The sequence below is a fragment of the Lycorma delicatula genome, chromosome 7, assembly GCF_047948215.1.
Source record: "Lycorma delicatula isolate Av1 chromosome 7, ASM4794821v1, whole genome shotgun sequence".
NCBI classification, from domain to species: domain Eukaryota; kingdom Metazoa; phylum Arthropoda; class Insecta; order Hemiptera; family Fulgoridae; genus Lycorma; species Lycorma delicatula.
This window is the reverse complement of record NC_134461.1, coordinates 29,308,374-29,369,321: the sequence shown is the minus strand read 5'-3', so window position 1 is coordinate 29,369,321 and position 60,948 is coordinate 29,308,374. Positions and strand designations below refer to the sequence as shown.

General features: G+C 30.6%; 1 pseudogene; it reads left to right on the top strand.

Annotated features, from left to right (window-relative positions):
• The first annotated feature begins 1,475 nt into the window (after positions 1–1,475).
• On the top strand, positions 1,476–20,420 carry LOC142327633 (endoplasmin homolog; annotated as a pseudogene).
• Positions 20,421–60,948: the final 40,528 nt, after the last annotated feature.

Below are 60,948 nucleotides of genomic sequence, written 5' to 3'. Positions count from 1 at the left end.
CTGAGCATACCAGACCTCACAATTGGGGCTGTCCTCCTGACGCTAATTCTAGATACCCTTGTTTCTTCCTTCCTGGTCTTTTATTTGCAACACCACGGATGTGAATTCCTCGACCAAACTCCATTGTTCACTTGATGATAACATATGTATCATCAAGTTATCGGGTGTCAACCCCTGTTATTCCACCTCGTAACCTCTCATTCTCCCATTTCGAACAACAAAAAATAGTGTGTTCCACCATATTTTCCTCCATGCAAAACATACAGTTGGGGGTACCCTGCCACTATATTCTGTGCAAATAAGTCTCAAAGTTGTCGTGACCTGTGAGCATCTATGATATATATAAAATTTACCTCTCCATGTCTTCTGCTGGTGCATGCCATCAGATTAGGAATTACTCTTTTGGTCCATAGCAAGATTTCTCCTGTACTCTATCTGTCACTCCTCTATACATCTAGAAGGGAAACTATTGTAATCAGTCCAACTTGGGCATATGTGGTTTTCACCAGATGTTAATGTTTTGATGTCTAAGGAACCCAAAAAACAAAAAAAAACAGATGGAAATTAGACAGATGTTAATGTTTGCATGTACGTGTGTGAGTGTTCAGTGTTGACCTCAAAATCACCTTATATTTCCAGAGCTACTGGACCAATTTTGACCAAACTCTGTCAGATTACTTCTACATATGAAGCATTGATGCTGTTAAATTTTTAATTTAAAAGATTAAAGGAGTGAGACTGTAGTGCAAGGCAACCCTCACTAGCTTGAGATTTCGCACAATTTAGGTTATATTTTTCTTGAGTACATTAGTTAATTAAAAAGATAACAATATTTGCAAATTCCATCCCCATCCAAAAAAATTCTGTTGTAGTCGGCTGCTATGTTCTAACATCACAGGTGAGCAGTAGAATTAAACAAATGAATATTTAAAGTGTAAAAAAGTAACTTGGTCTGGCCGGGTCTCAAAATCGATCATTCGGTCGCCACTAGTATCGCCACACTTGTGTGAATTAAATGCGGTATGCATGTGCACTTTAGTTAAAATAATTTAATTAAATAAACGAAAAAGTATATTTAAATAAAATGATAAATATTTTAAATTAAGTTGATTGTGCAAGCCGTACATCAAAAACAACCCACAGTTGTAGGACATTCCTGAAATGCGGTTTTAGCCATGTGACGAGAAAGTCCTACAACTGTGTTGTCAGCTTTTTTAAAAAAAAAACAGACAGAAAATGATCTTTTCTCAATCATTTTTATTATTAAAAACAAAATAAGAGTCAATTAGAATATAACAATTTGAATGAGCAATTTTAATTGTTTAGTATGTTTCTAGTCCTTTTTAAATAAATTTCTCATGGTTTCCATTTATTTAATGCCCGGTTAGGCATGGCATTTTCACACACGCTACAAATCATTCATCTCATCCTCTGAAGTAATGCATAACTGTGGGCTCTGAGGTTAAAAAAAAAAGTTATGTAAGTGACGATTTTGTAATGTTACTGGTCAACATCAAACAAATGGTAGATTTTTTTTGGTTTAATGCCGTGGTAAGCTTGGATTGGTTATAGTTGTACACAAAGATACTGAAAACCTTTAAGCTGTTACATTTTGTGGTTTTGTCGTGAATTCGCCGGAATATCTTGATCTGCGTGTTACTTGTATAATTATAGAGGTGTATTGCACCTTTTATTATTGAATTGTAACATAAAAAATGAAATATAGGTTTTTATTTGTAGTTGGAGTAATTCTAATTACTGGTATGTTTTTGAATTTTCTTAACCTTAATAAGTGTACATTTTTTATGTCATCTGTGAATTAAAACTCAACAGTATTAGTAATACTTTACTGTTAGAATAATTCTAGTATATTCTGTTATAGTTTCATGTTAAATTTCTTGAGAATGTAGCAGAGGTATCTTAATGTAGTTATTTTTTTAACGTGTATTTATTTATCTCTTAAGATATAACCTAAAATATTTATAAATTGTAAGTAACTGTTTTACTTAGTTTATTTGATGATGTTAAACACTTTGGAAGATATTGGTATTCTTGTAACACATTTATTTTTTACAAAGATCATATATATGGAATTTCAGACAGCACATATCAATATATTATCGATTGATAAATTATTTAAAGAAAGCTGGACCCTGTTAAAAATCAATTTTCCTAACTAATGGCAACATTAGTATTACAATATCGCTGTTAAAGGGATTAAAGTCAAAAAGTATTCATTTTTAACTTCCAGAATGTAATGATAAAAAAAAATTGATTCTTAATTAAATATCTCCACCAATATTGATCATTGAAATATAATTATGGACTACTTAAAATTGTCAATGCTTCTTTTTTATCAGGCAGCGAAATCTTTTTTTTAAATTTTTTTCTTTGTACTGGTTTCTATTCTTCTCCTTTGTCTTAGTTTTTTTTTTTCAACAAGATCTTATGTGGTTGTATCACTAGTAGAAATAACATTATTTTGCTAACAAAAAATTTTAATTTATTTAGTCATGTTTACTCCAGTTTTCAAGTTCATTTATACATGTTAAATTTCACTTATTGTGCTAAAAGTAAAATAAAAAAAGCCTTTTCAAATATGAACAAAATCATTTATAACGTAAATGATTTATTTCACTAAACCAAATCAGAGAATAACCTTAATACCAAAACAGAATCTTTTTAATTAATAATATAATTGCTAAAATTGTAGAAAACTTAAAATAGATTCTTCGCCTACATTTCTAATAAGAAAAATTTTATAAAAGAGTACTAGTCAACAGGTATGCTATTACGTTCCCCAATATTCTGAAACTATGGCCAGAGACAGATATTTGAATATCCTTAGTATGCTTCATTTTGCCAGTAATAAAGATCATCCGCCGGCTTTCATTTTTTTAAAATTTAAGTATTGAATAAATTGAAAAAAATTCCTCAAATGTGTTTTATCCTTTTCAAAATATATTAACTGTCAAGTCCTTAGTTTTGTTCAAAGGAAGGCCTAATTTTGTTTATGTTTATTATAAGAAAATTGTTTTAAAATTTTTTTAAACAAAAAAAAGTAGTATGATACATCATACTACATAAGAATGACTACATAAAGATGAGTTATTTTAATAAGATAACCTAGTTTAAGTAAAAACTAGGATTTACAGTATGTTAGTCCCGAAAAGGTTAAGCGGTACTGTTTTATATGGCTATGTTTGGTTATTTATGTAATACAGACTAGTATATAATGGTGGTGTTTAATGCGCATTCCTAAGCATATAGAATACATAGTTAACTAGGTGGTATAATTACAGTGAAGTTGATTTGGCATTGCTGGCTGGCTACTGTTCACCAGATAAGTTGGTTGTTTGAACATTACTGTAACTAGGGTACAAGTGTGATGATGATCATTATAAGTTGTTTCCTTTATTTTATTTATTTATTTATTTTTTTTTTTTTAGATGATGAGGTAGTTATTAGAGAAGAAGAGGCAATAAAATTAGATGGCTTAAATGTTGCTCAAATCAAAGAATTAAGGGCAAAATCGCAGAAATATGCATTTGAAGCAGAAGTTAGTCGAATGATGAAGCTTATTATTAATTCACTGTATAGAAACAAAGAGGTATGTCTTTAAAATATATGTATTATTTTCTATCATTGTTTTAATGTTATCTTGTGTGTGTTAGGTTTTGAAATACAAGGTTTTAATATATTCAGTAAGTAAAAAAATTTTTGGATTAACAGGATATATGTATGACCAGAATAACCAACACAATAATAATTTTTTCTTTATCAGATATTTTTAAGAGAGCTGATATCGAATGCATCTGATGCACTTGATAAAATTCGTTTATTATCGCCTACTGATTCATCTGTTCTAGAAAATACACCTGAACTTGCAATAAGAATTAAGGTATTCAGTTAATTTTTTTTTTTATCTATGTTTTGTTATGTTACATTCATCATTAAGATATTTTTTATTTACTTAATACAACTTTAAATTTTCTTACTGTAATGTAAATTTGAAACTTGAAGTTGTGTATCGGTTAACTTCTAGACTGTTTAATTGTTATTATTAATTTTTTGAAGATTAGTTTGTGTAGCTGGAACATAACTTTTTGATTTTTGTCAGCTGGAATATTAATTTAATGAACAAATAATATTCCTGAAGAATGAAAGTACTTAATTCTTGTTTTCCAGTTTTACCTAACGCAATTCTAAATTAAGTTTTAGTGGCCCCTCTTACAGTATTTGTCAGTATAGTTTAATGTGAATAAAATAAAGGGTTGATTTCTGTGCGTTCTTAGATCTACATATGAAGTAAGTATACCATCAGTATTATTATCAATTTGTATTATGGATTGTTTAGTTCTTCAGAAGATGTCTTTACTTCATTTTACTAAAGTATTAGTAAAATTGTATTTGTAAAGTATTAGTTTAAAATTGTGTGTGAACAGTGTGAGATATAAAATATTGATTCTTAAAGATTTTTATTATTTTATTTTTTTAATTGTAATACTATCAAAGAGAAAGCTTGTTTGTTTTTTCTTTTTAATGAACAATTCTTATTTAAAAGTTAGTAATTTTAAACCAATTAATGAAAAGCAGGCTGAATTTGAACCGTAGTTAAACTTATCTAAGTATCTATTTTGAATAGCAATGTATTTAAAGAAAATCTTTAAAAATTATTCTTTAAAAATCTTAAAAAATTTCAGATAGAAATACCAAGAATACAATTCGGACTCTTACTTATTCCTTTAACAAACTTTTATTGAAGGACTGTAAAGTAACAACTCTTTTCTAACAGAAAGGTTGGAGAGCTTAGACTGCCACCTATTTTAAAGAGAAATTATTTTTTTCGAAACCAGTTTCCTACGCTTTGTTAAGTGGAACTACACAACCAGATAACGTTCAATAATTAACGAGACAAATTGGTGTAGTGCAAAAATGATTTATTTAATGGCAATGAAACATATTACTTGTCAGATCTTGTATATTAATGATTTTTGCAAATTATAAATTAATTTATTTTTCTATTTGTGTAGACCATAACCGAAGAACAACCTATTGATGATGAAGAAGAAAAGAAAGGAAGATATTGAAGCAGAAGATGCTAAAGAAAAAGAAGATAAACCAAAAACAAAAAAAGTTGAAACAACTGTCTGGGATTGGGAATTGGCAAACGATAGCAAACCTATTTGGACTTGCAAGTATGTTTGCTAAATGATTAAATCTTAATTTTTTTTAAAAATTTTTATAGCTATCTCAAACACATATTTCCTGTTTGTTAATTATTACAAGCCAGCTAAAGAGCTGTTAATTCCAAGCATGGGACATATTCTTAAATGCTCTTTTAATTATAGGAGCGATATCTGTTGATGAAATAAACTAGTGATTTGCTTCTAAATTATAGCTATTGATTTCTGTTTACAAATACACATTATGCTGTAACAAGGAAAATATACAAAGATGCTGATGACATAGCTTGCAATGCAGGCAGCTGAGGAAGGTTTCTCAAAAAGGGTTCCAGTAATTTTATTGACTCAAAAAGTGTGAAACTACTTTGAAAGAAATGTATGCTAAAAAGTTTTCATGTTTTTGAAAACTCATTCCACAAACTTTTTTTTGATTATGATAGTTTTTATTCATTTATTTCTTTCATCTCAAGAATTATCCGAAATTTTTAGTTTTTGAAACTATCGTATACTATTTGTGCTCAATGAAAAAATGAAACTATTACACTGTCATTTGATTGTTGGTGTGTGTATATATCTTTAATATTAAATGGAATTTAAACAGCCAAAACACAGTAAATAGATATGTTAAACTTACCACATTAATTCTAAGGATCAGTTTTTGCAGGACCTACATCTTCAGTTGGTATTTAATTCTATAATTACATAAAAATAAATTGTGAACTTTAAATAGTTAAAATTGTTAGTTTTATAAATTTTTAATATTACATTTTATTAGCACAGTGGTTAATATATTACTGAATTATTTGAATATTAAAAAAAAAAAAAAATTATTATTATTTATTATTAATAATTTTTATTACATTTGGAGGAGAAAATAAAACTGGCAAAGATTGATCACCTGGCATTACGGTGCACAAGTGTGCTGCTGAGTTAATTATCGCAATAACTCGACTGTTTGTCAACAGATTTTTACAAATGAGGTCATGTTGTTGAAAATAAAATGCTTAATAAATTCTGTTATAAGTAAAAATTTTATCAAACAAATAATTACAATCATAAGAGGCTGCCATTTTGAAATTTTTGAAGTTGATGTTTTCAGAATTTTTTATTTTGTAGAATAAAACGCTAGTCTTAGATTTGCCATATTAAATTAAAGTAGGTTTACCCGTTCGTGAAAAAAATTTTTTTTTGTTGAAAATCATGAAATGACATCCAGAAATAAAACAAAGCAAAATAGGACTTACGTCGATATGAATTTTTCTGCTCATTTTGAATCTGTACTTGAATTTCAAAGAATACATCCCGGAACACTGTATATATACTAGAAATATGTAATAACAAATATATCATGTTGCAATAAATACAAACTTAAGTTTGTGTTTTTGTTCTTTAATTTACGATGTAATTCTTTTGTATGTATTTTCATTAGGCCAGTAGACGTCGAAGATAAAGAATACAGTGAGTTTTATAACTCATTAACAAAAGATACTCAAGATCCATTGTCCAAAGTTCATTTTGTTGCTCTTGTTGAAGGTAAAGTGACATTTAAATCTCTTCTGTTTTTTCCTAAAGTGCAGCCAAGTGACAGTTTCAATAAATACGGCACACAAACTGATAATATTAAAGTAAGTATTTTATATATCTATAATTAATTATAGACATAATTTTACAATAAACAAAGAGCGGTTGGTTAATGCCTGAAAAATGTCAACAGATTAAGTTATTAACTGAATAGAGATTTTTGGGGCCAACGTTGTTTAACTTTTTAAATCTAATGTAGTGATTTATTATTACATGACTGATCATCTTATCTTTACGTCATACTTTATTTATTCCAAATGTTTTGATAAATCACTTGTAAGGTTTGTGTGAATTTTAACTCATCATGTGTGGTGTAGAATATGCCATTTTCTCTATTTCTCCACATTTTTTTCTAAAGTGCATTTGTGTATCGGGCAAAAAAATTATTCATCTTTAATCAGTTTTATACATCATTAACAATTGAATACAGTTTTAATCTTTTTACTTTGTGATTTTGCATAACTACAGTATTTTATCTTAGAGATAACTGTTTAGTTTGTTGAGTTACTGGAAAAAACTGTCTATGAAATCTGGAATGTGTATTAGTATTTGTTGGTAAAGTACATTCAAAACATCAATGGAAATATAAAAATTGTTTATTTGTTTGAACTTTTGATGAAATATGTGTGTAATTATTTTATCACACTAATACATTTTATAAATTGTAATTGTTATTTGTTTTTTTATGTATATTTTTTAAATTTATATGTTTGGTGAATATTAGAGTACAGTAATTTTAAATTTTGTGAACAGTAGTTGGAGGAAATGGTATTTTAGATGCGAGAGAACTAAGCTGTTGCTGGGTCAGAATGAGATGAAAAACATGTCTCGTGTGTATGTCTTTCTGAAGACTCCAGGTGCTTGTCTCATTCCCCTTCCCTTTTAATATAGACCTGTTACACACACACCCGCTCACCAACACTTACCCAGAGCCAAACAAAAGAACTATTGTGCATCAACCAACTACACTTATAAAACTTAGTGTGAACTATGAATACTTTACAAATAAAAAGTGTACTATTTATTCTAACATGTACTAGTGAAGTATTTTGAGATACATTTATAATTGGATTAAGTAAATGATTATTTATGTATAAAAGTCAGTGTAAGGAATTTTACTAAATTGATAAATAAATCGTAAAAATAAAATTAGATAAACTTGCTTTTTCTACGGCTGTATGTGCAACGTTTGAATTACGCAGCTGGAACCTGTATCATAATGAGGGTCAACTTATCAAAAGCCTATTTTTTCAAACACTTATCAATCAGAAGCGATTATGTTTAATTTTCAGCTGTTTTTTTTACTTTGATTTTAATTTGATTTAGTAGTTAGCAAGCAGAGGTTAATTTGAAAGTACGTCTGTTGGTAACTAAGTTTCTATAGTATACTGTTCATCCTTTTCTTAATTATATTGAGTTCTGAGGAAGAAATGTCTTTAACGCAGACCAATATTTAACAAAATGTAGAACTTATTGTTTAATGTATTTTTTGGAAAAATTAAAAAAAGTTCCATAAACAATTATTTCTATCTGATTTAATTCACTGATCCAATTATTTCTCAGCCGTACAAAAAATACGGTATGCAACTTTCTATAATAGCTAGTAATGCACTCTTGCAAAGTATAGGCACTTGCCTCGTGTCATAACTTACTTCAAATTAATGGCATCAATGCATACCTTAATGGCTATATTATAGGCTCATTGCATAATCTACTACTATTGTTTATGAACAGTTTAATAATAAACAGTAGTATTAAGATCTCTTTTTAAAAGAAAGATTATATCTTTTTTATTATTGATGTTTTGTTAACTATAAGATGGAAAAAATGTATTAACACAATGAAATATGCTTATTGTTCACATTAGCTCATTAAAAAAAAAAAAAGAAGTAAATAAAAGAATTTTGTATTAAGGCGAACTATAATGCACATGATATGTGTAAGCCAATTAAATGTGCTTATTATGATCTATCTGTGCTGTAACATATGTGTGGCAAAGGTTTTTTAATTCAGAACATGATGTATTATATTAATCTATTATAAACATAATAAAAATTGAAACAATTTCCTTATGAAATATCTTTTTTAAATTTTAACATGATTCTTTCATAGGTAATGAATAAGAACTTGTACTGAAACAGTTGTTTGGTTGGTGATAAAAAATAATTCATTGGTTAAATGTACCTGTTAATATGTGCTTGCTTTGGATTAAAAAGTGTGATGAAATTCTATATATTCTTAAATTTTTTATTTTTAATTATTATTATTTCTTTTTCAGTTTTTATTATGGATGAATTTGCTGACATGCTTACTAAATATTTAGCGTTTATACGTGGTGTTGTTGACTCCGATGATCTCCCGTTAAACGTTTCTCGTGAAACATTACAACACAAATTAAGTTATTAAAAAGAAATTGGTTAGAAAGGTGCTTGATATGATTAAAAAGTTGGAAGGGGAAGATGTGGATACTTTCTGGAAGGAATATTGAACTAAGTGAGTTTTTATATTTAATAGTTTTTTTTTAGAATATACCTGGCTTATCCAAAAAAATATGTAACTTTTTTTTATCACTTGCAGCTCTGCGGCATGTTCACCGCATTTTTACATCGGTTGGCTTTTGATAGACACCATTACAAATACAGCTTTGTTTGTTTTCAGTTGAAAGTTATTTTAAACGATGTTTAAAATGTTAAAATCGATGAAGAATCCTGCTGATAGTGAAATTAGGGTAGTTACCTGTTTTTAAATACGAGAAATGTCAAAACTGCTGATCATCATCAGATTAGTGAAGTGTATGGAGAAAAAGCTATGAGTGATGGAACGGTTAGAAAGTCGGTGCAGCAGTTCAATGACAGGTAATGTAGTGCGCAAAGAAGTTGTATATAGTAGCAAAGAAGTTGGTGCCCTTCCATAGTGATTAATGATTTGGTTAAAATAGATGAAAAAATTAAAGAAAATCGAAGGTTTATAATTTCTTCATTATATATTGAGTTCCTTGAATTTTAACAGACAATTTTGAAAGTTGGGTTTCATTAATAGTCTTACTCTGGAAAAAAAATAAAACAGAAGTTTAAAACTACTGTCAACATAAAATATCAAGTACTTAGTATTCTGGAGAAGAAAGAAGTTTTGTCGGTTGACTTCTTGCCAAAAGGTGAGACTATAAATGGTTCACTTTATTACGGTAGTCTTAAAAAAACATGTCATGCAATCCAAAACAGGAGAGGTATGCTCATGCTCAATCATGGGATTGTTCCTTCATGATAATGTTTGTTTGCATGTTGGCAGTGAAACTTAAGAGTCTGATTGAATAGTTTGGCTGGGAGCAAACCACATACCCCTGACTTGACGCCAAGCGACTACCGTTTGCTTTTCAAGCTAAAGTGATGGCTTGCTGGTTAGCACTATAATGACAGTACTGATGCGAAAATGCTGTACAAAAGTGAGCAGTGGTGTTTCACTGGTGGCACTGTTCTTTGAGGAAGGATTGAAAAAACCGATAGGAAAATATGAAAAGCACTTTAGTAATGCTTGAAATTAGGTAGACGAATAGTTCAAGATATGCTTTTTCATGTAATTATAAAGTTATTCTGTTGAAACTTATGTTTGCTTTTTAATAAAGAAAACTGTACTTACTTTCTGGATACGTCTCGTAAAAATGAGAAAATAATTATTTCAATTGCCTTCATTCTAGGTTTTTCAATTATCTATATCACTTTTTTCAATTACGCATAATGAATACAAGTATTTTTTTTTAAATGGAAGATGCAGCCAAGCATACATAAAAAGAAAAATCAGTTAGTTATTTATTTTATTATAAATAATCCTTTTTGTTTATACTATTACTCGCCGAAAATCCTTAAAAATTGTAATATGACTGTGATATCTGTTTTTAAATGCATTATAATAGATTGACATTACAAGAACATTTTGATAATCTGAAAATTAAATGTTCTGAATCTTTATATATCTGTTTTTAAATTTTCTTACTAAAGAGCAGTGTTCGCTAGAGAACACTTTTTTTGCTCCTCTTGAAAACAAAACCATTCAGGTTTCATTAATATCTTTTTTCAAATAGACAAAAGCAGTCCCTCTTTACATTGTAAATTTTTAATGCTGTCAACATTTATGGCAGTAGAAAATTATTTATAAAAACTACATAAAAAATTATGTTTATTTTTATTTTTTTTCAGTCAAACACAAATGCTCTTTTGTTGTGTAGGATATATATTAGGAATGAAATGGAATATATGTCTTCTGAAGAAAAACAGGCTTAACAGTTTTCTTAATATGTTTATATCTTAGTGGATATAAAGTTTAATATTATACATTGCATAATATTTATAATATTGTATACGTCTCATATTTCTGGTTATCTTTTATCTTAGTGGATGTAAAAGTTAATATTATAATAGCTCATTTACTACTTTTCCTGTTCTTGTTTCTGTATTAAATTGGGCATTGTAGAAGATCCAAGTAACAGATCAAGATTGTCTAAACTGTTAAGATTCCATTCATCAAGTAAAGAGGGAATGACAACATTATCTGATTACGTATCAAGAATGAAACCAAAACAAACTCTACTATATTGCTGGTGCTTCAAGACAGGAGGTATTAATTTCTTTAATCGTAAGATTTTTTAAAATTTATCTTTGGTATCGATAATTAAAAGTAAGATTTCTCTTGTTACTGTTTTAAAGTTACTATGAAAGTCTAAAAAAGATTTTTTTAAAATTATTTAGAATTTTAGATATGTATTTCTTTCTTTTACTTTTAAGATGTGTTCAAATTGCTGCTGTTTCATAAACACGAAAGAGAAAAGAAAATGATGTTGGTCTAGAAAGATATAAATCAATTTCCTTAATTTGAACAAGATTCGATTTCAAACCTTTTGTATCTATAATAGTTATATTTTACAGAAAATTCTAATGAAATGAGAGGTACTATTATTATAAATTTCTTACATGTTAGATATATTTCTCTTCTGTTGTTACAGAAAAGCAATAAGAATAGTTTTGTTTAGAGTTGAACAATTTATTAAAGAATGTGTGTGTTCAAAAACATGTAGTTCAACAATTCCATTGTTTTTAAGAAATCATGTCTTCCATAAGATATACTTTGAACTTTTCCAAATTCTTGAAATTTAGTATACTCTTATTCTCAATAAAATATTTGCATGAAGTATTTTCTTCATAATAATCTCTAAGATAACATTTTTATTTGTTTGCCCTTACGTTAGATTAACATCATTATTTTAAACATACATATTTTTTTTTTAGGTTGAAACCTCCCCATTTGTTGAAGAAAAAATAAAAAATAAAATAAAAAAAAAAAAAAAATGGTTGAAGCTATTGATGAATATTCATTATCTGCATTACCTGAATTTGAAGGCAAGAAATTCCAAAATGTTGCCAAAGAAGGATTTACTTTACCTGAAGAAGGAAAGAAGGTTGAAGCACTTAAGAGCAAATTTGAAACTCTTACAAACTGGCTTATGGATAAAGGACTTAAGGATAAGGTAATTGTTGGTTTTGTAGTATGTTTTTTTTTTTTTTGTAAAATTTCAGTTTCACTAACCATTGGACTTCTTGATTGAGTTACTATCAGTTTGGAAGTTCTGTATTTCAAGATTACCACGGTTAATACATTGCTCATTCGTTAAGTAAGTTTAGAACTAGCTGGTTTTCATACTAGATGAAAGCTTGAAATTTTTAGTTTCATGTAATATAGATGTAAGATTTTTATTGTAGCATTTGTGTTTTATTTAAGAAATAACTGTGTGTACAGCTAGATATTTGACTTCTTATTCATTTTACATGGTAAAATGTGAAAATTGTCATAAAATGTGAAGTGACATATCTGTTCTGCCTTACAGAATGATGAAAGAACAGAGTAGCCATAATAGTTTTAAACTGTGGTTTATAAAATCAAGAAAATTGTTCACGCTTAACATTAATTTCTTTCATAATATCCGTGAAAAATGTCACAGGAGTTGTAATTTAAATTAAATATCTTCTGCTAGGATGTCTTCTTGTAAAAAAATATTTAAAAATTTTATTAGAAAATATGTATAATTTTTTATTATTTTATTTTAGAATTTTTTAATTCAGTTGTTTCTATACAGAATTTTGTAGAAAAAAACAGTCCGAATATCTTTTAAATTAATTATTGAGAACGGTCTAGAATATCCATTTATGATGCTATTAGAAACATCCTAAAAAACAAATTATTTTACATTATTACTGAAGTTAAAGTAAACTTTAAAAAGATATACCTTAGAATTTGATACAGTAAATTTTATTTTATTTTATTCACTTTTTTTAACAGATTGCTAAGGCTATGGTATCAGAAAGATTAACGGATTCACCTCGTGCACTGTTTGCTAGTATGTTTGGTTGGACTGGTAATATGGAACGATTGGCGATATCAAATGCACATCAAAAAGCAGATGATCCTCAGCATAGTTTCTATTTAGGACAAAAGAAAACTCTTGAAATCAATCCTAGACATCCTTTAATTAAGGAACTTCAACGTAGGGTTTCTGATGATCCTAATGACTCGGTTGCTAGTGATATTGCTTTAATGATGTTCAGAACATGTAAATAATAACAATTTTTTATTGAGCACTAGTAGTAATTATACTTTTTTTTAATAGCGTATTTTCTGTTATCTACCAGCCATCCGTTCAATTGTTTTATAAATATTTATAATTTTGAAACTATTTTTAGTGTATTAAACATATGAGGGTTATTAATAATTAAAGAGACAACAACAGAAAAGTTATGTTTAAGTTGGTATCCCTGACAGAAAATATCAGCTGTTTGAATAAAATTTCCATTATAATCCATCATCATGCAAATTTTTATAAGTTGATTGGACAGTTTAAATCGGGCAGAAGAGTTCAGTTTCAATCAGAAATATGACTGACTTTCATCATAGTGGAAGACCGGTAGAAGTTTTGACTGATGTTTTGCAAAATCACATTATTCATCTTATTCACAAGGATAAACGCATAAAAATTTAGGAAATTTGTAGTGCAAATATTGTTAATGCCCATCCGGTTATCCATGATAAGCTGAATTACTGTAAAACATGTTCAGACTGGATTCCAAGGAGTTGATTCAGAATCACAAATACATCTACCTGATTTCACTCGTGTATGGAATTTAGAACAATAGTTTTTAGCTGAAGGTGAAGCTATTTTACCTTACATAACTTGCGGTGAAACTTGGATTCATGGTCACCCTCTAAGAATGAATTCAAAATTGATGTCTCAGATGTAAAGTAATTTAAAGGCCCAATTTATTGCAATCGTTTAGAAGAACAAAGTAAAATCAATGGTGAATGTTTCTGTGACACGCTGGACTAAAGTAAAAGTGCTGCAATAAGAGGAAATATCCTGGAGGAAATACCAGGATATTTTCAGGCGTAATTCTTGTGCACGATAATGCCTGCTTTTATGCTGCACAAGCATGCTTTTGCTTGAGAAAATTTATACTCTTAGGTTGTCAAGTTGAGAGGTGTTGATATATCCACCGTATAGTCCTGACCTCACACCATCAGACAGATGTTCGATCCTCTAAAACAGTTTTTACATGGCACTGATTTCAGCAATAATGAATCGGTCAGGAATGCGGTATATAAATGGCTCAGGCACTAAAGTGAATAATTCTTTATCAATGGAGTAAGTTGGGACATGTGCCTAAATGTAATCGGGAATTATGCTGAAAGTAGCATTAATTTCATTATCATTAAATGAATAATAATTTTGTACATTCATTTGTCTCTTTAATATTTCATTTTATGGTAATAAGATTACGGCACAGGTTACTAATTTCTCTAATGTATAATAATACTTCTCTGTAGGCCTTTCCAATTTTCTTCTGAAACACCTCATTTTTTTACTTTGAATAAAAAAAATTTGACAGACTTCCTCTTTTCTCCAACTCATCTTAAAATTTCATATTGAGTTTTCCTTAATTAACTTTATTTTCATGCACATCTCAAAAACTTTCTTTCTAATGTATCTATTATCCAAGTTTTATTCCCATCAGCATTACTATTTAAAAATTCTTTCTATTTCCTAATTTTATATAGGATACTAAATTTTTTTATTGAATTAAAAGACTTTGTTTCAGCTTATTTGCTTTTAGTACTTCTTATCTAACTTTGTAATTTTACTCTGCTAAAAAATTTTTCAACTTGCATTTCATAATATTTATATTATTAGCATTAGTTTCTTATTGTTATTGTCAAAATACATAAGAGATTATTATTTTCACACTTATATTTTACTTTATTTCTATTACAAACACTGCCAGCAGAATCTTAATGTGTTTTTGAACCAAAATGTAATTGCTTTGATTTAAAAAAAAAAATTAAAAACTTTGTCTTGCGTGTATGTTGATCATTTCCATGTCAATTCAACCACAAAAAACAGTTTTTTTATTCACCATCTCATATTTTGATGAAATTTTACCTTGTTTGTTGTACCTATAGAGGGAAGTAACCGTACCAAATTTCAACTCTGTATTTCACTTTGTTGTCATATTATGGCCATTTAAATTTTGAGGTTTTTTACATTTTGCTAGTCGGATGTCTCAAGTTAAAAAGCACTTGTAAATATAAAATAATTTGTCATTTGTTTATTTTTCATCCAATCGTCGTGAAATTTTCAATTTTGCTCTAATTATGGGGATCTAGAGAAAAATAATATTACATTCTTCTATGTGTAATGATTTTGGCAGAAAAAAATCTTATTTTTATATCTAAGTTTTTTAAAAACGAAAACATGGATTAGCAAACTCAATATTTCAAGGTAAAGGAATAATCACAAATTTTTTTTCCCTACATAATCATTATGAAATGGGCTGTAATGTAAATAAATAAATAAACTTTTGGATTTTTCATTCCGTTGTATAGTTTTTTTAAGTTAAATGTAAAAGTTTGTAAAATTACTCATTGAGCCATTGTAGGAACTATGTCAATTATTAAACTGCCACTTACACTATTTTTAGAGCAATAAATAATTATTTGATAAAATTCTTAAGCTCAAAAATAAGAAAGCTGCAAGTAGAAAGAGGCTCAGAGTGTTCAGTCATGTTTGTTTGCTGCTGGAACTGTGCAAGTAGAAACAGAACATGTCTAGACAGGCATGTCATCAGACAAGCTATTCTTGGCTTGCCAAGTCAGTCACTTATTAAGGAAGTACTTGTACTTCCTTAGAAAACAGCATGGTGTATACTGCTTAGGATTTTAAATATTATTGTGTGTGTAAGTGTATAGTGGTTTTTGTGAGTTTTTCTTTACTTTTATGAATTTTATTAATACTAGTAAACTGTAAGTAATTGAACTTTTTTTAGTAATATATTTGAGTAGCCTAGTTTCAAAATCAGCTACAGCCATTTCATTCAATTTTTTAGGATACCAGAAAACCTGGGACAGTAAAATTTTCATAGCTAAAATTTCGATTTCTTCACTATAGAATAAGTCACTCCTAATTAAATAATAAAAATTTTATTTAGTTAACCATGTACATTTAGCAGGAAATTCAATTTTTTATTTGCATATGGCTGATTTTGAAACAAAAAAGTTGATTTCAGACTACAAAATAATTTACTTTTATTTAAATAAAACACATAACATTTACGATAAATGCTTTAGTACACACTTTCTAATAAATTAAAAAAAGTAATAACAATTATTTATTCAAATGTTTGTATTATATTATTTCAGGATGTGACTGACTTTCAAACACATTAAGCAGTCTTCTTCTGATGTAGCTGGTATATTGCATATATTATATATTTTTGTTTTGTTGCATATATTGTGCGACTATATTGAGTTTAACGCTAAACTGTGTTTTCATTTTTTTAAATTTTGAGAGAAACAAAAATAAGATTTTTTTCTCCAAATTCATTACACTTAGAAGAATGTTATATTTTTCCCTAAAATCCCCATAGGTTAAGAGCAAAATTTCACAATTGGATGAAAAATAAACAAATGACAATTATTTTTTTATTTACAGACGCTTTTTATCTTGCGATATCCAACTAGCAAAATGTGATAGACCTCAAAACTTTGAATGGCTGTAACATGATAATGAAATGAGATAGAGAGTTGAAATTTGGTGTGGTTACTTACCTCTACAGGTAGCACAAACAAGCTAGTTTTCATCAAAATCTGATTTGGTGGGTAAGCTAGTACAGTTGAATAGAGATGGAATGACCCATTTGTATCTTAGATGATGATTATCTATTAATGATTTGGGTAATTTTAGTTTTATATTCTATTACATCGGGTTCAAACTTTTGATAATATTACTTATTTTTGTTTCAGTGACATTGAGAAGTGGTTATTTACTGCAAGATACAGCAGAATTCGCACAAACTGTTGAAAGCATGATGAAACAGACTTTAGGAATTTCAGAATATGAACAGGTATGTATATATATATATATGTAACTTTTTTTTGTAGCAATAAGATAATGATGAATATTCATTTAATTAAAACAAATATAAGTCTTTTTGTTGCTGTTATTGTGATCTATTTCCTATTATAATTTTGTTTTGCTCTTTATCCAAATGCAGAAGATAAAATAAATGTGACTGAATACTCATTTTTATTCTAAATTGAAAATAAACTTAGTCTTTCTCTTCCCCCTCTCTCTAGTTCTATACAATTCTAATAAAAGTTTCTTAACATAATAATTCATGAGTTATTTGATTTATACATAATTTTTTCAAATATGTATTATTTAGTATATACACCTTCCAAAAATACAGGTTATGACATATGACATGCTCATTAGAGAAATATATCAGTGTTTATTTGTTTTTTAATATTAAAGGGTGACAAATACATGAATTCTGTTTTTAACTTTTTTCTCTGTTGCTGACATATATTTTGAGACATGTAGTTATTGTTGGATAATACAGGAATTAACACAGTTCCCCATACTGGTCATGTTTGTACAATAATTAGTTTTTGTGTAGTGTTCATTTGAAGTAGATGTTTGGTGTGTTTTCCCATGGTGACATCTATGAACTAAGAGTGGCAGTCAAATTTTGTATTAAGCCTTAGAAAAAGTTTTACCTAATCACACAAAATTATTCAAGAGGGTTAACTCTGTTCATTCAAATACAAAGTTGATGAATTTTTTTGTTTTTATTTTTGACAAAAGGGTTGTCATGAGTTCCTATGAACAGGGTAGAAAGTCGGCAGGGCAATAGGGCAGACATTAGCTAGAAGACATCATTTCTGAGGAAATGTGAGGAAGAAGATATCTGAATCTCATGACAACTCGTAATTCCTTTACCATGATAATGCACCACCCAACAGGTCGTTGCTCATTTGTGCTAGAGCTTTGTAAAAAAAAAAACTCACCACATGTATACGTTAAACCAAGGGTGTTAGCCCTTGGTTGGCTTTTTTATTTCCAAAATTGAAATTGTCATCAAAAGAAAAGAGATTTGAAACAATAGAGTTTAAAAAAGAAAATTTGTAGAATGCCCTGAAAGCTATTTGGAAAAGTCTTTCTGGAGCTGCTTGTTGAAGAGGAAAGGGTATTAGGAAAATTGCAAACAATAGGAAGGAAAAAAAGAATAATTCTAATAAGAATAATAAAAATAATTCAATAAGTTGAATTTTAGAAAAAAATAAGGTTGTTTTTTGAATAGATCTCACATTAAGTAATAAATTCATCAAATTCTAATTATCAAGTGTAGTAGATTCACTTGATCCATTTATAAATATAAATGGTTTACTTCAATTTGTAATCTACAAACCTGTACTTAAAATGATTTAAAATAATGTTTTTAATTTACAATAATGTTCTCTATCAATCCGAAAATAAGAATTTTTCCAATTAAAATTTGTTGTTCATCTGATATTATGAATTTTCTAAAATTCATGGATATTATGGATTGCTCCTTATGGAAGCCTTGACATATTGTAATTTTAAATTAGAGATTATGATTGAAAATTACAGAAATGCTTTCAGATCCAGTTGTTATGAGTTACTGATTTGATAGTTTAAATTAATGAATCCATCTTGAACAGTAAATATAAAGATGTTCGTGTTTTTTACTATTGGATGCTGTGAGGTATCTGAAATCCTTGGTTTATATTCGGTTCTGCTAAATTTTAATAAATATTTGCCAAGTGTCAAATGCTTGAATGTAGAGAATAATAATGTATAAAATGAGAATAGCATTTTGTGGTTATTGAAGAATGATTTATAATACATAAAATTTTATTGAAAGATTCATAATAGTATATATAATGGAATGAATAAAAATTTGTCTGAGACAACATTGTATTCCTTAAATTGTGCAGCATAGTATTAACACTGAATAGATCCCAATATTCACGTGTTATATTCAACTTAATGCATTTCATAGTAATTTCACAGTCAATTTCTTTTCAAAAACTGTAATTCAGTTCCACAGTGTATAATAATTGAAATAATAATTGTATAATTACAATTAACTTACAATAATAATCATTGCTATTATTACAATAACTGTATTGTGTAATAATATTTTCATTTATCAGTATTTATTTTATATTATTTATGACATACTTTTAAAAATTCAGCATTAATTAAGAAGACAGTTTTGTACAGCTTCTTAGACAATAGAGCTGATGATGATGATGGTGGTGGTGCATTACAACTTTAATACCACCTTTTGTACAGTAAAACTTGATAAGGTATTTTACAAACAGCTGTCAGGTACTTCTGATTTTCATGTGTATTTGAACAATTCAATTTTTTTCTATTTTTAATTATCGACTAAAAGATTTACCTGAAATTTGGCATACAGATAGAAACAACACTGAAGAAAGCTATTTTAAGTGTTGTGGCCTATTTCCCTTATTTTACTCGTGATTGTAGTTTAAAATTTAGTGTACAGTCTTTTTTATGCGTATCTCATTACCTAGGTGGAATTTAAAGGACAACTGGGTTAGACTGTTTAACCATATCTTGTTATGTTAGTAGAAAAGTTATATATATTTTTTTTTAGGTGGAAGACGAAGAAGAAGACATAAGTGATAGTGAAAGCGACGAAAAACCACAAGAAGTAGGAGCTGATGATGATGAAGAAGATAAGGAAGATCATGATGAATTGTAATTAAAATAAAAGACCAAACTGATTTAAATAATTTTGTGATGAAGTGATATTTTATATATAATTTAGAAAGGCTCGACTTGACTGTTCATATAAGTATAAACAAGAGAATGCATTTATTTTATTTTTCTTTGTTAGGTTTGCCTTTTACTATCTATTGATTGAAAATGTATGTTCAAATTTGGTGTGTTGTTCCCTTTTGTTTGAAGTCTAAAGAACAAGGAAAAACTGTATTGAGAATATTAGTTGTTTTAAGCTAAAAGTTTGTGTTAAACCCATTCTAAACATTCACTGGTGTTCTTAATATGTCATCTAATTCCCTCATTTGCGTGGTATGTGTGTGTGGGTGCGGGTATATATATATATGAGATAGTGAGTCCTCTAAAGTCAGCATCAGTCCTTAATTGTGAGATGGTAATGCAGTTGTATGGTTTTTTGTGACTGATTTCTAGTGCTAAGAAAAAAATAGAAGTTATGTATATGTAAGTTAATTTATATGTTTGAGATAAATTATTGATTTATACATAGTGTGTGTATTCATTGTAATTCTTTTTAACCTAACCTAGTTGAATAAGTGCAAAAAAAATTGTTGTTTATTATACAGATTCAAGAAAAATATTTCATTTTTTAATATTTAAAAAGGAGGTACTCATTTAAAAGTGTAATATTGGAGGATATGTTTCTGTAATACTTATTGTTCAGTCTAATGTTGTCCATACTTTTCTAATAATAGATTGTTTAAGATAACATTTTTCACTGGGAAATTCTAAATTTTCCCCCTGGGAATTTTATTCCAATTTTATTTGTTTAACGTATAAGTAGTATAACATAGCAAATATTGAAGTATTCAAGCGATAACTTAGGATGATGTCAACATATTCAATAATAGAAATCAAAATACAGAGAGTCACAAAAAATTAGTCCCACCACTATATACAGTAATGTATGTAAGATTATAACATACCTGAACTAATCTTCAGAGTAAATGTTAAAATAGTTTCCACTAACAGCTAAACACGTGCGTGTACTGCACAGTTTAACAAATGCGAGTATACGTGTGTCAATTCCACCAAGGCAATACTGTTAATGCACATCCTAATTTCTCCTTCAGTTCATCGATGTTGAATCGGATTGTTTGATACTCCTTTAAAAATTCCCTATTATTAAAAGTTACATGTCCACAAGTCTGGTGACTGTGGCAACCTTAAGCCTTTCATTCAACAATAAACAGTTCATAAACATTAGCAAGTGGCCTCTCAGACATCAGACAGGTCATCCCATCCTGCTGGAAGACGCAGTGATCACATTCTGTCAACTGTTGAGCAAAGTCATCCAAAATGCTCATGTAGGATATTTGTGGTGTCATAAACTGGACCAGTAACATGTACGGCAAGCACAGCGCATCTCATACTTTTCTGGTCATGTATTAGGTTTAGATTTTTTGAAAAACGAAACTACGCCACATCTGACATGATAAACATAAACAGATCCAATCGACCATCTGCAACAATAGCCAACAACCTGCGACAAAAAGTTAAATGTTATCGCTTGTCCAACTACTTCAGATGTTACATAACTGTGATGCGGTATGGTTTCAACTTCAAACTCTTCAGGACATGTAGTATGTTCTATTCACCTCGACCTGTTGCATGTTGCAGTAGTTTTCTGATGAGACTTTCTAAGAATTACAAAGTATCACTTGGGACCAAACATGTACATGAAGTTAAGGAGTCAACAACAGATCCCATTTGTTAAATATCAATTTCTGTGATTATCGAATTTAATAATTTCCTGATTTTCATTTGCAATTTTTCTTTTTTAATCCGTGAATGTCATGCTGTAATACAGAGTGTCCCACGAAGAAAAGGAAAAACTTTCACGACATGTTCTAATGGTGAAAATAATGAAAAATAAGCACATAAACATAGGTCTGAAAACGTTTTGCTATCGAGTTACAGGTAGTGAAAAATTTCATTCAGATTCTTTCTGTACCTAATAAAAATAATTCTTAATATAGCAGAATAAAGAAAATGCACAAAATGATAAATGGTAACAGAATTGTTATTCTGTTACTCAGTTACAGTAATTTTTTTTAATTCCCTCCTTCACAATGTAGACAATGCTCTACCTACGTAAAATATTTAAGGTGGCTTTCTGTATCATCTCTGGATTTTTTTGTATAAATTCAATTGCCTTTCATATTTTAATGAGTAACTCTCCTTTAGAATTAACTTTTTATCGGTATAATATTGTTTTCATGACCCCAAATGAAGTAATCTAATGGTGTTAAGTCAGTTGATGGTGGTGGCCAATTGATTGGACCACTCTTGTCCAATCCAGTCATCCAAAAGAGCTGGCAAATTATTTTTTAACAAACGAACATCTCCCGTAACATATTCATTGAATATAAACGGTACTAGAATTTATGGTATATAATGGGCATACCAAACATTAATGTGAAATATACGTTTGAAATTAATTTCCACAGTACCATGATTGTCTTCGCTCCATAAATAAATATTTTTGAATTGAAGACTCAGTTTCTCGTAAAAGTGGCATTATTAGTAATTAAAATTGAATTTACCTTATCAGCATTGTATAAAATCCAGTGACAGAAATTTAACCGCTGGAGTAATCTATTGACCACAAATTTTGAACCTTCTGCAGGCGGAATGATAATGGTTGCCTTATCATAGGTTCGCCACACTTTGTTTTTCGACAAGCCAGTACGACATGAAATTCGCCTTGTAGTAGTGCCTGGGCTATGCTGAATGTGCTAATCATCTGATGTTTATAATTAACACAATTATTTACTGGGTGATCAGTAGAAAACAGACACGTTAGAAATGACAGTTTCATTCTTAAATGCTGATATACTGAAGAAAACGTTTCGTATTTGAAATCCGCCATACAGGAAATCTCCCTTGTTATTCCCATTTAGCAGTTTCTGAATTTCCGTCACGTCACAAGATCCATAAAGAAAAATGTTTAACATTTAAACTAAGTACAGTTTCCTTTGTTAGCCAGCTATATTGCTCAACCTGTACAATAGAATTTTTTAAAATATTTCTAATGTAAAACGCATTTCAATTTAGTTTTTTACATAATTATTTTGTTTTACGTTTGTAAATTATTGAATATACACAGTTAAAATATTGTTTTATAAATTTTTGTATTTATTTTAAAATTGTTTACTGCAGTTTGCAGTTTTAAATATTTTGTTAGCCATTACTCAAAACCTTTCCAGACTTATGATTATATGAATGTTTTCATTATTTTCATCACAAATGTCCTGAAAGTTTCTTTATAGGAGACTGTATAAAAGCAACTATAAAAATAAGTATTTAGGTTACATTTTAATTATATTTATAAAACAACAATAATTCCTTTAAACTATTTGCCAGCAATCCAGTCATATTTTCCAGACGACAATCAGTTTGGTTATTTGCAAATAAAATGTTTTATTGTTTTTTTTTTTACAAATTATAAAATGAGAGGCATTATTTATTTATTTTAATTGCCTAGCCCAATTGTTTTTGTATGAATGAATATTATTTTATAGCATGCACACATACACACACACACACACACATATATATATATATACATATCCTCTCAGCAAAATAAGCTAATGAATAATTTAAAAATTTTAGCTTAAGTGCCAAATTTTAAAAATACACTTTTATAATGTATTCAACTTTTTTTGCAACTATATTTTTATAATCAAAGTACTATTAGTTATGAATAAAAACAATGAACAGGTGGATGAAATAATATAATGCACAGTTGCTCATTACTTGCAAATGAAAAGAGATAATCAAATGAAACATGTATGGCATAAAAGTTCATTTTTTTGCTATTAAAACTTACATCTTTGTTTTTCCATGTAGTCACATGTACTGCTACGCATTTGTCCCAAAGGTAAACCGGTTTTCTCATTCCGTCAAAGAAGTACGGTGTGTTTCCTTCATTCAATGTTACTGTTTCCTTTAGTTTATCATCTGTAATGAAATGAATGAATACCCTAAACATCTGTCTAATTCCACAAACAAGTGAAAATCACAGTGTGCCAAATGTGAGTACGGAGGGTATGAAATAGTTTTAAAATTTACTTCACAAAAGCCTTGGTGGTTGCATGCGATGTATTTGACTGAGCATAATAGTGTTTGATAGTTATCTCAGTTTCGTGGATTGTTGAACACAATACATATATCTCTGAAGGTGTTATAATGTTTCTGTGTCGCATAGAATTTATAGTCGAGCCGACCATGAAACCATAATATTGTGGAGGTAATGCATGAAGCATTACCCCACTATATTATCTGCGGTAACCTCTCCCTACCTTCCTCCACCTTGGACACTGGAAGACACTATGTTCTGTAGTATACCACCGTCCGCAATACTGGAAACTTTCAGACGACCATCTCCTCCTGCCGTACAGATAGCTATTAAAGCTATCATGCCCCGATAAAAATCGGGTTAACTCAAACGTGAGTTCCCTGTGCTCATGTCTGAGCCAAGGCCTGATATCTGGTATTAACCTTTTCGTCCACTGTGTCATCTCCTTCCTAGCCATGCTCTTTGTCATCCCTTCTCTTCTTTGCAACCGTTCTTCTGCCAAGAACTTCATAGGGGGAAGCGAGGCAATCACCGGAACTGCCTCTGGAGAGACCGTTCGGTAAGCCCTAGCAACGCGGATTGCCAGTTGGCGCTGCAGCCCCGCAAGCCTCCATATGGCCTCTTTCGTGCAGAAGGCCCTCTTTCACACTGGCACGGCATACAAGGCAACGGACCGAGCCACCGCCACCAGCATGCTTCTCTTTGATGAGCTTGGTCATGAGCCGACCTTGCTCATGAGCCTTGAGACTGCCGACACTGTTCTACCTGCCTTGTTGGCTCTCCGGCTGTCGAGCCAAACCACCAGATATTTGACTCTACTGAATGGCTCGATAACAACCCCCCTTATCTGGGGGGTGATCCTTAATCAGAGATAACGCTAAACTCCTTTTCGGCGTAAACGCGCGCTTCTTCCATATCAAAAACCACTCTTTCACTAGTAAAGCACCCCGATCGTTCCGAAAACGTGTTTTATCAACAAAAACAATGTCTACGCCACCTCCCAAATCCAACGATACCCCACTCGTTATACTCCAAAACAAAAAGTTCCAAACCAATTTAAGCGCAACTTTCCAGTTACCTAAAACAAAAACGCCCAGGATTCACGCACTACTCTGTAAACGAACAAAAAGTACAAAAAAAATTAACCAAAAATAATACGGTAACCCTATAAGGGTTTAAAAAGAAAAAGACCCGGAATCGCAAAACACTTTGTATATGATTCGAAAAATATAAAATTAAAATAAATATACCATTCCCAACATCTAGCATACGTGCCTTACCGATACGATAACATTCCACTCACACAAACAAAGGTTTACAGTGTCCACCGTCTTACAGACAACAACCAGGGTGGTTGTTGTTAGTGGGGTACTAATATTAAAAAAATCCCACGCGCGAACACACACAACATACACATTGATAAAGAGAGGGTGGTACAGTACGACGGAAAGACTAATAGAAAGATACTGCGTGAGAGAGAGTCACTATTTCTATCGAAAAATATCACACACGCGCGCGCGCACACACACACATTGGCAAAGAGAGGGTGGTAGAGTATGACGGAACCGACGAAAAGACTAATAGAGAGATAATGTGTAGGGAGTGAGTCACTATTTCTATCGAAAAATATCACGCACGCGCACACACATTGATAAAGAGAGAGTAGTAAAGTACGACGGAAAGACTAATAGAAAGATAGTGCGTGAGAGTCAATATTTCTATCGAAAAATATCACACACACGCTCGCGCGCCCACACACCCACACACATTGATAAAGAGAGGGCGGTAGAGTATGACGGAAAGACTAATAGAAAGATAGTGCGTGAGAGAGAGTCACTATTTCTACCGAAAAACATCACACACACACGCGCGCGCGCACACACCCACACACATTGTAAAAGAGAGAGTGGTAGAGTACGACGGAACCGTCGAAAGGACTAACAGAGAGATAATGTGTGAGAGAGAGTCACTATTTCTATCGATAAATTACGCGCGCGCGCACACACAGATACACACACATTGATAAGGAGAGAGTGGTAGAGTACAACGGAAAGACTAATAGAAAGATAGTGTGTGTGAGAGAGTCACTTTTCTATCGAAAAATATCAACGCGCACACACACACACACACATTGACAAAGAGTGAGGGGTGGAGAATGACGGAGATGGAAAGAGTAATAGAATGATAGTGTGTGAGAGAGAGTCACTATTTCTATCGGAAAATAACACATAAACGCGCGCGCGCACATACACACAACACACACACACATTTGCACGCAGAGAGCGAGAAAGTTAGACAGAGTGACATTGACAATTGACAGTTTCTGTTCATATCTATTATCACACACACACACACACACACACACATTTGCACGCAGAGAGAGAGAAAGTGTGATAGAGAGACGTTGACAATTGACAATTGTGCGCGCGTGCTCATACACACTCACCTGCACGCAGAGAGAGAGAGAGTTTTTTTCATTTTGAAATTATTTTTATGCCCAAAATCAAGGAAATACAGGTGATTCAGGAGGATAGGGCAAACGTTGGCAACTCATTCTTGAGGCTAAAAAGAAGAAAAAAGTTCACCTAAAGTCCGAAAACGCTTCGTTAGCGAGTTATACAGGATGAAAGATTTCGCTCGAGTTTCAGTTTCTCAGGGTAAATTAAGGCTTTCTGAAATTCTGGGAAGATTAATTAAGTGGCAAATTCAATTGTTTCTTATGGTTTTTGAGCTGGGAAATCGAAAAAAATAACTCCCAGAACTGTATCTCTCTTAGTTTCTAAAACTGAGGTTTTATATTTAGGTATTTTCACCTATATTAATTAACAAATTAATATCTTATTCTGTGTTAGAGAACATAATTTTACCAATTTTTTTTTCTTAATTGAAAAAAATAAATATCGGAATTATTATTGCAAAAAAAATTCTGTTAATTTTCGACTACATCGGCAATTCTGAAGACGTAATTTTTTTTATAAAATAATATTTTAATATGGGTAAAGGCAAAAAAAAAAAATCGTTTTGAAATTAGTTCCTTCTTTTTATTTTAAATTTATTATATTTTAAAGTGTGACTATTTATTGAAAATTACTAAGAAGTTATGTCAGGAGGGATTCATTAGAAAGATTAAACAACTGTAATAACATTGACCAATCAGAAGCACACAAAAGTAATTAACTTGTTTTTCAATTCTTTTGTCTATTGTCTATAGTTGTTTGTTCGGATTAAGAAACGTCATGAGGGAGCGCCTGAGTCTCTAGCGACTACACAACTCCGATATGATTGACCAATCAGAGACACAGAACAGTAATTAACTTGTTTTTGAACGTCATGCGCAGTAAAAGACCGTCGTATCCTTTCAGTTGCGTCGTATACGTTCTCATGTGCGTGTCGTGTGGATCTTTGAACAATCTACTAGAAAAGAAAACCACACAATTTAGGACATTATTTTAAGTGAGGGACATTTATTTTATTGTATGCAACATAGATTTATTATTATTTTTTTAATATATCGGTTTTAAATTAAACATTTCTTTCTTAATTTACAGTTTAATGAAAATTTAACGTGGTTTTTTAAGGCACGTTGTTACAATTTATTTGTTGAACGTTTTTACATGTAATTTTTTTTTAATGATTTTTTAAAATTTAATATCTATTATAGATAAATAATAATGTTACATTTTACAAAATTTGTTTTATTAAAAAAAAAAAAAAAAACAGGCGTGATGTAATCTTTTTTTGAAATGGATACATCAACATGGCAAAATTTTTATAATATTAATTACTGATGAATTTTCTGTAGGAATTAAAATGAATTTTATTCAACAAAATGCTATAAAATGTATTAATATTTTCAATAATTTTATAGGAATTGCCTAATTTTTATATTGCATCTGGATACATTATTTGTATAAATAGTAAATGTAATTTATCTGTACTGAATAGACATGATTTATCTTGCGCTTTGCTACCTTTGTCTACTTTAAATAAGTACAAATACCTTAGTACAATGAATATATCCCAGGAACTGTATTGAATACTTTAATTATTATTGCTGAAACAGGAAATATTTTTTAGAAACTGTATTAAGAGAGTAGTTTGTATTTTTAATTAGGAAAAAAACAATGTGCAGTTTTATATCATATTTAAATTATACTTATTCCTTTTTAGTTTTTTCAGATCATAATAGTGTTATCTCCCCACTAGAACAATCAGAATCTTCTTTCATACAAAATCATTGTACCAAACCTTATTGGACATTCACACATTTTCACATCTATTCTGTTTAATTTCTTTTTCCTGTAATTCTCTAGAAAATTATAGAAATAAAAGCCGATTATCACATCTACAAATATTTTCCATTATTGCATAGGTATTCTTCATTTATTTCTCAAGAGTTCATAATAATAAGAAATTATCTTTTATCTTAATTAAAGATAATTTAAAATTTATTTTTGTTTCCCATATTTCTAAATTTTTCCTGGACGTCAGTTGTAGTTAACTGCATTCATTTCTGGGTCTCTCAATTGTAACCTGAAAAAGAAATCTTTTGTAAAGCTGTTTTATTGTGTAATCAACCATTCCTGTTTTAGATAAATTTATTTTAATTTTTTTCAGCTCACTAATAAATAAAAACAGAATATTCAAATCCAATTAATACTTGTTCTAATCCATTTTCATTTGTTCCATTACCATTTGTAGTGAATTGCCAACCGGCACTCAAATTTCTGAATACTGTAATACAATCAAAAAAGTTTAATCGTACTTTTTAATTATTTTCAAGCAGGTGCAAATTTTTTATTTATTCTGATTATACAGATGACTAGGTAGAAAAATAAGGGCATAATTTTTTAAATTACTCATGTTTCTTCTAAATGAATTTTAGTCTACGCTTTAATATATTTTTTATGTAATTCTTAACTTTTCTAGCTTAGGTACTTTGGTGGTTAAGGTATGCTTTGATATTCTATACCGCCCTTGTCACTACATTCATATCAAAAAGTTAGCCAATTATTTCAAATAATTTCTTCATTGAAATCATTTACAATTTTTTACTCTGCTTTTTCTTTCAGTTACAATTATTTTACTGAATTTATGTATAGCCGTTTGTAAAATTTCATACAGGAAGAAAAATACAATCCCAGTTTATATTCATACGTTTAAGAAAATAGTCAAATGACCATATACTGTAAAGGTTCCATTTATTTTCATAATAACAAGTAGTACACTGTAATTTTGTTCTTTATGTGAATTCTCTATTTTTTAATGTAATGCAAATAATAAATTTTTTCAAAAATATGAATAAGCATTAGTTTCCTAAACTTTTAATTAAATATTTAAATTTAACCTCTTTGGAGAGAGATAAATCTTTTTACTATGTATATTTCATATACAAATTATGTTTACACGGTTTTGTTGGCTCATATACAGTAATTTGAATAATACACATAAAATAATTAGGTAGCTTGTAATTGCATGTACTTGTTATGTAGCTAGTAATTTCATGTGGCTTGTAATTGCATGTTCTTTTTATGTAGCTTAGAAATATAACTGTTTTATCATAAAAAATGTTTTACTAACATTGACTAACATTAATTACACTAATTTAAGTTTAGTTGATGGGTATTTTATGTATATCATTCATTCTGCTGTATTTGAGTCTAATATCTAAATTTAAATATAATATAATTTGATTTTCAAGTATTAAATTAGAACTGTATCTTCAAAGAGGTTAAATTATAATATAATTGATTTTAAGGAAAAGGGTATATAACCACTTAAGACTGTTTACACAACTTTACCATTTTTTTAAAAATAAATAGAAATTTGTGATTTGTTAATTCATAGTATTGGCTTTTTTCAATCGTATTAGATCTGTTTATGTAAAACAGTCTAATTCGCCTTTATTTTTATAATTATATGAAATAATTTCTTAAATAAATAATCATATTTAACAACAAAATTAAATCGAAAATGTCCCTTTTATTATCTATATATAAACAAATTTAAGAATACAACACATCATCAGATTTTTTTTAGCTTTCATTTAAAAACATCTTCTCCCTTGTCCTAAGTATTCTAAAAGCATCTAACATTACATAAATCTATTTTTGACACAGTCATGCAGTATTTGCCCAGAAACATCTTCTGCCCAGAAACATCAAGGAACTATTACAGTATGTCGGTCAGGAATCATTTTAATTCCATTTAAAAGGCCCATCACAATACACCTTTGATAACTTTTACAGGAATATTAAACCTAAAAATACACTACATTAAACCTTTTGTATGAGCAAACTAAATATATAAACTCCCTGGTTTTAGTCTTCCAGAGTATATGCCATATCTTGCCTGGTGGTTATCCACTGAAATTATTAGTTTATTTTTCTATAAATGTATATTTTTTATAAACCATTTTTCCAAACCGTGTAAAACTGAAATCGAGCTCATTCTCTTTCTTATACGGGATTAGAATTTGTAATTTAATTTGTACCTGTCATCTGCTATTAATCATTCTGCACCTCCCACTGTTCACATATAGAATTTCTTTGTAATTATATTTCATATTGTTGATGAAAAAAGACCTCCTTATTGATTACTGAATAATAAAATTTAATTTTTTCTATAATCCTACAGATACAGGTAACTTCAATATTACATTTAGTATTTGCATTATTTATTACCCTCTTTTCACTTGCATTATCATCAATCGTAACTTGATTCCATTTGCTATTCATTAGCAACTTTACCTTTTTTTCAATAATATAAATTATAGACTTTTTTTTTAAATTCCAACCAGGATTGGCCATATTATGCTGTGAAAATGCATTCTTAAGAGAATCTTAAATGGGGTAATTAAGAGGTCTGGATAGTAATGTATACACCTGCACAGGTACAAAAGGGAAAAAAAGAGATATGAAAAATACAAGTAAATCCATTATGATTAAAGACTCTCTGAGTAATTGATTTCTTTGAAAAATGTTCTATTTTAAATAATAGAAAAATCCCTTGTTATATTTCTTCAAATCGATAACATTTTTCTGTTGAAATTATAAAACAAAAATCTTCTGGTTAATATTTCCCTAGTTCGGTCTTTTAATTCGGTTACATTTTTAGAAATAGAGTTTCAAATTATGTAACTGTAACAACACACAGATTAGAGTGTATATACAGACAGAAAATTTGATATGCTCTGATAAAGTTCAGGGTGTATTGTTATAAATTTTTTATCAAGTTAGCAAGTCTGATATGCTCTGAAACAGTTCAGGGTGTATTGTTATAAATTTTTTATCAACATAGCAAGTCTGATATGCTCTGAAACAGTTCAGGGTGTATTGTTATAAATTTTTTATCAACATAGCAAGTCTGATATGCTCTGAAACAGTTCAGGGTGTATTGTTATAAATTTTTTATCAACTTAGCAAGTCTGATATGCTCTGAAACAGTTCAGGGTGTATTGTTATAAATTTTTTATCAACTTAGCAAGTCTGATATGCTCTCGCACAGTTCCGGGTGCATTATTCGCATCTTAGCTTATCAGTTACCTAATTGATACACAATTATTTTTAATTAATAGTGTTGATTATATATTGACATTGTAAATATCTATGTTGTATGCAATGAATAGTTCTCGCGAGTTAACGGGTTCATGAAGCATTCGTACCGCGTCAACCGCGTCGCGACCGTATTTCATCATCCCGATATCGTTCATCGGGTTTCGGTTGGGGGGTGCTGTGTATATAAATATGTCTATATATTGGGAGGTGGTGATATATAAATATGTATGTTTATTATGTTTCTTTGTCTTTTCAGCTCATCACTTCGCTACCAGTGGCTGAAGTCCTCCTTATAAATCAATTTACATTTATTTTTTTTTAGTATTACATCATGTAAAAATTCCTTTTGTAGTTTAAATTGCTTTATAAAATTTTATTTGAAATATTAATGAGTAGGTTTTTAAAATTACCTTTTTTACAAATTATTTACATTTTATTCATTTCATTGACAAAATTAATCATTTAAATAAGTTCATGAAATTTAAAAAATAAGTAAAGATATTGAGGCAATTTCTTAATTAACTGTGGCTTTAAAATCTGGTTCACATAGTATATAATACATATTTATTTTTATATATATATAACTATATATTTTTTTGATATTTATTATATTGCATAAGATTTTTCTTAAAATTTTTTTGGTAAATCAATTTGAAGGTTAGAGCATATTTATATCTAATTACAGTTTAAAAAATTTTTTTTTTTTTTATTTGAAATATTTAAAATTTTAATACCCCTTTGCTTTCCCCAATCAGCGTCAGCCATCTGCTTCAAAGAAGATGCATGCTTGCATGTTAGTTTAATTTTTTCAAACCAGGGTCAGTTGATTTTAGAGGTGCCGTAATAAATTATTTCATTTTATTCGCTAATTTTTTTATTAAAAAAATTAACTTACTTGCAAAATTTACCAATTTTTTGTGGTAAATCCTAAGTAGAATGATTATTTGAAAAAATCCACCTAGCATAACACAGTAATCCAAATTACTTCAAAATTTAATCATTTTTATATGTAATATATTTGCCTTGCATATTAAAAGGCATGAACTGATTCTGGTTTTTAGTGTGTAATCATTTTATTTTACATATTTTGAAATTGTTGGGGAAATAAGTGATGGTGTAAATAAAGTGTGAAATTGAAGTGTAATCAAGATCAAAGTGTGAAATTAACGTTATCTTCCTCACTACAAAAATTTACAAACTATAAATAAAAATGAAACTTGAAATAATGCAAATTACCGGGTTATATTCAACATCTGATCAACTTTTCACTTCCTCCTGCATCCTATATCTTCGGAGTACCAGATCAATCGACTCTTTCAGCTGCTCGATGGATGTGATCCTTGGATTAGCTGTGGTGATGAATGTAAAGCTGTGAAGCCAAATGGTAAAATATTAAGGTACTACTAATTCTTTACTGCATCATATATATTTCACAATAATACTAGTATTTATTAAAAGACTCCATCCATTTATGTAATGTTTAGCTTCAGCTAACTTTGTTGCATTGTAAATGCAACAAAGGAAACATCAGTATAATAAAGAGAAGAAACATTACATATCAAGATATGCCAGTATCTGATCAGTGCCTAATCTGTTTCTGCTATATATTTTTTATTTGAAATATAAACTACAAAAACACACTAATTAGATAAGTTAAACTTGCCATATTAATTTCCACTGACTGTTTTTCGCAGTACGCTGCATCTTCAGTCTGTATTAAATTCTATTTTTATTACATTAAAACTTATTCTTTTTAATGATTTCTCTTTTTAACATAAATTATAATGTTATCTATTGTGAAATTTTAAATGATATTATGAACATAAATGTAGTTGTGAAAATATTTATAGACAAAAAAAAATATAAATCAATTAAGAAGTTATAATTTAATACAAACTGAAGGTGCAAGATACTGCACAAACCAGTTGTTGGAAATAAATAAGGTAAGTATAACTAATCTAATTACTGTGTTTGGGCGGTTTATATTTCATATAGTGTTAAATTATATATATATATATATATATATATATATACAAATTTTTATGAGTTTTGTTAGTTACTGCAATGAAACTTCATAAGATTATCTAGTACATTGGTTGGCTTATATTTCAAGAAGACTGTTATTCATATTTTAAACCTTTCTAATAATATTTTGAGTATTTATCAGTTAACAGTACATCACTTGATTTTTTCATCATTGTTATAAAATTGAAATGCAATATATAATTTAACTAAATTATTCTTATTGTACACAACAATTATTTGTTTATAATGTAAAGAATAGCCATGAAAAGCAATTGATTTTGAGACATTTCATTGTGTAAAATAAATGAAAAAGAATCAAATTATTGTCATGACAGTCGATACCCCCAAACATTTAATTATAATAAAAATGAATTTTATCTACGTTTACAAATAGAGAACGGGTTTTGATTGATGAAACAAAGCGATATCTTCATTTAACGTATTATTTTAATAGAAGATATACTGTGTGAAAATTTAGAAGTAGTTTCACAAGTTTTTTCTTTTTTGACATGGAAATTCTGTTTAGTCCTTTATTGTTTTGCTTGCTTTGGCGATGAATCTCTTGCCTGACAGCGGTTTGAAAATTGAATGAAACCATGCTCGCACCTCTTTGTCAAAACTTGTTGTAGAATAAAAGTAGGTGGTACATAAATATTTCATGAATTTTAAATACCAGAGCAATCAAAGCAAGTGGAAACCTATATAAAATTGTAGAAATAATAAGAAAATAAATGATGCAGTTCATTCTATAAAAATATTAAGCATGATTTAAAAAAATAATAATATAAAAATTAGTAAAAGGATCAGGTGGTGTCCTGAATCGATTTTTGTTACTATTCAACATTATTCTTAGCTGAAAATTTTAGCTTGGTCAAATAGGTTTATATAACACACATTCCTGGATAGATCTGTTACCATCTATATCAGTGAACCTAAATTCAGAATAATTTTTTTGCTTCTATTCTTGGTAAAAGTGCTCTGATCTTGTACGAGAGGAATCCCTGCTGCCTTAAAAGGGGCTTAGAATTTCTTTGAGCGAGTTGTTTTGTTTAGCAATCCTTCTGTGGATTACTCCCCTTTCTAACCTCCACTTTTTTCCTTTATTTTCTTCCACCTTGATATTAAAATGGTGTTTTTCAATGATTTCTCACTGGATATCTAACGATGTGGGATGTAAAAAATTCATTTTCTTTGTATCTATCTAGTCTGGAGGAGGGTATAGCTTTTCTTATGTACCTACCTAGCTAGCGATTCTATTTCTGTAAAAAAGTCTATATAAATAGTTCTACCTCAGGCTAAATATTTAAGGAGTAAAAATGGACCACCTAATCATTCCTAATAAATATTTTTGTTAGAAAAAGGTCAATGCTATCATAAATGAAATGAATTTAATAACTAATTTCACAACTGCTAATTGAATTTGTCTTATTTTCTTTTGTTTCAGGTAACTCAACGATTCATTTAATATTCTAAGGGAGAGCTGCCATGTAAGTGGCCCTCCTTACATTGTGGTACTCCCTTTTTCTATAGGATAATTTTCTACTAAAGGTACTTACTTTTGTTATTATTTTTTAATATTATAAATTTGCATGTTACAATTAAGTTGTGTAGTTTTTAAATTGATAGTATAATATTCAGATAAAATCGTGGTAGATCCCCAAGTCCCAGTAGGGTCCATTGATAGGAACTTTCCTGTAGGGATTTTTTGTGTGTACTTTTGTGTATGTTTTTGTTTCAGGTTCAACATAAATTTTACATTAAAATTAGTTACATAAGCATTGTAGATTAAGTTTTATCAAAGTTGATAAAAAGTTTTGTATATGCTGTGTATGTTTTTTCAGGTTCAACGTAGATATTATTTTATTATTACTTAGTTAAGTTGCGTCCGCGATCCCAATCCCTAATAGGGTCCCAGTAGGTTTCCCCATTGATAGGATATGATTTTTTCAATGTTTTTGTGTCGCATGGGAACCATGTTCATGCCTTGTGGTTAGGTCCAGTTTCTATGTTTTTATAAAGGGGGAGGTTTTTTAGTCGGTGAGAGCCCGACACTACCGTCTGTTGCGGGCGCAGACGGTGGCTGACACAGCTTTTTCCTCCTCCTACGCAAAACAAAAAAAAAAAAAAAAAAAAAAAATTAACTGTTCATATTATGTACATTACTAACCTTTTTGCCAAGTGATTTTGAGTTGTAGGTGCTGCACTGGGAGTATTTTTAAATTCATGGAAGCTGTGACAAAAAAATGGTTACCAATTCTCAAATATAATATTGAAAGTGGAGAATGATTATGGAAGATAAGGAAAATTTTAATTAAAGTGACTATCAACCATAGTTTCAAATCTGGATTGGATAAAAAGTAAGTACTGTAAATGTCTAATCGAATTTTTAAAATGCAACAAAACGTAAAAAAAATTCTATATCTAGAATTGTACATGGTGATTTTTACAAATTTTGGGTGCTGAATTCAAAACTTTTAAAATTTTGTGTAATACATTGCATTTTTAGATACATACGATTTATTTACCAATAAATGCATAATCGGTGTGTTAACAATATTTCAAAAAAGTTATTATTTGTGTGTATTAATTTATAATTTGTTTAAATCAGCTAAATATTTGTTTATTCAAATACAAGTGAATTGAAACATATTCAATACAGTTTTTAAACGTTTAAATCATTGGAACTGAATTTTTAAAATATGTTGACAAATGTTTTCACTCGTGCAATGTTTGATAAGTTTCTCTAAATAAAAACCAACAATAGTCGTCAATCATTTTAGCATCCCATCTTCCTTGGTTCTGATGCTTCATGGTCAGAATATCCTCTACAGAAATGCTCTCCCTGCTCATCAGTGACAGAGCCCAAATTTTCAGAATAAAAGTCTAAGTGGGAGTGTAGGAAATGAATTTTTAATGACATCCTGCATGCTATATGTTTGTAGTTTAACAGCTTATTAACAAAAAAATAGTTTTCATATTTTCTGTTTCCTAAAAAAATCACCAACAATGTCTTTGAAGAACTTCCATGCACCTAATTCACATTCGCTAAGTTTATCCTCAAAAGTTATATCCTTAAGCATTGTTTTGATTTGTGGACCGATAAATGTATTCTCCTTGAACATTCCATCACTCAATTTAGGAAAACTTATTTTGTTAAATAATCAACTTATTGTTACATAATCTATCACAATCACAATGCAGTGATGCATATAAAGCACAACAAATGCAAGATATACAATTGATTTTACTTTCATTAAGAATATTGATTTACATACACGACCAGTCCCTGTGTTGGACAGAGTGAAGGTGTCGCTTGTACAGGTGAAAGATTTCCTGTGTTTTAGTGAGCTTGGCCTACTCTGGGTAGAAGACAATGGGTAATTGCTTCAGCCCTTGCTTTCTTTATTAAGCCCGGTTGAAATGCTTTTTTCTTGACAATGGCAATGCCGTTTTGTGGGTCTTGTATCTCATATCTTGTCACATTCAATACTTTGTTTATAGCAAATGACATATATAAATGTCTATAATTATTTTATTGACTTTTTCAAACTACAATTTCTTACTAAGTAAGTAGAAATAACAAAAATTTACCAAACAGCTAGTGGTACCTCTATCATCATGTTTTAAAATAATTATATAAACTTCAATCAGGTTTAATGTAATTCTTAATTACAAAAAATTGTTCAGATCTTCTTATGCAATGTTAGGACAAATTGATAAAAACTGGCAAGTTTTACTTTAGTAAAAAACTAAAGCTATCTTGAAAAGTCCATTCTCCATAATGTATAGACAAATATGGCATGTACTTGAATTCTGGTAAGAAAAAAAACATCTAAATATTTTATTTGGATCGCTATATCTTATAAGCATATCTGCACTAGAGTTTCCTCTAGTCAATTTCCACTCTTGTGCAAACAAGAGTGGAAATCTTGCACCACAACACCAACTTTTGTAGAAATGATTTTAAAAATCCACCACCCATCATCCATTTCTGAGCCCCTTGTTAGTTTCGTTATACCGATTAACAGACAAATCTTTATCTTAATAAAGAGAAGTTATTCAAGCAGTATCAAACAATAGAAGTAACAATAAAAATCTCCAACTTGAACCGACAACACTAAAGCCTTTGAGTGGCTTAGAGCGTAAGGTTATGCATTTTCATTCAGAAGAATAACAGCCATCGAGAGCAGCCTGCACCGTTTGATTTGTCTAACATCCTTCAATTCATAATAAGACTCTGATATGGCTGCAGTCCCAAGCTCCATCAATTCTGCTAGTAGATTCTTTTATTCCCAAAATGTTGTGACAATCATTTTTCAGTTCAATAATATCATCTGAATCTGTATGGCTCACTTCTCTCTGATTTTCTGACATCGTGACTATGTTGCTCATAATATTAGTATAAACATGAGATTATCACAGATTATAGTTTCACTGTATGCTTGCTCATAAAAAATGAATTACAAAACACAGAATTATAAGTTGGAAACAGCGATATCATCATGTCTTTCATCAATTGTTTCATTACCAGCACTAAACAGAAGGAAGAAGTGATTACATAATAAATTCCTGATCTGTGTTATACAAGTCATGCAAGATACAACAACTGATACCATATAAAGCTGATTTCTTTACATTTATTATGACACGATATAACCTTCAATATGAATAGAGTAAAAGGACCAATTTCAGGGCTGAATATCAGCTATAGTTTAGTCAGCTTCGTGCTGATATGCAATAATTTTGAGGCAAAGGCATCAGAAAAACAATTAAAATGTTCATTTTCCTCAGCAAGCCTAACTTGTGATGTTCAGTTTTTATTAAGATTGGCTCAGCGTTTTTTTGGGAATAGATATGTGTCATGTCAGGTTATCTGTTGAGTTGTGACACCTTCAGAGACATATAAATATTAATTATTATTATTATTGTTAATTAGACTTCTTGAGTCGATTGGAATCCCGTTTCCTCAAATAGATTTCAAGAATATCAATTACATCTTTGATAAAATTTATTTCTCTTTGATAAAATTCTGGATTTATCTCTTAGACTGAGGCAATAACTTTCTAAATGTCCCCTTAACAGAGTGATATCTGTCTGCTTATGAAACTTATTTCCCAGGCAAATTATAATATTAGAAGCACAACATACTAGACTTGGATAAGATGAATTAATTTACATTTCTTATAATTTAATTCACCAAATTTCTTCATAACTAAGCATAAAGATAATTTTATAATTTATTTGTAGATTGAATTATGTGTGAACTGTATATCATTAAACAAATAATTATACTAATACAACTTGTAGACTTGTTTGTTATTTATTTGCAATAATTTAATAATAACTAAACTGGTAATTTTTCTTTTTCAGCAATGTCAGAAGGAGTACTGATATGGAGGACTTTTATCCCAGAATTTAATCAGAAATAGAATATTCATTTTCATTTAATTTAATTGGAGAGGAAACTGTAAATCGGTGAGTTTTTAATTTAATTATTATAATATATAAAATGTGCAACACAATAAGTAAAAACCATTAAAAAATTAATGTAGAAAAGTGGTAACATCAACATACATTTAAGTGTCCAGCAGCTGTTAGAGAGGGGAAGACAGTTGTAACAAAAGATTAGAGCATATCTGGTGGGTTTCAATGTATCTACCGAAGAAAGAAACTATCTACTTCATTTTAAAGGGAAAATTTTTTAAGTTTTTTGGGATAAGAGTGACATTTACACTTTCACTGTTGGGAAATTTTATTTATAATCACCAATATTCTTTAGCAGAATTTATAAAATTTGCTGGAATATTATAATTTTCAAACGATATAAAAATCACTTTTTTTTTTAATAAGTGTTAAGAGAACCAAGCTCATCAAATGAAAACACCTTTAAATCATTAATTCACTTTCAGGCATGATTTTTATTTGTAACTTAGCTGTAAATTATAATAGTAAATAATTTATTTTGTTATCCACTAAAAATTTCTGTACCTGCATTTGCATGTAGAATCTGCCGTAACTTAGTTTAAAATTATATTTTAATAAATGATATCATTTTGTCATTATAAAATTTTTAACAGTTAAGCCCAAAAATATAATTTTAATAGAACATATGAGATGAAGAGGTAATAATGATTTGAAATTAACATAATCATTACAGTTTACTTATTAACTAGTAAAGAAAAATTCTATTTTAAACCAAACTTTTGGCATTTTGTAATGTTGTTCAGGACAGGTACAGAGTGGAAAAATTTCTGTTATCACTCCATAATTGCTAAAAAATGAACAAACCTTCCAGCTGCTTTGATGTAACCTACCATCAAAATAATCTGTCAGTTACAATCTATTCTAGGCAGTTATATAAAATACACTTTCATGATTTATTACACCTTCAAATCTAACATTTTTCTCCGAGATCGTTCTGTTATTATGTAGCATTACTTTGTTCTTAGTAGTATATTAAATTCTTAATTTTACCTTCAAATAACTTTTGCAAACAAAAAGAAAACAAAACACAAAAAAATGGGGATGTGGTGGTTGTAACTTTTAAAATATTATTACCATAAATTTATATGAAAATTACAATACAATACTATCGCAAACAATAATTCCATTTTACAATTTAATTTAATCTTCATTGTAGTTATTCTCTCTTTTAAGAGCTTAATTTATTGTTAAATTTATTATAAAATGAAGTTTTATTTGTCACACAATTACTAGTTTATCAGAAAATGTAATAACTATATAAAATATTATCAAGATACCTCAAAACTTACTGAGAAATAATCTTTAAAAAAACAAAAATGGGACAGATAACATAGTTAATACATAGAACTTTTGATGGTAATAAATGAACTTTTATTCTGTTTTTCATATACTGAATCTGTTCTTAAAGTATGTTCTGCATTACCTATCCAAATGCTACTTGATCCGAGTAAGATGTGTATATTGCGTACTTAAAATATCATACTCAAATGCGGTGATAACTAAAAGAAAGTGTATACTTATATTGCTATGTTTATTCTTGATAAATATTATTGTGCATGTACTGATGGGACAGCTTAACAGCAAGTGCACCATTATATTTATAAGGTAATCTAATTTTTATATTTCCATTAGCAAACATGTCTTAAAAGACGTAACCAAACTTCCCAGATTTTGGAAAATATTTTAAATTCTTTAGTCAAAAAAAATTTCATTTTCAATTTTCTGAAATATAAAAACATTTATTGGCACTTATATATTAACGCCACTGCAGCTATAGCTTTATTTAAAAATAAAGTGGAAAATGAACAGCCTCTTTATTAATTGTTATTTATATTTATTTATTTTATAAATATAATTTAACCAAACTTAACCTACGCTCGCTAACCTTGACTAATTAACACCGTAATTTTTTGAGTATTTATTTAATAAATTCAGTAATTATTGCAATTACTTATTATTTAAATAATCAAAACACTCCTGTTAATTAGTCAAGGTTAGCGAGCGAAGCGAGCGTAGGTTAAGTTTGGTTAAATTATATTTATAAAATAAATAAATATAAATAACCATTATTAAAATTAATAAAGAGACTGTTTGTCTTTTCACAGATGACACAACTGTATCTATTTCTAGATAATTAATAAAAATAAATTGAAACTTTCACAATTGCAGCTTTAAAAGATTTTCACTGGATGGATTGTAACAATGTAACTTAAAATATGGATAAAACTGTCACACTGTGCTTCTTGGTTAAACATAACATTGCAGATTGTGTGGCCAGAATTCCCATTATATTGATGGTAATTTTGTTGTCCATAAAGCAAAACCTTTGGGTTTTTTATTTGAAAAATTATTGTGGGATGATAAAATTGATTTTGTTTACCAAAATTGAGCGAACAGTTTTACTCTGAAGCATGTTTATAAAACACTAAGCTTGTAATCATTATCGATTACTTTTACGCCTAAATATTTTCTCGTATAATGTGTAAAGTCCAATTTGTGGACTTTTTAAAAACATAACCTTTTAGGATAAAAAAAGTGCTTTCAGATCATTATTAAGGCATACTTTATGAAAAAGTAAACTGTATAATCAGTTACCCGTCAGCTTATATTACAATTAAAAGATTAAGTTTTACAGAAACAATATTGTTCTGTTGATGCAAATACAATTATATGATTTATCTGCGTCCACTTTACATGTACAGATATTAGTATATGTTCAAAATGATTTTCAGTAGCGATTTCTTTACTGTTAATATTTTGAAGTAATATTTCATAATTAATTTATTTACCTTACCGTCATTTCATGTGTTTGATTAAATAATTGATATAAACTTTAAACACAATTTCGTTTTACAAATTTTATAATTTGTTCGGATCCGGAAAAAACATTTATTTATAAAGTAGCAAGTTAAGTTAAATAATTTGTTATAAGAATCAACATTACCGACAGTTTATATTATATCTGATTTGAAGCAATATCTGTTTCGGTTTCGCCTAGCGGCTGATGAGTTGTGTGTCTGCGAGGAGGTGCAGTCGAACGAGCATATGATGTTTGACTGCCCTGCTCTTGGGGGGGCCAGAGACCGGGCCACCCTGGAACTTAGAGGTTAGGGGGAAAACTGGCCGCTCATAAACGGCGAGTCAGTGTGGCGAGAGCCGCATTGTCGGACCGTGTGGGAGTTCCTCGATGAAGTTGCGAAGTTCAACCGTCATCGCTAAATTTTTTAATTAATCTGGGTTATACTGATTCCTATAGCGCCGCTGTGGGAAGTTTTTCCTGAGATAATGGCTGGCCACCAGCCAGATACAAGCTCCAAGCGCTTTAAATGGTGGACAGGCACTAGCTGGCATACAGCGACAGAGGCGTGACAGCCTAATTTGCTGTCTTTTATTTTATTAACTTTAATGACTTCTAGTAATTAGTAACAAGGAGTGCGGCTTTCCGATCTAGATTTAGTTTGACAAGTGAGCGGTTGGGACACTTAAGCGGGTGGTGAATTGCACCCTGCTTAATCCGCTCACGCTGATAGGTAGCTCACTAGGAGCTTTTAGGTAACGAGATCGCTAAACTGTTTTAGAGGCACAGCAGCCGTATATTGGCACTGCCATTTGGTCTATGCTTTAGGGCGACCGAATGGGGTGATGGCGGGAGAAATGCCAGTTAACCAATACCTCCTAGTATACCTAAGTTTTGAGTAACCAACACAGTATTACAGAATAAGGTAATATTTCTGTTAGAGAAAATATTATAATTTAATAATTGTAAGTATTATTATTTAATATTGTGTTACATCCGTTGAAATTAATGTTATCGGTAAGTTACCCGTCATTTTATATTTTTAATACATCGATTTCACGTCGATTACATTTACGCTAATTTGTAATTATATTATGTTACGATGAGACGTGACATGTATCAGTAGCAGTACTCACAACACATCCCGGGCGATGTTTATTAAACGACTTTGCCCGGCGACAAATATACTTTTAAAGCTATAAAATGATCTTTCAATCTAACTGAACAACCGTTAGTTGTTGATAAGACAAAAATAAATTTCAGTTCTAATCGAAACTCGAATCAAAATGTGTCAGTACTTCAGTTAATATTATATAAGCTGTTTAATTAGCGATTAGTATTTTAAACGAATTAAATAGCTAAATTTATTTTTAGTTTTCTATTATAATATACACAACATATATTTTTTTTATATATTTTAATACCGCAGAAAAAACTACATTTGTTTAGAAATATATTTATTTTTTTCCAGTTATACAACTAGAGAAGGAATGTGTAAATTTTATTATTTTTTTTCTAGTACAGGTAGCACTTCATTTTAATAATTAAATACACATATTTTAACACGATTTGAAATCCGCTGTTATTAGACGAGAAAATAAATGAAACTCAAAATTAAAGAGAAAGAGATGAGTTCAGGGGTAATTAGAGGGTAAGATTGACAATGTCTGTAATGAAACAAACAAGAAGTGTAATGAAAGAAGGCAGGGTTGAAATGGTACACTACTTGTAGAAGAGCTGTGAATAAATTACATGAAACGATGGTACTGACGCGGCAGCTCTTTCTTAAATAATACACCAACTGTCGGTTCCAGGTTCGGTCAGGATCTATATTAACATTATTAACGGAAGGAAGTTCTAAACTGCTGTTGCTTTTCAGACGTTTCAGCCATTTCTCTACTCTTCTCTTTACTTCAACGTTCTATTCGACCGTTTTCATATTTTAAGTCGGCTATACCGACTGTCTGACCGACTGATAGATAATGTCTTTTCCTATTGTAAGTTAAGATTTATTTCTTCTCGCTCGATCTTTACCCCGACTACCGCTTTCAAATACTATTATTTGTCACCTACTTTGAAAACCGGTCTGTGTTGAACGTAAACGCTGTTATTTGTTCGTAGTAGGTGCTACCGTTTTTTAATTTCCGAACTAAATTATTAAAATCTTATGTTTGTAAGATTTAGACGAACGCTTTAAACGATTATTATTCGAATGAATATTATCGAACGAATATCTTCCTAGATTAATTTTTAAAACGATAATAATAATTACTGTTATTTTGAAAATTACCTTATGAAGATAAAAGTTTAATTATTTAATTATGTTATTTTGAAAATAAATTTTTGGATTTTCTTAGGTAATTATTTTTTTATCGCTTTTTTTTAAAAAAAAAATTTCATCCTTTTATAGTATTAACAACGGTTAATCTTACTCTACTAAAGGGCATTTATACGTATGTCAGTAGCTTACCACATAAAACAACACCACTAGTCCGAGCGAAGTCATTCCGTACAACAATAAGTTATAATGCGCTCAGGCACCGGAATGTACCGATCGCTAGCGGAAAATCCCGTTTCGTTAGCACATGTCCCGTGGCGGTCAGGTGTACACTTGTTATATTATTATATATTTATTACTTCTACTTATTATTTATACTTGTAATACGTATTTATTTCTTTAATCGTTATATACGCGAAATATATGTTACTAATATATTTTTTAAATCGTCTTGCGTTTAAGAAATTCGAGCGTAAAGATGGTTTATGCGTTGTAACGAGAGTTATTGTTAGAGGAATGGAGAATAATGTTATAAAGTGCAAAATTTTGACCGGAGATGAGAAACAATGTGTTTTCCAAGAATAACTTTGATCGATGATAGTACAAAAGGGTTTTCATTGAAGAGACTTCAGTTTCTTCTGCGATTAGATTTTGTATAAAAAAACCATTGAATCGGTCGATATTTATTTGAGAAGTTTTCTGGCACGGGCAGTTGTTTGTCGCGTTATCAAGAGTAAAAGCACGGAGCGGAATGAAAGTGAAATTGTCTTCAGAGCGTAGAAATAAACGAGTGAAAAATGTTGTTTTTAGGGAAATTTTGTACGGTCTAGACCGATAAGTGGAATAGTGATTTTGGTTTATTGAAGAGAAGACTTTTTTTTAAATATAATAAAAGAATCGCCTCAAGGTTTTTACGTATTTATACGTATGTCAGTAGCTTACCACATAAAACAACACCACTAGTCCGAGCGAAGTCATTCCGTACAACAATAAGTTATAATGCGCTCAGGCACCGGAATGTACCGATCGCTAGCGGAAAATCCCGTTTCGTTAGCACATGTCCCGTGGCGGTCAGGTGTACACTTGTTATATTATTATATATTTATTACTTCTACTTATTATTTATACTTGTAATACGTATTCAGTAATACGTATTTGTAATACGTATTGAGACTTCAGTTTCTTCTGCGATTAGATTTTGTATAAAAAAACCATTGAATCGGTCGATATTTATTTGAGAAGTTTTCTGGCACGGGCAGTTGTTTGTCGCGTTATCAAGAGTAAAAGCACGGAGCGGAATGAAAGTGAAATTGTCTTCAGAGCGTAGAAATAAACGAGTGAAAAATGTTGTTTTTAGGGAAATTTTGTACGGTCTAGACCGATAAGTGGAATAGTGATTTTGGTTTATTGAAGAGAAGACTTTTTTTTAAATATAATAAAAGAATCGCCTCAAGGTTTTTACGTATTTATACGTATGTCAGTAGCTTACCACATAAAACAACACCACTAGTCCGAGCGAAGTCATTCCGTACAACAATAAGTTATAATGCGCTCAGGCACCGGAATGTACCGATCGCTAGCGGAAAATCCCGTTTCGTTAGCACATGTCCCGTGGCGGTCAGGTGTACACTTGTTATATTATTATATATTTATTACTTCTACTTATTATTTATACTTGTAATACGTATTTATTTCTTTAATCGTTATATACGCGAAATATATGTTACTAATATATTTTTTAAATCGTCTTGCGTTTAAGAAATTCGAGCGGAATGAAAGTGAATGTGTTTTCCAAGAATAACTTTGATCGATGATAGTACAAAAGGGTTTTCATTGAAGAGACTTCAGTTTCTTCTGCGATTAGATTTTGTATAAAAAAACCATTGAATCGGTCGATATTTATTTGAGAAGTTTTCTGGCACGGGCAGTTGTTTGTCGCGTATCAAGAGTAAAAGCACGGAGCGGAATGAAAGTGAAATTGTCTTCAGAGCGTAGAAATAAACGAGTGAAAAATGTTGTTTTTAGGGAAATTTTGTACGGTCTAGACCGATAAGTGGAATAGTGATTTTGGTTTATTGAAGAGAAGACTTTTTTTTAAATATAATAAAAGAATCGCCTCAAGGTTTTTTGTTTGTATGTTTATTAATAAATTTATTTTATAGTTATATATATGTTTTAATATTTATATAATTTATAAATAAATTTAAATTATACTATACAATATCATTTCGTACATAAAAATTCAAACTTCCGACGCCTATGCCTCTCTATTTTTCTGTTTAGCCTCTAGAACCACCGTAAGGTATTACTTCAGAGGATGATGTGTAATCTTGTACGGTCTCAGTTCGACCAGAATCGACAAACCAGGCTTAGGGGCCTCCATATCGCATGAGCCATAAACGGAATAGCGCGTCAGAGGCGTTTCCGGGGTCGCGAGTGCTTAATTTTCGCGAGTTATATAGTCTGAAGACGTCAAATACGGTAAGTCGTGCATAAAACAAAAACGCGGTCCAAATTTTTTATTTTTTCCGCGTGTGTTTTGTTGTGTTTCTCTTGTTTCAGAAACGGGAGAAACGTGGATGTGGAACGACTCGTCGTGCCGTCTTGGGAAACGGCCTTTCCTTCCTCTCATCCTGCCAGTCCAAAGGAAAGTAAAAATCAAATTTTTATTTTTTATATTTTTATTTTTTATTTATTTATTTTTTTTATTATTATTTTTTATTTATTTTATTTTTATTTTTTTCTTCGTGTGTGTGTGTTCTGCATCTTTTGTTGCAGATACCAACAGCCACCACAAAAACAAATGGTTTCTTCACTGCGGCTACGCGGTCCCCCCAACCCCTTCTCAGACATACGCGTGTCTGAAGGTTAATAATTGTAGAGTGAATAATTTCTGTTTACTTCTTCTAAGAAAATCGCCGCCCCAAAACCGCGATCGCGAATAGGTATCACCATTTTGTAAGTTCCCTATTACCTTCCTTTCCTTTCAAGAAAGAACAAAGAGGGAACGAGCCCAGCAGCCATCAGCCCAGCAGTCACAAGCCCAGCAGCCACCTGCCCAGCAGCCACTGACAGCACGGAAGAACGAAGAAACCTGCACTTTCCCCCGTTCAGCCCTTCGGGGCCTCGGGAATTTCAAGGTTAACGGCATGTAACTTCGGTTACTGCCAATTCTTGGAAAGTGCAGGCCAAAGAAGAATGAAGAGGTCTTCGGAAGAAGAAGAAGATGAAGAAGAAGGAAGACCCTCTACTCGTCCCAACATCACGGACTGGAGTCCGGAACAGAGCCCAGCAGAGATGCGTCCTGGAAGGCAGCCATAACAGAAGTGGATGAAGAACTTCTACACAACCTTTCCTTTCTAAAACTTACTAGTCAGATAAAAATAAACCAGCAATTGCGACTCTTCCGGAGTAGGGGTCGCATTGCTCCCTCCTTATAGTTAGTGCCCCGTTGTGGCGTATTCCTGCTAGCCTATTAAGCGTTAGCACCGAAAGGACTTCAGTAGACGGTCTGAAGGGGAATTACGTCGGGAGGACAGGCTTCATAAGCCTAGCCTTCCGCGGTCGGCCCATAAAATGGGTTCGATAACGCTGGTTCAACAACGGGTTGGAATGCAATTGAATCTGTCTTAAATTAACTAAATAATAATAACCAAAACTTGAAAAAATTAGACCCGCTATATAAAATAACCCTTTAAAAAAAACAAGCCCGATTAGAATGATCCAGCAGCAAGGGACTCTGTCCAGGTTCTGCGATAAGTAGGGAGAAATAAACTCCCGTCAACTTTGCATTCCATTCCATCAGTTCGACCGTTCCTGAGATTTGTGGTTAATTGAAATCCAACCGCCGTAGAACACCGGTACCGACGATCTAGTATTCAAATTCGAATACAAGTAATCTGGTCTTCACTAAGAACCAGATTTAATCGGGAAGATTTTCTGATATTTTTTTCACTTTTCCTTGATCGGTTTTCATTTACAAAAGAGGTAATCAATTTTGGACACCACCTAATAGTCCCATTCCGAGACGCCGCCCGCCAGGGCAACCAGATCGGAATGCCTAGCTGCGGAGGGCGTGCCGTAGGCACGCCGGGAGAAGCTAGTAATAAATTAAAATAATTTTTTTTACTAGAAAACCCGATTTAATAGAGAAGGAGATGAAATCTGGCAGAAAATAGTCGTACATTTTCTACCATAAGTTGATTATTTGTCAACCGATTTTCAAAACTAAGGTGTCATTTTGTTCTAATAAAATGCTTAACATTTTGGTAAAAAGACATAATATGATAAAAATTGACACGGTCGCCGTTAACGTTAATACAGTGAAATACTAAAATAAAATTTTTTCCGCCGTATTGAATCAAACTTAATTTTTTAAATAGAAAAGTTGACGTACGATACGTGATTTCGGTTTAAAATTTTACGATAAAAACAACGGTGAACGCCGTTTTTCTGTTAACGCCTTCGTTTTCGAGTTTTAAGCGTTCAAATTTGGAACGATGGAAAAATCGTGTTAGTAATAAAACGCGATGCGCGATCAATTTTATTGCGTTTTCCAATCATAATGCAGACTACAGCGATGCTGTGACATCGGTAATAATAAAATAACTAATAATTAACAATGAAACGACAAATTATATCATTTTCTAAATAAAAATTAAGTTCCACTGCCAATATCGGCTGATATTTGGAAAATGAAACAAATCGGCTGGAAATACTTAATTAAAAAATCTGATGTGGACACCACATGACTTCCTTGTACCCCTATTAAATTACATATACAGATTTTTTAAAGATAAAACGTACATCAATTTTATTTTATTAATAATTTCTTTTTTCTTTTTGAAGTCTCGAACCTAGGTGCCTTCCCCTTGTAAGATCCAAATATTTCATTAACTAAAATTTTATTGGGCTATAACTCTGGAACCGGCCAAAAATTAGTATTTTTGAGTTTTTCTTAACCGCAGTAAGCCCTCGTTGAGAGCCTTTCGACGATATATCATAAGCGGTACTTATTTTTATCGGCTCCAGAGTTATAGCTCAATAAAATTTTAATTAATGAAATATTTGGATCACAAGAAGAAGGCATATCGGTTCGAATGAGGCTTCATCTCCTTTTTGTCAATTTAAATATATTGATTTATTAATAATTATTAACCTCCGATTGTAAAAAAAAAAACCAATGAAAAAATATGAGAAGTTAATAATGAAACAAAATTTTATGTACTTTTAAAAATGTATATATGTAATTTAATAGGAAATCCCAGTGGGAAATTCCCTATTCCCTTATTCCCAGCGGGATGTTTGAAATTCCGCAGGGGCGTCAATTTGGTTAATATTTTCGTTTTTAATATTAGTTATAATAATTAATTTAAAGATTGGTACCTATGTTGGTTTGAATTAAATAAAGAAATAATATTTAAAGTGAAAAAAAAAAATTTGTCCACCAGGACTCGAACTGTGCTCCGATGGGACGCGACTGCAAGACGCGTCAGACCTACCAACTAAAATATATATATTATATTACAAGTAGCGTATAACGATTACATTCAATAGCCCCTTTAACCTTTCACCCCTAGAACCAATTTAAACGTGTTTTTTCCACGATTATCGATTGCGATCCCATACAAGTTTTCACTTCGGCCGTGCGGTGTGAAGCACACATTTTTTTTGTTAAAAATAACAATTTTTAGGCGAGAATTAAGGAAAAAAAATTTTTTACGTACGCTCGCTGACATCCAGAAATTAACAATAATTTTTTGATTATTTAAATAATAAATAATTGTCGGAATTACTGAATTTATTATTTAAATACTCAAAACATTACTGTGTTAATTAGGCAACGTTAGCGAGCGAAGCGAGCGTAGGTTAAGTTTGATTAAATTATATTTATAAAATAAATAACTATAAATGGTATATTGAGTGAATTCCTAAGATATTCAAACTTGATTAGCGAGGAAAAATATTTTTTTTTCATTTTAAAATTTTTTTATGTCCAAAATCAAAGAAATACAGGTGATTCAGGAGGATAGGGCAATACTTTGACAACTCATTCTTGAGGCTAAAAATAAGAAAAAAGTTCACGTAAACATAGGTCCGAAAACGCTTCGTAAGCGAGTTATATAGGATGAAAGATTTCGCTCGAGTTTCAGTTCCTCCGGGTAAATGAAGGCTTTCTGAAATTCTGGGAAGATCAATTAAGGGGCAAATTCAATTGTTTCTTATGGTTTTTGAGCTGGGTAATCGAAAAAAATAACTCCCAGAACTGTATCTCTCTTAGTTTCTATGATAAACCCGTGTAAAACGCCATATATCTATATATCTTATCATATATCTATATGATAAATAGACCCCTCTTTGAGGGGTATTTATCATATAGATAAATACCCCTCAAAGAGGGGAGAATAAGAGAGAAAAGATATATGAAATTGAATGAAAAATGAGTAAAAGGTAGAAGGAAGTTTGTTAATTTTCACGTTTGCCTTTTCCCTATAAATATGAAATCTAATATAATATTTGAAGTATAGTTGTTTAATAATTTAATATTGTTTTACGTGCTTATTTAACAATATTTACGTTAATGTAACAGTTGTTAAACGTTAAGTTTAATATACAGTTTTATAAAAATAACTCGTTACACATTTGTGTGGAATGAAGTTCCTATATAGTATAGGGCTTACTGATTGTTATTAATGTACTTTTTTTAAGGTAGAAAATCAAAACTATTCCTTTTAAAGTAATTGCGGCTAGGTTAAAGAGATTCAATATAAAACAAAATTTATTTAATTAGAGTAACAAATAAGATGGATTTATTAAACAGGCGATACAATCGCCGAGTTAGAAAAGAAGAAAATATATAAATGGTAGTTTCACGTTTTAAGTTTAAGAGTTTCTCGTAAGTTGAAACTGAGAATTCATTACTCTTACGATAAATGGTAATTTTCTTTGTTTCTCTTTTTCCCGACTTCTGATTTTTAAAAAACTCACGATTGTTCAAACCTGTAACGTAATAATTACAAATGCGATGTCTTTGCGCTAATGGTGTAACAGCCGCACAACTATAAATAAAAGAAGCTTTATTCGTTGACTAAATACATCTTCAGCAGGTACACTAAAGATCTCACGACTATCACAAAATTCACGAATAAATCCTTAAGTTGAGCTTAAAAGGTGGTTCTTTAATTTGTAGCTATTCAAAGATTGACTATAATCTTTTAAAATTTTAAAAATCATCATGTACATTAATATTTATCAGTTTCTACGTCATTAATTATTTCCCGATTCAGCCATCTCAAATTCCCTTAATCTCATTTTTTTTTAAGTTTTGTCTTACTATAAAATTAAGACCTAAAAGTAGTATAGAAAACCTTACATTTCGCATCGATTCGACCTTTGGCCTCATTACATTAAATAAAAAATTGTGGAAATTGATGCGGAATGTAAGGGTATATTTCCGATAATAAATGTGTGTTTATTGAGAAATTTATTAGTAAAAGAGTGGATTTTCTTGAAAAACAATATTGTGAAAGGGGAGGAGTTAAATATCCGAAAGAAAGGGAAAGCCGTTCTTTAATGTATGTCCTGTTTTTGATGCAGAATGTAAGGGGATGTTTCGCCTCAGAGGTCAAAGATCGAATCGATAGGAAATGTAAGGTTTAACTACTCCTAAAATTAACAAATTTTAAAAAAGCTGGTTTAGTTAAATTTTGAATAATTTATGGATTAATATTCCAATTCTTTAGAGAAAATGTATGTTTGGAAAATGCAGTATTTTGTAACGATACGTAACGATATTGTAATACATAGTTAATTTTGTTTTTTTGTTCCATTTCCAATTAGTGTTTGAATTCAGTTTCATTAAAAAATAAATAAATAACATTCTACCGTATTTTAAATTCATCATATAAATCAACGGTCAAATTAAATCACATTATTAAATTACGTCATTTAATTAATTGAGCATTACAAATAAATGGAGTAGTCGATAAATATCAACTAGTCTGGAAGAAAAAAAAAAAAAAAATTTGTTATATTTCTTATATAATAACAAAAGTATTTTACTATAAGTTTGGCAGCGGTTAACTATTTAAATTTAAATAATTTTTGCTATTTCCAAAACACATTATTTTGAAGACATTTGTAATATTATCTTATTTTCTTCCTGATGTATACATTAAATTCTGTTCAATTAGTGAACAATAAACAACTCTCAAGCCCAGTGAGATGACGATATATTTTTTTTTGTCTTCAGTCATTTGACTGGTTAGATGCAGCTCTCCAAGATTCCCTATCTAGTGCTAGTCGTTTCATTTCGGTATACCCTCTACATCCTACATCCCTAACAATTTGTTTTACATATTTCAAACGTCGCCTGCCTGCACAATTTTTTCCTTCTACCTGTCCCTCCAATATTAAAGCGACTATTCCAGAATGCCTTAATATGTAGCCTATAAGTCTGTCTCTTCTTTTACCTATATTTTTCCAAATGCTTCTTTCTTCATCTATTCGCCGCAACACCTCCTCATTTGTCACTTTATCCACCCATCTGATTTTTAACATTCTCCTATAGCACCGCATTTCAAAAGCTTCTAATCTTTTCTTCTCACATACTCCGATCGTCCAAGTTTCACTTCCATATAAAGCGACGCTCCAAACGTATACTTTCAAAAATCATTTCGTGATGTTTAAATTAATTTTATATGTAAACAAATTATATTTATAACTGAAGGCTCGTTTCGTCTGTGCTATTCGGCATTTTATGTCGCTCCTGCTTCGTCCATCTTTAGTAATTCTACTTCCCAAATAACAAAATTCTTCTACCTCCGTAATCTTTTCTTCTCCTATTTTCACATTCAGCGGTCCATCTTTGTTATTTCTAGTACATTTATATGGCATTAGGATATATATGACATGTAAATGATATGTAGTCTTGTACATACTTAGGTTGACCATTCCTGAGACGTGTGATTATTTAATTGAATACCAACCACCAAAGTACTCCGGTATCCACTGTCTGCCATTCAAATTCGTATAAAAGTAACTAATTTTTACTAGGATTCGGCCTTCAGAATCTTCGACTTCGAAATCGGCTATTAATGAAGTGATTTGCAACGACAAATTTACTACTAGATCAGCCCGGCGGGCTATTTGTAATATAATGATTCTTAATATACAAATAAATTAATGAGAATATCAGATTAATTTTGTTTTTATAATTAATTTTTCAACAAGTGTATAAAAATGTTAACAAGTTAGAACAGGTAGGTGAAAAATAGGAATTCTTGCTAAAATTCTAACTTAAGATCAACTTATCTAGAAACCGGCGTACTCACAAAAAAATAAAATTGTTTTGTTTTTTTTAATTTAATTTTTTATTTGTGGGACATAGAATATTTTATAATTCTTGCGAACGCAGTGGCAAATCGCCGAAGTACAAGGGATACCGGTCACACAGTTCCCCAAAAATCAAATTATTTCTCGAACATTTTTCTGTGAATGGCACCTGAGACTCATATGTTTCTCTCCCCGCCTAAACAGTGTACACTAATGATAAATCAGCGTAGATTTTAAATATTAATCTATACGATAACGATACCCGAGTCTTTTATGTGTATTCATACGCGACTAAGTAGCCGAAGGTGCACTAAACTATTCCAGAGATTTATTGTTAAACCCTTTGCAAGCATGAAAAATGGACTCTTAATTACTTTTCTGAAAAGTAAAGTAAAGGGCTAACCAAAGTAAAATTAAATCAATTAACCAAAAGTGTTTAACTTTTGGGAAAGTTTGTGCGTATTCAGCTTGGTTGTTTGTTTCTTACTTTTCACAGACATAAAATCATTTAAATACAAAGAGTACTTGGACACTATAGTTTTGTATGTTGGATTGCGTGTTTTTTGAAGCTGATTATATTTTTTTCTGAGCGTATTATTTTTTAAGTTATTATCTTAATTATATAATTTACTAAGTAAATAGTACTTATGTAAGTAGTACTTTTATCGTACTTATATATTTACATATTTGTTATCCAATGTTTGGTACTTATTATCTAATTACTTATGAACGCTTAGTTTTATTTAAGTTGCCAATAACTCTTATCGTTGATGCAATAAACAAAAAATGAAAAAAAAAAAAATTAACTTCATAATATTTACTTAAAGATTTAGAATAATTACGCTAATTCAATTGGATAAAAAATTATTTTAAATTATAATATTATTTATTAGTTATACTTGCTTACTTAGTTTTGTAAAAATATTCATAAATAGCTTAGTTAAATATATCACTTAAATAATTATTTAAAAATTATTTTTTACATTTAATTTAAAAATTGTTTAATTAAATATTAATTAAAATTTGATTATTAAGAAAATTATGGTTTTAATATGTCATATGTACATACATATATATTAAAATATATGTATAAGTATATGCAAATGTATATATATATATATATATATATATATATATATATGTACTGACATACACATTTTTTTCTTTTCAATGAAAGAGCGTAGGCATCAACAGCTACGGTCATTAGCCAGGTGGAAATAGGTAGCGTATGAAAAGAAACCACGCCTGAACGGGTTTGCGAACCTGGGACCCCCGCAATAAATCCCAGATAGATATTTTAAATATAATATATTTTGAATTGAGATACACCTTAATAAAATAATTAATTGTAATACACGATTCATTGAAATTATTAAAAAAAGACCTCATGGGGACGGTTAGCCCGTTTATCATTGGCAACTGGACACAGCCCTTTTCTGTTTAGCCTCCGGAACCGCTGTAACGTATTACGTAAGAGGATGATATGCATGAATGTAAATGAAATGTAATCTTGTACAGTCTCAGGTCAACCGTCCCTGAGAAGTGCGATTAATTGAAACCCGACAACCAGAAAACACCGGTATCCACGATCTAGTATTTAAATCCGTATAAAAGTAACTGCCTTTACCAGGATTTGAACTTTAGAACTCTCGAGTTCGAGATCGGCCGATTTACGATAACGAGTTAATCACTAGACCGGCCCGGTGGGCTGACTGGACATAGCAGTGTAATCGTAAAATTATCCCCGCAAAAACGAGGAGTACGTGGACCATATCAAGGACAAAAACTCATAAGCTACCGAGATGGGAAAAACATAGTCGATAAGAGAGTTACGTGATTTTTAGGGGGCATATTTACAATTTTATAAAAAGAGAAAACATTTAAGGTATAAAATATACGATAAAAATACTCAATGTAAACACAGTTACAGAATATTTCGCGTTTTACTTCTTGTACTGACTGTACAAGCACTGACGTTGACAGCACAAACCGGTTACGGAATGAAATGCGCACGCGCTACTATTGCTAACCTCTAACGAACGCCTTAAAGCAAACTGTCCGTAGTCTTGCGCCAGGAGTCTGTCTTAAAGCAAACTGTCCGTAGTCTTGCGCCAGGAGTCTGTCTAAAATCGAATTGCTAAAAACGAGCAGCCAAATTCTATCATTTATTTTTCAGTTTTTAATATATAATTAATAAAATCGTTAAAGTAATCGGTACGATTTACTATTATATGCATTTTTAATAATTTATTTCAGTTATTTTTGTAGACGAATAATTAATTAGGTTAAAATTTGAAATTTAAGGATAATTTCAATTATTTAATTAAGTACGTGTGAAATATCTCTTCCGGTTAATTCAGAGGTTGAGATGAATGATTTGTAGCGCGTGTGAAAATGTCACTCCTGACTGGGATTCGAACCCGGAAACTCCGGATGAAAAGCCAAGACGCTACCACTCGCACCACGGAGGCCGGCACCTTCTGTTACTTAGTCGCGTAAGAATACACGCAAAAAACTTAGGTATCATTCGTCGTTTTCGTATATATTAATATTTTAAATCTACGCTGATTAGTGTTTCAACGTTGAATCGGGGAAAGGAGCACAAGGCTCGAGTGCCGTTCATAGAAAAATGTTCGAAACTACTTTGATTTTTGTGAACGATGACGATAAATACATGGAACTTTGGTGTCCAGTATTCATTATAATACTGTGATTTGCCAGTGTGCTCGCAAGAATATGATATGAACATATTCTTTCTCCCGCAAAGAAAAAGAAGATCAAAAAGAAAACCGATAATAAAGATAATAAAATTATTTTTTTAGCGAGTACGCAGGTTTGTAGATAAGTTGATCATAAGTTAGAATCTTAGTAACAATTCCTATTTTTTACCTATTACCTATTCTAATTTCCTTGTTAGCATTTTTGTACCCTTGTTGGAAAAACTAATTATAAAAAAAAGTTATTAATATCTTATTCTCGTTCGATTATTTATAAATTAAAATTATTTGTACAAACGTTTAAAGATTAATAAACGTATGAAATTAAATTAAATACGCTTAGGTTAATTAATACGATTAAATTTTTCTTAAATGCAGTATTATATTAAGTCAGTAAAATTTTTGAAACGTTAATTTTAGATGAATTAAATGAACAGGGTAGTTTTTCTTTACCGTGGAGAAAAGAATACATCATCAACTTCTTGAGCCCGACAAAGAAAAACGGCTACAATATTGTCAACGGTTCCGTGGATTTCTGCGCGAGGGAATTAATGTTATGTATTCGTTATTTTTCACAGATGAAGCACGGTTTCATTTGGTCGGCTGCGTAAACAGCCAAAACAGTAGAATTTGGAGCGCTGAAAATCCCCACGTTTATCACGAAAAACAATTACACCCGCAGAAGTCGGGCGTGTGGTGCGCGATATCGCGGAAGAAAATAATCGGTCCAATTTTTTTCGAATACACCATTAATGCAGAACGATATCAGGATATTTTATTTCAGTTCATCGCACTCTTGGAAGAGGAAGACAGACACTGCCGGCTACAACATGAGGGTGCGATATCGCACTACGCAGGTTCAACTTCTGATTTCGTCGAGGAATTCTTTGGTAATCGTGTTATCGGTCGAGGCTTGTGGCCACTAAGATCTCCAGATTTGACTGGCGGCGGATTTTTTTCTACGGGGTTACTTCAAAGAAAAACAAACCACGAACACTTGAACGATTGAAAGTCAATATTGAACAAGCTGTATTAAATATCCAGCCACAAACATTGAAAAAGTTTCAAGAAACGATGTAAAAAGAATTGAAGCTTGTATTCAAGAAGATGGCGGCCACTTCCAACATTTCTCTAAATGTAAGGTAATGGATGGTAATAATAAAATTACATTTACATTTACAGAGAGCTAATAGCTCTCTAACTAAAAATTGCTATTTTTATTGTTTTCATAAATTAAACGTTCTTTTTCTTCTATTACTGAAGCGCAAGTAATATTATGCTCTTCGAGCGAAATTATCATTTTTCATCGCAAGGAGCAGTAATATAATGAAAACAGTTAATAGCAACGATGTTAAATCTAAACGTAAGCGCGTGGGAAATTGTAAAAAGCAATAAATTAATGTAAACTAATTTTTTTGTGGGAAAATTCATTACGTACACCGGCTTCTACTTATTAAGATGTTAACGGAAAATTACGAACGTTAAACAGAAAATTATGTTAATGTTACTTTTGTACTATTTATTCTTCTTTCCATCGATATAACTTATATTAGGGAAAATTAAATAAATATCCTATAAACGAAAAAAAAATTATAACGAGACGTCGAACTTTTCCAATATTTCGTCGTAATTAACATTTAAGATCTTCACAATCGTAGATCTGAAAATTACTTTTTCTTATATTGTATTCTTTGTTAACCGTTTTTACTTATTTCATTTCTCTTCCTATTTTATAATAAAATAAGCGTTAAAGAATTTAACTTATTTCAAAATATGCAGTAAAGCGGTATAAATAATAAATTATTATTTTTTAAATCTTTTGAATTCACTGCAATTTAAGTTTTGGTAAAGTCTGTCCGAATTCAGTTTGGTTGTTTGTTTCTTACTTTTTCACGACTTAAAAGCGTTTACATTTAAAGAATATTTGGACGATATAGTTTTTTATTACACGACTGCTCGAAAAGGAGTATAATGTTTATAAGATGTACGTATGTTTTTTGCATTATAGCAGCTCAACAGCCGAACCGATTTAGATGTATGACACATTGGAATTCTTACGTTAACATATGCATATATATGTTCCCAGTAACATATGCCTATGTATGTTTAATTGTAAGTAGAAGGCCAAAATATATATATATGTATATATATACAATTATAAATGGATAATCAATACTACTTTCAGTATAGATTTATTTGTATCGAAAATAATTGTTTTAAGATCTGCTACAATATTGAATGTATGAAATAAATTTATTAATTTATTTTACAATTATTATTTGTATCTTATTTATTGTTTAATAGAAGGCCCGGCAATGCTTCGCTATTGCTAGATTTGAATATATATTCAACTGTGTCGATGTTTATATATATATAACACAATTGAAAGTTTAAGGAAGACAAACGCCGGCCTGTATGTACTGCGGCATTGAGGACGATGCAGACCACACCTTCAAGGATTGCATCAGATGGATACAAAATAGACGGGACACAAATTAATCAACGATGAGACCTGAGGAGATTACGAGTAACATGATACATATTGAGGACAATTGGAAAAGAATTGAAGGAACTATCAGGAATATCTTAACAGTAAAAAACGCAGACGAGAGGAAACTGGGCTTCTGAGTGAATAGATTAGGGTAGGGTGGATAGCCCCAGTGGTGAGGGCTGGCATGCTTAGGTGTGTCAGTTTCCAAGGATCCACTGGGGACTCCGACGGAGAATAGGTCTATACAAGTGTAAAAGACCCATCGATGAGTCACGACTTTCCAAGGTATGGCGTAGCGATACAGAAGGGCAAATGAGACTCAAAAGACCTGACCGGTGGGCCGACCTGCCTTGCCGGACATACAGCCGGTAGGTGGGGAGGCCCATTAGAGTATAACAGGCACTCCCCTGGGTGGCGTAATACCAACCAGTCGGACCGGCCCAGGGGATCAGAGTCTTTACTCTTTCCCTTTTCCCCTTTTAACGCTTTATCCTTTCCCGTTACATTTCCTTTTCCCCTTTTTTCTTTTTTCTATTTTACCCTTCTGCCCTTACCTTTAACAGATAGCGCTGTTTTTCAAAAAACGTATGTTTTTACCTGTCCCAAGTATAACATCTTAGGTATATAAAAACACGCGCGTATTCGAATCCAAGGTTGTGTCAAAATTTTAAGGAATTGGTGAAGAATTTTCGGAGATTTAAGATTTTGAACGAACGAACATTTGCATTTTTATTTATATAGATAAATATTTAACAAACAATTTTATGATTTTTTGACGGGCAGTATGTTCGATCACGCAAGCATGTTCTTTTTACCGCTAACTATTAACTAATAATCCCTTTATTTTGTTAATAAAGTTAATAAATATAAAATATAAATAAAAATAATCTACGTTTAGAAATTAAATCAAATAATCTGTAAATCGATTGACAACGGACTACTTCTAGCGGGAGAGTGGTGTACAGCCGCCTGGCGCACCACCATTGGTCTGCCTTGTGCAGACCAAAAATATGAAATAAAAAGTAATAAAATACTGTTGTCGGTTTGAAAGAACACATATTCTTGCAGCTTTAGCAGCCGGTTAATTTTTTAATAATGATCCTATGCTACCTCTTTTTCATTTTGGAGACCCGGCAGGCCTATAGTAGATTAGTTCCTAATTATCTTGTAATAAAATTGATGGAGGGAAGATCATGAGTCCCAAGAGGGACTCTTATCATTATATTCTTCTTAGGGTCATGTTCCTGCTCCTGTTTTGTGTCTCTTGCTTCTGGGAGAGTCTACCCTCTCCTTATTTCCTCTTTTCCTACCCTTATCCTTGTTTTCTTCTTCTTGATAATATAACAAGGAAGCACTGATTCCCAGGGTAGCAGTTAAGTCAACAAAAATCCACTCTCTCTAGCTTCGTATGTATTTCATAAATACACTACAGAAGCTTGCACTTCTGGACTATGGGTTGCAGTCCTATCAGTATAACACATTATAAAAAGAGCATCTCATTATAACTAATATACCCTTTTACATCTATTTTAAACACTGAGTGTAGATTATGTTATCTACTTATGAATGTACATTCTTATCATTCCAACCGATTTCATTTACATACTGTTAAGGACTTGAATCGTAGCATCTGATAAAAATAATCTGATGGAAGAAGAATATGAAGAAATCCTATTGCTATTCTCTTAAATGAAGTTTTATATTACGGTAATAAATTAAGGTTGCGTTTAGAAAATAACATCGCGTTAGGTAAATTAGTCTACTGGTAATAATATTGGACAACCTAAGCGTTATGATGGAATAAGGAAATCGCGGAAGAACTTGATCAGAATAACGTTACAAAATACACGATTAATCGCAATAAGAATTACACACTCGTATATATTTTTTTAAATTGGTAATCTAATTTGTTATTTTATACCCGCCTTCATTATGGCTTCTATATATGTAAAACACCCGTCTGAGGTATAAAAGCGCTATTCAAGAATTTATTTCTCTGAGAGTAATGATGATCAATATATAGACAGTCTCGGTGATGAAGAGAGTGAAGGTGTCAATTACAGCGGCAGATTATCATTTGCATTTCAGTTGGGTTGGCCTACTGATATGCAGCTGTGTATTTCTCATTTTTCTTAGCAAGCCTGGTATAAATTGTTTGTTATTTTTGAGAGTGGTTTGTGACATGTCAGGTCGCCTAAAATTATTATAATTATATTATGTACATATAGGTACATAGACCTGTCATAATCTA